This window comes from Octopus sinensis, linkage group LG8 (genome assembly GCF_006345805.1).
Source record: "Octopus sinensis linkage group LG8, ASM634580v1, whole genome shotgun sequence".
In the NCBI taxonomy this organism is placed as follows: domain Eukaryota; kingdom Metazoa; phylum Mollusca; class Cephalopoda; order Octopoda; family Octopodidae; genus Octopus; species Octopus sinensis.
This window is the reverse complement of record NC_043004.1, coordinates 3,667,120-3,739,208: the sequence shown is the minus strand read 5'-3', so window position 1 is coordinate 3,739,208 and position 72,089 is coordinate 3,667,120.

The window sequence follows — 72,089 nt, the reverse complement described above, 5'->3', positions numbered from 1 at the left end:
CACACACACACACACACACATATATATATGTACTCACATGTATGCATATATAAATGTGCACACATATGTATGTATGCATGTACGTGCGTGTGTGAATATATATATATATTTCTATCTATCTATCTATCTATTTATTGGTATACACCCCCACATCAGCTTCCATCACATACAGTTACATAGACTTACGCTCTCAAGCACCTCCCACGTACTCCCCCATTTACAGTTAAATACAAAAAGAGACAGCCATTCCTGTCTCTCCTTTAGATTTGGAATCCAGCCAATTACAAAAAAAAACAACAAAAAAAATCTCAGATAAAAAATAATTTTAATGATAATAATAATAATAATAATAATAATAACAAGTGAACGAAAGAATAACTGGGAAAAATAACCCAAAGATGTCACTTCCTCTGAATATTGAAAAATGTAGTCCTAGGGAATTAATATACACGTATTTTAGCTCATGAAAATCGCATTAAATCATAACTTTCATATACGAAGGGGTGGGGTGGGGGGTGGCTGGAAAGTTCCTGGCTTTAAGGGTGTCGCGAAAGACCTTGTTGGAGGCCCAACCTTCCGAGTTCTTTTAAAGGGCTTAGAAAAACTGAAGGACTGCCGCAATAAGTGTGTGAAACCGAGAGGGGAATATGTTGAGTAAAATCATAATTAACTAATCCTCTTGTATTTTCTTTTACCCAAAGCCAGGAACTTTTTAGCGTCCCCTTGTGTGTGTGTGAGTATGACTAAATTCAGACCACAACAGACAGAGATGTTCTTGAAGCCGACGATTTTGAACTTACGGAGACAATATTTATCTATCGCCTGAAGAAACACAACTAGATCTCACAATGCAGGGAAACGGTTGCATAACATGTACCTGCACGCCTGGAGAACTACATTGCGTGGAAACAGTTGTAGTGATTATAAAATAAATGTCCAACCAGACCCCTTCATGTTGACAGGACCCTTTTCTTTGCTAAGTGTGGAGGAGAATCCTCGTTGCAAAGCCTCTGGCATAGCAGGATAAATTGCTGTCAGTCCCAGAACAGCTGTTAGGTATCTTGGTTACTATGGCAGAGTAGCAAGAAGGAAGCCAACATCAAGCGCAGAAAAGATTGGGTCAGTGAGATCGTGGAGACGCCACTAGCATTTTGGGACACTATCATATTCTCTGATGAGTCCAGATTTGCTGTTGCCCGACAGTGATCAAGTGTGGGTCTAGAGACTCTGTGATCAAGGATTTGATGTGAAAAGATTGCAGCCAACAATGAAACACGGCAGCTATTCTATGATAGTCTATGGAGCAATTTGGAGGAATGGTCGATTAGAGTTGGTGGAGTGTGAGGGAAACATACATTCAGATAAATATGTGTCCACATTGCAGAAAGGACTCCTTCTAATCTTCTCCAGTGGTGAAATGATTAAAGAAGACTATTTATGGAAAATGGTGCTCCTTGTCATACGGCTAAAATGACCCAAGATTTGTTGGATGAGAATGGCATGAAAAAGTTCCCATGGCCAAACCAGTCACCAGATATGAACCCCGTTGAACTCCTCTGGAGCATAATAGACAAGATACTTCGTAAAAAGAACAGGAAAGCATCCTGGAAGCCAGAGTTTTTGAGACTACTGCGTGAAACTTGACAAGAAATTTCCCAAGAGAATATTGCATCATTACTCATGTAGATTCCCAGTTCATGCACTGAATTTGACTCTGGGTTTGCACTACCCGCTGATCCTGTATATTCTGAATCTAGTCTGTTTGTGGGCCGATAGTGAAGTGCTTGAGACCTCTCAGCATTGAACTGCATGCTATATGGTACAAAGAAGAAAGGAAATGCCTGACTAAAGTCAGAGAGGAAGACAAGATTGCGTTTTTAAGTAAATAGTGGCTGTAAGAGACGAGAGGCAGCAGAAGTGATGCAGTTGTTGGTATATCGAGAGGCTAAAAAGTGCTTTATATTCAAAATGGCAATGCAGTGCAGGCGAGTAGCTGGATGGATTCTGAGATCATTGAGAACCAGGAAAAAAAATACCATGCTGCTCCCATCAATCGTCTGGATTACTACTCCCAACTGTGGTCAACTCAGAGCGCCAAGCTAGTGGCGAAACTTGAGGCTACGCGAACTGAAGTTCCACTCCCTGGAGAGAAGGCTTGAAAGATATGCAGTGATATACGTTTAGAAGATACTGGAAGGTCTTGCTGCCAACTTTGAAATTGAAATCTATACCAACCACCGAACTGGATGGCACGGTACAGTACTAAAGATCCCAGTTTCTCCATCTGGAATAAGGACCCAGTACTGTAACAGCTGGGGTTTTAAGGGTCCACAACTATTCAACGTTCTGCCAAACAATTTTAGAGATTTGCGAAGTTTTCAAAGTGCGTCTGGACAAATTTTTTATCTGAGATATCTGAAGAACCGACATCAATGGCAGGAAGAGCAGCTCCATCCAACTGGTAATCTCATAGGAAACAGTACAGAAAAGACAATCAGACATACTGAAAGGCGGTGCTCCAGCAAGGCCACAGCCTCTGGCTGAAACTTGTAGAGACCGTCTTGCTTTTCACTTTGTCATCTGTTATTTCGTTTCCTTCTTGGACTACTTTCTTCCCAGTCACTTCTATCATCTTCTCGACTCTTTACCAGTGTCTTGCGCTATTCTTACCCTCACTCAATACAATCTTTTAAAACTCTTTTCTCTGATTTTTGAATGCTTGTTTCATAACAGCACGCCTAAAATCCTGGCTTTCATCCTGTGTCCTTCTCAATTTTCTTCCTTTCTCAATTTCCTAATAAATTTCTCTTCTTTTTTTTTCTGATGAAGGACTACCGTCCGAAACATACTTTTCAAACTTTCTTCCACTTGTATTGGTCTTTTTAATATTTATTTCCCATCTCTCTCTCTCTCTCTCTCTCTCTCTCTCTCTCTCTCTCTCTCTCTCTCTCTCTCTCCCACACATTGCCACGTACACACATACAAATAGAATACATTCACATGAAAACATTTTTTAATATTCATAAATATATATATGTATGTGTGTGAGCGTTTTGCATGTGTGTGTGTACACACACAAGCATATACAATCTCACGCGCATACACACATTTATTTATATTGAAAAACACCCTTTCACGTGACTATATTCTTTATGCCATTGTATGTTTAAATACCAATATATATATTACACATATTTATAAGTACATGTACACATACACACACATATATATATATACAGACATACATATATGCACACACATTTATATATACACATACATATATTATACACACACACACACACACACCACACACAATATATATATATATATACACACATATATATTTATATATGCACACATACACATACATACACACACATATATACACATACATACATACACATACACGCATATACATGTACATATATACACGTACGTACACACATATACATACACGCACATATATATACACACACACACATACATATATATATACACACACATTTATATACACACATACATATATACGCACACACATATATACACACACATACATATATATACACACACACGCATATATATATATACACAACACACATATATATATATATATACACATACATATATATATATATTTATATGTATGTATGTATGTGTGTATGTATGAGTGTGTGTGTGTGTTTGTATAAAATATGACTTCTCGGTAAAGGAAAGATCAACCGTAAAATACGAGATGGAAAGTGTAATGGAGAGTGAGAGAGAAAACGAGAACGATAGATATAGGTAAACAGCGAGAGAGAGAGAGAGAGAGAAGAGAGAGAGAGAGAGAGAGAGAGAGAGGGTAGTGAGTGAGAGAGAGAGAGAGAGAGAGAGAGAGAGAGTAGTGAGAGAGAGAGAGTTAGTGAGATGGTGTGGAAGGAGATATTTTAAACTATATTTTCGCATCTTGTGTGAGTAAAATCGCTTTCTATTTTGCTAACCAAGAGAACAACACAAAGACAGAAATATTTCATGACCAACACAATCAGATAAGTTTCGTTGATGTACATCATCTTCTCCGTTCTCAGCTATACAACTATAATAGCAGTCCAAGTATGTTCTGTTATCTACTAACAATGAAATGCTGGCGATTCACGCCATCTTTTTTTTTGTTTGGTAGGGGGTGACGGCGGTGGTTGTAAGAGTAATTGTTGTTGCTAATGTTGTTTTAGTGTTGTATTTGCTCTGGTCGAGCAAATATTTGATCAAAAGCTTTCCTGCCATTACTGACCCATCTTTTTTTATTCAGACATATCATACCAAGAACGACATTCCAATTGTGCCCCCCGGTATTTTAAAATGGTCGGCTGTTATTTGAGGAAAATTTCGTTGCTGTTTTTAGAATGTCCAGCGCCAACGTAGGAAGGACTTCGGTGACATTTTTGGGAAGGTGAATGCAATTTCAGTTCTAAGACTCCTCCAGTTTTGCAGTGAAATGCTTCAAATTGTGGCCGATGCTTGGATGTAACCTGTTCTTCATAAACCAAACCTGGAGAGCTCAAGATCAATAAAAGAGTTGACAACAGAAAAGTTTGGTCTGAAATTTCTTGTATGGTCTGCTGTTGTCTCGATGCCTTTAGAAATTCTGGCTCGAGAGAAACGATTCCCTTAATTTTCAGTTGCCATATTTTGCCTAAACTGGCTCTTGTCTGAACTGTTGCCTGAAGATATTCTGGTCTGACACTTTGTAGCCATTCCTCTATGTTGCAATTGGTTAAGGCAAAAAATCACAGGCAGATAAATTTAGTGCAGTGAAAGAGCTCAACCAGGATCGCTTGATAATCGGTGTTGGTGTGTTTACGTCCCCGTAACTTAGCGGTTCGGCAAAAGGCCGATGAAATAAGTTCCAAGGTTTTAGAAAATAAGTCCTGGTGTCTATTCATTCGACTAAAAATTCTTGAAGGCGGTGCCCCAGCATGGCCCGGCATCTTTCTGTTTGGTGTTGACCTTTGTTTCAAGGATATACCTTATCTGCCAGGCAAGGGCCACGGGTTGGCGACGGTGCTTTCTTGGCACCTTGGTAGAATTTAACTCAGAGAGCCGCAATAAATCACGCCAAACATTGGTTCGATCATTCTAACAGTTCTACTAATCCACCGCATGGATTTGTACTTTATTTATCGACTCCGAAAGTTGACTCAACGAGATTTGATCCCTGACTGCAGAGAATTACAACGAATACCGCGAGGCTTTCTTTCTCACTCATAAACAACTCCATAATGGCTCAAGTATCTTCTCTCTCAATTTTCCTGTTTTTTTTTTACTTGTTTTAGACTTTGGACTGCGGCCATGCTAGGACTCAGTCATGAAGGGTTTAGCCTAACGAATAGGCCCCAGTACTTATTTTAAAGTCTGGTTCTTATTCTATCGGAATCTTTTGCGAAACGCTAAGTTACAGAGACGTAAACAAACCAGTTGCGGTCATCACGCAATGGTGGACACACACGCGCGCGCGCGATGAGATTCTGCACAGTTTCCATCTCCCAAATCCAATCACAAGGCTTTGGCCGGTTCCAAGGCTATAGTTGAAGACACTTGCCCAAGGTGCCACGCAGTGGGACTGAACTCGAAACCATATGGTTGCAAAGCGAACCAAATAAAAGAGAGAAAGTTACTAGATCTTAGTGCAGGGGTGTGGACCAAATGAATTCAAAGACTTAGTTTACAATAACCACCACCACCACTGCAAGTGGACAGACAAAGAAAGTACTTTGTTCTCAGCATCAGAATCTGGCGGCCAAAGAGAACACCGAGAAACATAGGTGTCCCCAGCCACACCCACAGCATAAAAGCAGCCAGAAGTGACAACCAATAGCTTCACTCTATCGTCGCAAGAGGCAGAATGGAGAAGGATGGAAAATATCAGGGACAGCTAAATTAAAATTAAAAAGGAACGGGCCCAGAACGAAGACAAGTGAAACACATGAAGAGTACGTCACCCAACCTGGGGCTGCATGAGATCAACGATTCTTCAAATCGACAAAGAAGACCCGATAAGTTTACTGCAAGACTTAAAAGAAGCGAAAGGCATGATGAATGGAGAATTAGGTACGATTGGGTGGAATTAGCCGAGTTAACTTCGAAGAAACCCAGGACGGACTTTCTGCAAAAACAGCCTTCAGCCCGATTACATTTCGGGAGCGGAATGTAATCGGGTTGAGAGGTGATCTGATTTAATCTAGTTGGCAAGTTCTCATCCGTGTGAAGTAGTGATGGTTTTCTTTATATATATATATATCACGTGACCGACCAGACCATCAGATGTTGTTACACATCGCTGGTCACAATGCGTTCGCATTGTTTTAGCCTTCGAATGACGCCACCCCGCTGGCTAAGCGAGCAGGCCATATATATATATATATATATGATTGATTGATTGCTGACCCTTTTCACCAATCTGTCCACTCTAGGCGTCCCTACACTCACACACTATCAATGCTATTGCGGTTTCTGCTGTCTCGTGCACGGTTGAACGCAGCCATTCATATCTAAGAATTAGGTTTGCTCGAAATGAGGAGCAGATAGACAGCCGACAACTGATGAAAGGACGTTCTTTGCGTTACTTGTCCTGTTTTCCATTATTTTTCTCTCGTTGTTTGCGTATTGAACTCATTTGCTTTCGTATTTCATGTTGTTTACTGTTGGTGACGTCCCGTACTCATATATGTATGTGCGTGTGTATATTTATATTATATACATTTATATCATTTATATTATTATTATTTATATTATATATATGTATATACATACATAAACACACACACACACACACACACACACACACACACCACACCACACACACACACACACACATATATATATATATATATATATATATATATATAAATAAGGATAAAGACCCCCTTCGGTCATGAATGACCATGGGATTGAACATAGAAAGTTCCCCTTCCGAGGCACAAGTCCGGGCAAGGTTGTTTATGAAAGATCAGCTGTTGCCCAAGCACACCTGTCTCCCCTCGCCGCGTCACCGATGTTATCTAAGGGAAAGGCAAAGGGGCCAATACAGCCTGGCACCTGAGACGTCGCAACTCATTTCTACAGCTGAGGGAACTGGAGCAGCGTGGGATAAAGAACACCACACACAACCCGGGCCGGTAATCAAACTCATTATCTCATGATTACGAGCCCGACGCCCTAACCACTGAGCCATGCGCCTTCACACACACACACACACACACACACACACACTATTGTTAAGTGGCATGAGTACAAAGTGATTCTCAGGTCAAGAGTTTCGTGAGCGAAACTGCCAGTCCTTAAGTCACTTTGCGTCTTCTGACGATTAAAAGTGACAAAAAGAGAACCATTTATCTAGATTCGTTTCTACTCTTGGCAGAAGGCCTGAAATTTTGGGGGAAGCGGCCAGTCGATTATATCGACCCCAGTACGCAACTGGTACTTAATTTATCGACCCCGAAAGGATGAAAGGCGGAATTTGAAATCAGAACGTAAAGACAGACGAAATACCTATTTCTTTACTACCCACAAGGGGCTAAACACAGAGGGGACAAACAAGGACAGACAAACAGATTAAGTCTATTATATCGACCCCAGTGCGTAACTGGTACTCAATTTATCGACCCCGAAAGGATGAAAGGCAAAGTCGACCGCTCCGGAATTTGAACTCAGAACGTAAAGACAGATGAAATACCGCTAAGCATTTCGCCCGGCGTGCTAACGTTTCTGCCAGCTCGCCGCCTTTATCTAAATTGGTTCTCTCTAATGTGACAAAATGTGATTCGAAGTAGTGAATGTATTTGCTATTTCTAGCAGGACATGAGACCACGTATAGACAACCGCGTAAGAAAACTAGTTATGCATATTTGCGTACGCACGCGTACGTATGTGTGTGTATATGCATCATGTACAACATGCACAGAACAACAACAAGAACGCAAACTGTGATATGTTTGTGTTTTTGTAGGTTTAATAACCGAGGTCAGGGAAACTTCGGACGTTGGCATCGATAATGTTGTTGAGTGTTGTTTGATAATGTTGTTGACAACGAAGTCGTTTCGGCCAAATCAACAAACAGACCAGCCAAAGTGACAAAGGACGGACAAACACAGGATTAGATAATAGAATATATATATAATATATATATATATATATATATATACACTCAACCAATTCTACATGCGTGTATAGCATTTCATTGCTCCGGGTTTGTGTGTTCGGATGTGGAATGTATGTATACACACACACACACACACACACACACACAGAGACAGACAGACAGACAGACACACACACACACACACATATATATGTATGTGTGTGAATGCTTGCATGTACATGTGTATGTGTATGTATAATGGTATTTGTAATCCCAACATGTTTTGCGTATGATTATTGTATGCTTACAAAGCCGGAATATATGTGTGTGTGTGTGTGTGTACATAGGCGAGTGTATGTATAAGCATGTGTGTGTATATCTGCGTGTATACACACAAACACGGATATATATATATATAGTATATATATATATATATATATATATATATATATATGTATATATATATATATATATATATATATATATATATATATATATATATATATATATATATATATATATATAATGAATGAGTATATGATATAGAAAACAATGCTGTCAGTTTTCGGCGACTCTTCTCCTCCTTCCGAGATGTCCGCAAGAAAAGTAAATGAAGAACATGAAGAAGAAGAAGAAGAAGAAGATGAAGAATAGTGAGGAACATGAGAAGATTGACATTGCCTGAGGGTAACGTCGCCAAAGTGAATCAGGGAAATCTTCTAGGCATAAACACCCCGAAGGGATGACTAAAAGACGCGCAATCAACGCGATCTGAATGGCTGCTAGCGTCGTCAACAGAGCCGAATCGGCAAGCAACCGGCGCTTCTTGCTCACCATCACCTCAAACACACACACACGCACGCACGCACACGCACACACAGCCATCATCAGGAAGACCAGCGTTGACACCAACAACAGCAGCACGAGCGTCAACACTGCATTATATTCCCTTCTCCCCCCCCACTTCTCCTGCTACTTGTCTACCTCTTCTTCTTTTTCTCTTCCACCTCTCCCACCCAACCCCCCGCCACTCTTATACAACCAGCCTCCGAGACAACCCATGCTAAGCTTCATCTCGTTGCCTCCTTTCTTCTTCAGTTCGTTGTTCATTCGCCAGAATTAATATAAATCCGACAAAGCGGTTGGAGGTGAACAGATAGAGATAGAGAGATAGGGGAGCGACAGTGAGAAAGTAGAGAGAGAGAAAGAAAGAGGAAGAGATAGACAAAGAGAGAGAGAGAGAGAGAGAGAGAGAGGAGAGAGAGAGAGAGAGAGAGAGAGAAAGAGAAACAGGGATAGATATAGATAGATAGATAGATAGAGAGAGAAAATGAGAAAGAAGAGTGGGAGAGAAAGGGAGATGTCGAATACAACTGCAGCCGAAGCAGTTGTATGCATTTAAAAGCGACGGCGAGGAACTTTCTTTTATTATTTCAAACAGTAAGATTATTAACACACCCCACCTTTACACACACACACACACACACACCACACACACACACACACACAAAAGCATTCGCACGAGCGTACGTACACCTCTCCCTCTTTCCATATATATTTATATATATATATAAACACACACCATGATATAAGCTGTAATAAAAAGGACAGTAGAACGAGCACAAAAAATACTAGTATTGTTGTTGCTGTTGATGCTGCTGCTACTGATGATGATGATGACGATGAAGAGGAAGATGTGTGTATATCATTCTTATAGTTAATCAATGTGATTGAATTAATATCGTATGAAATTATATACATCGATAACCGTCAATATCTGGGTGCCTTTCGATCTGCCGGTGAATGTGGAATGCGTTTGTGTGTGCCCACGCGCACGTGGTTGGATGTGTTGATTTATTTAAAATTACTGCGTGTTGGTATGAGGTGAATATGCTTATATGAATTACCACGTGTGTGTGTGTGTGTGTGTGTACATGTGTGTACATGTGTGTGTGTGTACATGTGTGTATACGCATGTGTGTGTTTATATGTGTGTGTGTGTGTGTACATGAGTGTATACACGTGTGTGTATACGCATGTGTGTGTATACGCATGTAAGTGCGTGTATATACATGTCTTTTATTTCCTTCAGTCTTTAGACTGCGGCCAAGCTGGGGCACTGCTTTGAAGAATTTTAGTCGAAGGAATCGAACACCGTACTTATTTTTTGAAGCCTGGTATCTACTTTATCGGGCTCTTTTGCCGAACTGCTAAGTTGCGGGAACGTAAGCAAATCAACACCGGTTGTTAAGCAGTGGTGGGGAACAAACACAGACACAAAGACACACACGTGTACGACGGGCTTCTTTCAGTTTCCGTCTACCAGCTCCACTCACAACTCTTTAGCCGACTGGAGGCCAGGGCCGGCTCAAGGTACCGGCAACTCGAGCAGTTACTCGTGGCACCATGTGCTAGGGGCGTCAAGGAGGGAGTGACAAAAACATGGGCATTTCCACGACCGTTAGCTTGTTCACGCCAAAGTTCAGCTTGCCTGGAGCGCCAGCAACCCTAGGGTCAGCTCTACTGGAAGCTATAGTAGAAGATACTTGCTCAAGGTGTCAAGCCGTAGGACTGAACTCGGAACTGCGCCAACATAATCTGTATATATAAAAGGCAGTGTGTGTGTGTGTGTGTGTGTGTGTGTGTGTGTGTGTGTGTGTGTGTGTGTGTGTGTGTGTGTGTACGTGAATGTAATTTATGCACGTCCACAAATTAGCACGCGTATAGCTCCAATTTTAGGAGGATATTCGTCATGATCCTAGCTGTATTTTCGTCAACTTATTTTTACCAGAGGCATCAGCGAATAGCAGTAAAAATAAATTTTCAACCAAAGCTTTTAACAATTTTCAAGTCGGAGAAATCACCATTGTTTGCAAACAGAAGTTAAGTCCCCTTCTAGCGACGAGTAAGTTTTTGTTAAGATTCTTGTTTTTTTCCATCGAAGAAAAAAGTGTTTTGTTGATATACGGGCAACACACACGAACATGTATGCGTACAAAAACATGTATGCAATAGGTGTATGTATGTACGTATCTGTATGTCTGTGTTGCCCCCCCTCTCTCTCTCTATATATATAAGCCAATTTCAAAGGATTTCGCCCAAATTTGACGTCGATGTTACTTAGTTTGGTTTGAAAAATTGAACTTGATTAGCTCAATAATTCTAACTTAATCCCGGGCAAAGCCAGGTTATACTACTAATATATACTAAAATAACCATTCCTTTTATTTATATGCTTTTACAGGACATAAATCCATGTCTCGAACAGAAAAGTAGTCATAAAATTATATATATATACCACACCTTCATCAGCAGGCGAGGAAGAGATCAGGATGAGAGCACTCCTGGTTTGTATAGATGCGAGCGTTGCTGTTTGCTGTAGTTTCAATAATCGTTGACAGCTACTGGCACCAAACAAAAAAGAAGAAAAAAAAATTAAATGCCGTTTCTCTCTGTGCAGATCGAATGTCTTTGTAAGTGATCTAATTTTAGAATCAAACATTAATAATTAAAATGAGACGAGATATACAAAGAATAATTATGAGGCGCAGGAGTGGCTGTGTGGTAAGTAGCTTGCTAACCAACCACATGGTTCCGGGTTCAGTCCCACTGCGTGGCATCTTGGGCAAATGTCTTCTACTATAGCCCCGGGCCGACCAATGCCTTGTGAGTGGATTTGGTAGACGGAAACTGAAAGAAGCCTGTCGTATATATGTATATATATATGTGTGTGTGTGTGTTTGTGTTTGTCCCCCTAGCATTGCTTGACAACCGATGCTGGTGTGTTTACGTCCCCGTCACTTAGCAGTTCGGCAAAAGAGATCGATAGAATAAGTCCCGGGGTTGATTTGCTCGACTAAAGGCGGTGCTCCAGCATGGCCGCAGTCAAATGACTGAAACAAGTAAAAGAGTATAGCAATAAGTACTTCGGAGACATAGAGTAATCTCTCGCCATATCGCGGTTCACCTATCGCGCACTCAGTACACTGCGGATTTATCTGGCTAATATATATAAACATACCAGCTCCGGTTGTCAAGCAATGTTTGAAGGACAAACAAAGACGCAAACGCACACATACACACGCACAAACACACACATATATATGACGGTATTCTTTCAATTTCCTTCTACCAAATCCACTCACAAAGCAATGGTTAGCCTGAGGCTATAGAAGACAATTGCCCAAGAATATCACGCAGTGACTCTGAACCCGGAACCATGGTGGTAGTGAAGCAAGCTTCTTACCACACAGTCACTTGCGCCTATATATATATATATATATATATATATATATATATATATATATATATAACGGGAAGCTTTATGAAAATAGACAAAAGACGAAGGCAGGTGGTAAACAAACAAACAATTGTATTAGTATGGCGCTCAGTATATATATATATATATATATATATATATATATATATATATATATATATATATATATATATACATACATAGACACACGTGTTTGTGTGTGTGTGTTTAGTCCATTATAGATCACGCTTCTTTTTTCTATTGTATTGACTCCTGAAGGTGTGATCCTTGTCTCTCAGAAAAATATCACATTTTGTTATAACCTTTTGCTATATTGAACAGGAAATCAGAATTCAACACCGAATTTAGTATACCCTTAAAGATAGCCATAAAAATCGCATACATTTATTCACTGTAGCTGCCCCTTTGCTTATTTGTGTTTATACAAGATTCCGAAAAGAGTCGATTCACGGGCTTTTGCTTATAAATAGACAAAACTATTACATACGACACGCGTGGAAATTGAATAAATGTGTAACGCACTTTCCAGTATTTTATTTTTACGTTACCCCATCAAATCTCTATATACTGCTGACTGTTCATATTTCGATGGATTTGCGAATGTTTTTGCTTATGTCTTATACTGCTTCTCTAAGTTTAATCTTTTGAATATTTGAAGAGCGGGTTGCATGAAAAGGCATCTAATAAAATATACACAGTTTACATTAACCTAAGTTTAAACACAAATGTTCACCAATTCACACACATACACACACATCAGCTGGTAATGGTAGAATCGATAAAGAATAAAAAAAAATGTCCTGTGGTTACGCCACTTTGCACCGAAGCAAACTTTGTCTTTTAATAAACTACTAAGAACTGTTGCTTTTATAATCAACTAAAACGTTTGAAGTCCTGCTCCATCATGACTGCAGTTCAATAATTAAGACTAGCAAGATACATACATACACATATATAAACATACACACACGCGCGCGCGTACGTACACACGTATATAGACTGAAAGAGTAAGCAGAAGAGATGAGGGATAAAATCCTTAGACTTAGAATATTTGGCGAAGGTTAAGTTTAAAACTAAATATCGGTATTTTTTTTTCTTTAAAATTTGCGAAGATGTTTTAGAAGAACGGGAATTATGCGACGTTTGCTGGACGATAGCAACGTATGTGAAAACAATTCACAACTGAGAACAAGATGTGAAATTCTGACATATTGTGGAAGCAACACATCTATAAGAGAGAAGTATACTTTGAGAAGAGTATACTTGACTGAATCGAGTATATTACTGGTAATTTTTAAAAATCAGTTCTGGAGGTGGGGGAGGGGGAAGGAGAGACAACTCAACTGCCGTGATGTGAACTCAGAATGTAAAGGGAAGTAACCACCAGACACACTCTGTTACTTCCGTAATTCAAGGCTGTAGTGTGGTTATTCATGCCTCGCAGTTATCTATAAAGCGACATCTTTGAGAAAAGTTTGGTCTTAATCAAGAAATCAATCCCATTACATGCCTCGTGACTGGCATAAACTGCTTAGATTTTGGGATCGATCCGGTACCAGACAAGGATTCTGGATTATTTGTTATATTACTTTGTTTTACATGAAGTATTAAGATCTTACGTTTACTTTCAAGTCTTTCTCTGATTATCTCCCTTGAAAGCACGCTCATGGTTTCCATGTAAGCTGTAGTGGCGTTGCTGTTCCCAAAGTTTTATTTTCGTTTCTCTGTTATCAATTTTACTCGCGTCTCTACTTTAGTAGAAACTGATAGATAAATACATCAAACTCCATAAACAAACGACAGCAAAACCGCTCAGAAATTAAATAACACTAACACATTCAGTAACAATAATAAATTCAATTTATCCTCGACAATTTTTAGCTTTACCAATTTTGAATATGATACTCCTATTTAAAACCTCTTTCTTAACAAAAAGCATTTCTAGCTCTGCCTTGAAGGAAGCTTTATTTCTCGGACTTACGTTTTTGTGTGCAACGATGTTGTTAAAACTCCGTTAAAAGCACTGTACACAGGTCCTTTCTGTTTTCTTTGACGCACAGATAAAATTTTCCTTAATGGTCGTAAAGACACGATATCAGTGGATAGACTAAAAAAAAGCCTTCATGGTGCTGTTTTGCATTTATATTAAAGTATATATATTCAAATCATATATTAAAAAAATATACAGTACAGTACTGTTTCTACTTCGCGGATTTTCACTTACCACGGTTGTTTTGGAACGTAACACCCGCGATAGTTGAGGGATTACTGTATATTGAGACATATTCTTGTCTTTGTGCCTAACTGCATGTTTGCATCAGGGGTTTGTGTAGCATTGAAAAGTGGACAGATACATGTGTGTATGTGTGTGTGTGTGTGGGTGCGCGCGCAAGGTATATGTATGTTGAATTTATATTCCTTTTAATGTTAATTGCTTTGTGATGGTCATGTTATCAATATAACTCACGCACTGGTCGTATTTAACTTCAATTGTATCAACGACTAATTAATTAATTTGTGAAAGTTGTTCTGTCGCTGTCTCTGCCCCCATCGTTAGGGATATGGCCCTCATGCACACCTGTGTTAACACTCATTATTTTGCTTAAGGATCGTATTACGGAGTCTAATAGGGAATTTAATTTATGTCTCTTTATGTTTACATTGCATATAATTTTTAATTGGAGTGGGGTGCAGTTTTGTTGCTGGGCGAGCTTTTGATTATTGGCATTCCGTCGGTTACGACGACGAGTGTTCAAGATGATCCGATTTACGGAACAGCCTGTTCTTGAAAATAATGTGCAAGTGGTTGAGTACTCCGCAGAAACGCGTATCCTTAACGTAACCCTCAGGGAGATTCAGCGTGACTCAGAATGTGACAATGCTGGCCTCCCATTGAATTACAGGTACAACTCATTTTTGCTAGCTGAGTAGATTGGAACAACGAAAAATAAAATATCTTGTTCAAGGACAGAACGCTCCGCCGGGAATCGAACTCGTGACCTTGTGAGCCGAGTACCACTAAACTACGCGCCTTCACACTTTTGAATAGGAACTTCATTGAAGTTCTTGACTCCCATACATATATCTATGTATACTTGCATCCCAGTGTCTGTGTACGTTGTTATTTACATTATTTACATTTGGCGGATATTTGTCCTCATCTTGTTTGTTAACACAACGTTTCGGCTGATATACCCTCCAGTCTTCATCAGGTTTCTTGGGGAAATTTTGAACCTGGGTTCTCATTCCTAAGGTATTTTTTCGAGGTTGTTGTTGTTATTATTATTATTATTATTTAGGTCACTGTTTGAAATCGAACTCAGAATCTTGGGGTTAGTAGGCGCGCTCTTTACCACTACGCCATATGTCCGTGTTAACAAAGATGAGGACAAATATCCGTCAAATGTAAACAGTGTACATAATTCCTCATCTCTTAAATATAGAACTACGTTGTTATTGTTCTTGTCACCGGCCGAGCAGATGGAGGCTTGTTCATTTTGGTGGATATAAACATGATGAGAGTGGCGATTGTAACGTTGACGGTGATGGTAACGCATGGCAGTACTAATTGTGGTTTAGACTCTAGCCATCCTTGGTTCGGTAGACCTAAGACCAAAGGCAATCCAACCATGGCCAACCTGTTTGTTCCTATTTGCAGGAACCGAGGAGCACATTATCTATCGAGTCTCTATACTAAAACGGTAAAAAGTGGTTTAAAGATGATTTGGTCACTATTTCTAGCCAGTTTAGCGACCACGTAGCGGCTCTCCCATTGACTCTGGTGACGTTAGGGCTGATAGCATTGATGGGGATAGTGTTGGCGGTGGTGTTGCAGTGGTGGTGATGGTAGCAGGGGTTGTATTGGCGATGGATGTGATAAATAGAGGAATGGTGTCAGCGTTTGTATTGTGACGTGTGACAACAACGTGGCTGTGGATGACATCACAAAGAGAATAACAGTTTGGCATTGACGGTTCCGAGAGAAATACACAACGGTAGAACACAGAGAACGACTGCTCTTTGTTTGAACTCGTTCCCAGTTAGTGTCACAATCCATCTCTCTCTTACTCTCTCTCCAACACACAGATAGACACATATACATTCGTACACACACACACAGAACAACATAGAGAATTGCGTTTACGCGTCCTGGGATGACAGACCGATCTAACACATACTGCACACATGTTCATATCACGCAGCGTTACTGCATGCTCGTTTCTATACACATACACACTCACACAGAAATTAAACGCACCCACACAATTGCATACGTAAAGATAACTCTCCTAAGACGCACAATTCAGTCCGAGAGACAGGTTCCACGCTTATGACGTACTGATGCACACACACACACGCGCGCGCGCGCGCGCGCCTGTCTTCTTTCGTTTTCCCTCCACCAAATCCCCCCACAAGGCTTTGGTCGGCCTGAGGCTATACTAGAAGACACTTGCCCAAGGTGCCACACAGTGGGACTGAACCCGGAACGATGTGGTTGGTAAGCAAGCTACTTACCACACAGCGACTCCTGCGCCTATAATATATATGAACATATGTGTATAGAAACATTCATATACGAGGTCTGATCAAGAAGTATCCGGACTGTTATCGAGGCAGGCGTGGCTGTTTGATAAGAGGCTTGCTTCTCAACCACATGGTTCCGGGTTCAGTCCCACTGCGTGGCCCCTTGGGCAAATCTCTGGTACTACAGCCTCGGGTCGACTAAAGCCTTGTGAGTAGATTTGGTAGACGGAAACTGAAAGACAACCGTAGTGTATGTGTGTGTGTATATATATATATATATATATATGTGTGTGTGTGTGTGTCTGTGTTCCTCCACTATCGCTTGACAACCGATGTTGGTGTGTTTACGTCCCCGTAAATTTAGCGGTTCGGCAAAAGAAACCGAGAGAATAAGTACTAGTCTCACAAAGAATAAGTCATAGGGTCGATTCATTCAACTAAAGGCGGTGCTCCAGCATGGCCGCAGTCAAATGACCGAAACAAATAAAAGAAAAGAATAAGAGTCTAATAATGAAACTAAAGCGCGCAGAGTGAAGCCGCTGGCCATAGACTGACCTTCGACTCTGCTGTGCGTGCGCACTAAGTATTAGCGTTTTTTTTTGCCGAACTGCTTCTTAACCACACTGCCATGTCCCCGTTGTTGAATTCATCCATCCATCCATCCATCCCTCCATACATACATAGAAGACTTTGTGGAGTTAACACCGAAGATATCATTCACATCATAAGCAGTTGTCCGAAAATGTTATCACGGTATTATCTACCGATGAGACATGATTTTGTAGCTCGGACACTGTATAACGAGATCCGCCGGAAGGATAACCCAGAGGACAAAGAAATAAGAAGCAACAGCATGGTAGAAGCGATAACCACTCATAATGTAAAGGAATACTGGTGGAATGTCCCAGTGAAGAGCTCAATAAAATGTAAGCACAACAGACCTGATATTATGATTTGGGATAGAGAAGAGGAAATTGTGTGCAGTTGTGGAAATTAGCTGCCTAACGGGTGTTAACATAAAGCTGAAGATCAGTGAAAAAGGGAACACCTATGCTGAACTATTGAGAAATCTGCAGTTACTCTATCCAGATTACAAGTTCAAGTTTTTACCTGTAATTATTGGGGTCCTGTGATGTGTAACACACTGCCTAAATACCAATCTCGAGAAATTAGGCTTCTCAAAACCAGAAAGGAGAAAGCTAATTCGAAAACTACAGATCCAATCCATCACTGGAACTGTAAAAATCTGTAAAACTTTCCAGAAGTTTATCATTTAAATATATATGAGCATGTGTAGATATGTAACTATATGAATGAGAATACATACATAAAGCAAAACATACAAACCGGCACCTATGCATACATACAAATAAAAAATACCCTGTTGTTGATATTGAAATTTTAATGAAGGAGCCTTGAATCTAGGTTAGAAAGCGGCTCTTTCTCTACCGGCAAGAAGTCTTGAAATTAAACTTAGCAATGACATACATACATGCAAACATACCCACCCACCTACCTACCTACCTACCTACCTACCTACCTACCTACCTACATACATACATACATACATACAACTATAGTAGGACTAGAATATTGGTGGAATATTTCTATCAAAGCTTCTGCCAAGATTCTGCTGCTGCCATTTCGATCAGGAAAAAAATCCCGTCGACAAAGAGATCAGAAGCCCTGCAGACATGGACAATTCTTCCGAAAATCAGTGAGAAGAATATTTATGGAAAACTGCCCTGAATATTGTAACTTCTCTACCTCAATTACAAATTCATATTTATACCATTAACTATTAGTTCACGTGGCTGCGTTAGTTAATGATTAAGCGGCAATTTGGAGAGCCTTGAACTTTGAGTAGCTTTTATTTAATAAGCGAGACTTTTCCAGTCTAACTTGTAGCTCTTATCACTTTTGTGAACAAAATTTCAGTGAACAGGTTTGTTTATTTGTAATACAAAATATTTCTCCTTTCAGGAAGATCAAATAATTAAAAACGAGAAATACAAACATACACACCCAATGTACATACACATTGATGAGGAAATCTGTGGAGCGTACAATTGGATGACGCGAAAACGGAAATACCGACCTGACGATTTGAATACTAGAATTCCTTGTCTTATCGCGATTCACCTATCGCGGTTTATTATTTAAGCTTACGTCGATTCTTCCGTGGTGTTGGTTTGCATTTATAATAAAATAAATGTATACAAATTATAAAAATAATATCAAAAAATATACAGTACTGTTTCTACTTCGTGGATTTTCATCTATCGCCGGGGGTGGGTTTGGAACGTATCACTCGCGGTAGTCGAGGGATTATTGTATATTGAGGCATATATATTCTTGTTTTTGTGTCTAATTGCATGTTTGTTTGCATCAGAGGTTTTTGTAGTATTGAAAAGTAGACAGATACATGTGTGTGCGTTCAAATTCCGCCAACGTAACACCAGCGATAGTCAGGGGATTCTGTACATACACCAATAATATTACAAAGAACCATGATCTGGTTATACCACTTTCTAAAGATATAAGAATGATGTTTGTCTAAGAGAAATGTTCCTACGCGATTACAAAACAAAAGAAAACTAGCGACCAGCCTGCTACATAGCTACGAATGGTCTGTTTGGTTAGTTTCAAACGATAAACACAACAGGTACCAAAGAACGGATGAAATGATGGAACTTGTTGCAAATAATGAAGAAATATTACGCCTTCACGAAAAATATATTTTCCTCGAAGCTCTCTACGCATAATGGATCAGTGGCTCACAATCTGTCTGCTAAAATTAGAATTCGTAGCAACACTTGGCCTTCAGGGTTGGACATCCAGATCATCGATATTGAAACTTGAAAACTACTGACGGTCACTAGAAAGTTCCTTGCCAAATGAATTGACTCTCTCTTCCTTATACAGAAACAAAGAAGTCGAGGCTTTACATCGATTCAACCTTTGAATGTCGCTTCACATTCCACTGAAAGCAGAAACTACGAAAAATAGTGAAAAGCAACCACAAATCAAGTTAAAATTCGAAGTGATAACATCACAGGAGTTGGAATGGAAGTTCTGGCAAAGTAAAAGCCTGACTAATGGTCAGAGATAAACATCTGGAGAAATTGGACAATTCTACAGCTGCAGACAAAAAGCCTTTCCATTCTCTGCAGAAGGTCATGCACGTCTACATTGATGGAAAGATGTTCAGAGTGACATTAAAAGACATGCAAGGTCTTAAACTTTCACTTACAATCCAACCACAGAAAAAGAAACAAACAAAAACCTAACGAAATACCGGATGCACAGAAGAAATATAGAAGCAGGAAAAAAACACCCGAGGGTGATAACTTGGAGGAATTAACTCGTGAAGCATGTTCTTAGGAGTTTTTCGGAAATGTCAACACGATACGATTTATCTATAATGCATGATACAGGGTGAGGGAAAAACTCTCTACAGTGCAATCCATAGATTGATTGATTGTTTAACTAATTACATTAAACAAACGATCGATTAGATATTTAACCGATTGACTAGCACTAAGTGATATTAAACCAGTGCGAGTATTTATTATTATCGACATAATGACCGTCCCAAGACAGAAGATACTTTATTTTCTTTGCAAGTTATGTAAGCTGTCAAACTCTGTATATATATATTCCTTTATTGCCCACAGAGGGCTAAACATAGGAGACAAACAAAGGCTTTAAGTCGATTACATCAACCGAAAGGATAAAAAGCAAAGTAGACCTCGGCGGAGTTTGAACTCAGAACGTAACGGCAGACGAAATACCTATTTCTTTACTACCCACAAGGGGCTAAACACAGAGAGGACAAACAAGGTCAGACGAACTGATTAAGTCAATTACATCGACCCCAGTGCGTAACTGGTACTTAATTTATCGACCCCGAAAGGATGAAAGGCAAAGTCGACCTCGGCGGAATTTGAACTCAGAACGTAACGGCAGACGAAATACAGCTACGCATTTCGCCCGGCGTCCTAACGATTCTGCCAGCTCGCCGCCCTCTACACACATGTAGACATTCGACTATTTCCATCCCCACCTTTATTCTACCAATGTTGTCTACTGATTTTCTTTGTTGCTCAACCGATTTTGTCCAATGACCTTAATGGTTTCTCACTAAGCCACAAGGACTCACGCTGTATACTGTCAAGTTAATTGAAATTAGGAAGGTGTGGTGAATCTCCCATTGCTATTACATGTAAAAACACACACACACGGGTCAGACATACGGGGACACATAAAAGAGGCACATAGACATACTTAGAGGCACAGGTACAGATAAAAGCACAAGCATACAGACACAATTGATGCACACACACACACATACACAGATATGCATGTATCATTTATAGAAACAGATTAGGCGGCGATCTGGCAAAAGCGTTAGCACGCCGGGCGAAATGCTTAGCGATATTTCGCCCGTCACCATGTTCTCAGTTCAAATTCCGCTGAGGTCGACTTTGCCTTTCATCTTTTCGAAGTCGATAAATTAAGTACCAGTTACGTACTGGAGTCGTTCTAATCGACTGGCTCCTCCCTAAACAAATTCGGGCCGTGTGCCTAAAGTAGAAAAGAATCGTTAGCACGCCGGGCGAAATGCTTAGCGATATTTCGCCCGTCGACATATTCTGAGTTCAAATTCTGCCGAGATCAACTTTGCCTTTCATCCTTTCGTGGATCGATAAATTAAGTACCAGTTACGTACTGGGGTCGTTCTAATCGACTCCTCCCCTCCTCCCACATTGCTGCCCTTGTGGAAAAATTTGAAAACATTTATAGTGACATATCTACACAAACACACATGCATGCAGGCACACAGCCGAACATTAACCTCGCCACCACCACCACCACCACAACCACTACCATCGCCCTATACATATATACGCAGAGACGACTATACCATACACACACAAACAACTGCAGCCACAGAACTACATACAAGTATGTATATACAAGTGCACATCGACCAACATACACGCATAAACATACTTTTATACATACAAATGCACACACACACCACACACACACACACACACACACAGAGGTATTCAGACACAGAATCATACAAACACACATACAGACACACAGACATACACGGACAGAAATGTACTCGTACACAAGCAGTAATACGCATTCACAAATACATACAAACAAACACTAGTAACCTCACACACACACGCACACACACACATATTAGAACACGCAGACAAATGCACATGTATACACACATACACATATATACACATATATACAAAGACACATACGTACAGACACAGAAGCACACAAATACATACAAACGTACACACACGCACACACATACCCAGTCGTAAATTCTGTCTGCATTTGTCCGTGTAGGGGGGGGTCAGCAGATGGAGGGGTGAGGAGGGAGGGAACAATTATATGAATATCCTTCTTTCTCCTCCTCCTCCTCCTCCTGATCCCACCACTACCTCCTCCTTTCTCGCAGCCCCTCCTTACTGATCCCTAAAGCACAAGGTTCATTACAGTTGCCCCTGGGGTCATAAAATTTCGTACCCACTGAAGGGGGAAGAAGAGAAGGGTGAATGTGATGGTAGCGGTGGTGGATGGGTAGGTGGGTGGTTGTGGTTAGGGTGGTGCTTGGTGATGGTGGTGGTGGTGGTAGTAGAGGACATAGTGGTGGGGATGATGGTGAAGGTGAGGGTTTGTGGTGGTGTTGTCGTTGGTAATGGCTCGTGGTGAAGGTGGTGGTGGTGGTGGTGGTGGTCAGTGGTAATAATGGGTAGTGTGGTAGTGGTGGTGGAGGTGGTGGTGAATGTTCTGTGATGGGAGTGGCGTTAGTGGAACCTGTGGTTGGTGTTAACGGGAGGGGAAGACACAAACACGGACCCGGATCCCCCCATTTCATCACCCCCCCTATCATCTTATTATAATTGAGTTGCCTTCAGGTTTTTTTAATCTCGCCACCACCAACACCACTTAACACCACCACCAGATCTCCATCACCACTCCCTCCACCACCACCCTATACATACATCTTCCTCCCACCACGACCCCCCCTCTCATTCCCTGAAGGAGGAAGGACTAACCTTCGGGGCGTCCAGGCAATATTCTCCCTCTCCCTCTCTCTCTCTCACTCTATCCCTTTTTCTTTCTCCCTCTCACCCCCCAGTCACTAAAAGAAATAATGAAAAGTAAAGCCTACCCCCCCTATTTCACTCGACAATGACGACGACGGCTGACACAACAACAACAACAACAACAGCAACACACCAAGATAATGGTCACGGCTGTCTTTTATTCTGGACAAACTGACTTACTTTCTATAGCCAACGCGATTAATTTATAATGTTGCGGAATTTGTAAAGATGCCGAAGGGCAAAGAAACGGTTGAATCGGTGGCTGGCTTCGCATGACAACAGAATAAGTAAATAATAATAATAATATAATAATAATAATAACAGTAATAATAATAACAGTAATAATAATAATAATAATAATAATAATAATAATAATAATATTTAAATGAATAAGTAAATAAATGAATAAATAAAAAGTGGGTAACGGGTCGCTGGTATTGTGGTTTAGTAGTAGGCAATTCTATGCTTAAAGACGTTCCAGAACGACCATCCTGTCTCTTTGTGTACGTAGGACAACGTTTGTCCAATACCGCCTTCTACTTGTATTTTTAAGATAGGCGTGTGTAATTTCAGGGAATTTGACTGCTATTTCTAGGAGATCAAGTTTCCTGTTGTTGTCGATATTCGCCTCTGGTCAGTTATGATGTTAGTTAGTTAGTTAATTTTTTGGCTCAAAAAGCAAAAAGCAAGGCCATGTAGAGATGTGTTCCTGTCGTGACCATCACGCCTTTTGTGTATATCTAAAACTAAATGTATCCTTCTTTGTTGTTAGGCGTCAGGCTGTGATTCGCGACAATTTGGTTGCTATATCGAGTGAGCGCATAAAAACTTTTTCTCTTTCTGGTTCTTACAGTAAAAAAAAAAAACAAAACAAAAAGCAAAACAAAGCAAAAAACAAAAAGAACAAATGGTTCCTGAGACAGTGTTAAGCCTTGGCGCTTTTTATGACGAAAGATTTAATTCAAATAGACTTCAGTTCATAGTTGAAGGTTTTTGAAGTCGTTCCTTGCAGAGTTTTGAAGCTAGACATAACTAAAAACAGCATTTATATGCCGTGGTCCCAGAAGACTCAAAGATAAAGACTAACCCAGTGAAATTTGAACTCAGAATGTAAAGGGCTGCAACGAAATACTTTTAATATACGCACTAGAAACAGCCTTAGATTAAAATAAACTCATTCACATGGACTACTGTAATTTATGTAAGTTTATCTGAGACAGTATATAAATATATATATTCACTGGTCTATTAATCTAAAGTTATTTCAAGTGTATCTTAGTTTAATTCTTGTCTGGTTAATTTTCGCACACATCGGTATTTTTCAGCTTGGCTCAGAACATCCGGAGTATTCGTCAGTGAGGAGACCAAATCATGTCGGAATACCGTGTTTGGCAATCCACCAACGTCCTGAGCAAAACCCTGTGTTCATTACGAACAAAAGTCTCTTTAGGGAGTTTTTCCGAGGCGCAATAGCACAGCTAGTGCCATTCCAGCTTTATGTAAACCTTATGTTATATACGCTGGAACTGAAAGGCTTAAAGGCTTTAACGTGCAAATTAAACGTTGTGGTTAAACGACGCTTTTTGATTCTGTGATCAGAAAAAGAAAAGGACTTCCTTAATTTCAACGTTTATTACCGTAAACACACACACACACACACACGACGAAAGTATTTTTGTATCATCTGCTGTGCTACTATCCACTTTATTATTATCCGTCCTACGTTTGTTGTTGTTGTTGTTTCATCCTTTGGGAGGAACAGTTGTTTGTTCCTTCTCGAGCCACACCTGGCTCATAAGGGCCGGTTTCTCGGTTTCCTTGGCGTATAGGTTCCCCACCTGGACGGGACGCTAGAAATCGAACTCACAATTGTTTGGTCATAAATCGAATGCTCTAACCATTAAGACACGCACCTTCACTCGGATATCTAATACCATGGCATTAAATGAATGATTCATTTCTACCCGGATATAAAATTACAGCCGTTACTTGCCAGCGCATATGGCTTGGTAGCATGTACTGTGTTTTCCAGAAGGGTTTTAGGGGCCCATGTAGTCGTGAACAAACAGATACATTATTTACATTTGACTGATATTTGTCATCTTGTTTGTTGTTAACGTTTCGGCTGATATACCCTCCAGCCTTCATCAGGTGTCTTGGGGGAAATTTCGAACCTGGGTTCCCCTTCCTAAGGTATTTCTCGATCTTATTATTATTATCATTCAGGTCACTGCCTGGAATCGAACTCGGAATCTTGGGGTTTGTAGCCCGCGCTTTTTAACTACTATGCCATATATCCGAGTTCCGAGTTAGATTCCAGGCAGTGATCTGAATAATGATAATATCGAAAAATACCTTAGGAATGAGAACCCAGGTTCCAAATTTCCCCAAGACACCTGGTGAAAGCTGGATGGTATGTCAGCCGAAACGTTATGTAAACAACAAACAAGACGAGGACAAATATCCGTCAAATGTAAATAATGTAAATAATGTGAATAATTCTTCATCTCTTAAAACAGATACATTTTTGGCCCTTACATCTTCGACTCAACGCAATGTCCAGGATGTGAATGTGACAATTGGAGGGAAAGAGGATTATATCAGCGTTGGTTACTTTGTTTATCGACCCAGAATGGGTGAAAAGCAAAATGGATCTCGACAGAATTTGAACTCAAAGCGTTGAGAGCCGGAAGAGATATCACAACGTATTTCATCCGGCGTTCTAACGACATGGTCAATCGCCCCCACCCCGTCCGAGTGATATCAATTTATTTCGAATAAGATTCCCTGAGGATTTGGAAGGAGACCACGGGGCATCGGATCAACTGGATACTGGTCAAAGACAGAGACAAAGGTAAATGGCTAACCACACTCACACACACGTAGAGAGAGAGAGGGAGAGAGAGAGGATGTGAGAGAGAGAGGATGTGAGAGAGAGAGGATGTGAGAGAGAGAGGATGTGAGAGAGAGAGGATGTGAGAGAGAGAGGATGTGAGAGAGATGATAAAGTAGATACCTAGCTAAAGACAATGAGACAAAAAAAGAAAGGATGAGAGACAGGGTGAGGGGGAGAGAGAGGTGAGTCAGTGAATAAAGGGTAGAGAGGGAGAGAGAAGCGATGAAAGGAAAGAGGGGCGGGAATTATGAAGACAGAGACAGAAAGACGAAGAATTAATTTAAGAAAATCAACACACGCGATGTAAGTTAATTAATGCTAAATTGTCCTTTGACTATAGCTTCGATATTGGTTAGATATAAAAAAAAAGTGACACCCTTCTTGAAAACCCCCCAAAGAACCCCCACCCCTATTTCTTTGCAAAAATAAATAACAACAAATTTATGCCGAAATATTAAGATACTGCGAATGAGAGGTGTGAACCTTAGAAAAATAAAGAAATAAAATATAATAAATAACATTTTTTAAAATTCAGTAAAAAATTGGACAAAATTGACCGAATTGGGATGATCCTAGAAGACACTCGTCCACTTGTCCCTCCTCCCACGAAACGAAAGAATTATTTCATTAATCGATTATTTCAATCGATTTTTTTCTTCATTTTCGTTATTGATTTTTGTCCTCTTTCGAACTGTCTCGTTACAAAACACAAGGAATCAGCATAAAATAAATACGAAACCAAAACGACACGAAGTGTAAAACTACTACTACTACCACCACTACCACCACCACTCCTCCCCTTACACACTAACAATGCCAACATAAGCAACCGCAACAGTGAAAGTCGGGCAACGAGTTGGAAGGACGAAATACGAAAGACGCAAACGCTAACTGTTCAACCAGATTATCATTGTCATTATTATTATTATTATTATTATCATTGAGTGAGAGAGCAGTGCATGTTCTCAAAGTGACACTGGGGTAAAATATACAAAGCCCAGTATACCCATCATGACTACCCGTCTGATAAGTGTACACTAGGCACATGCATCACAATCATATGTGCGCGACATGGTGATCTCATATCAAGATAAACAGTACATGACGTTGCAGGTGGGGCCCAGTTAGAATATTCTTCTGGTCGAGTAGCCCATCCCGCTCAAAAGGTGCCTGAATAAGGATTGTTTAAGGATTATGAACAAAACACCCATGTTTTCAGAGGTGAATTATCCAAACCTCCAAGAATCCCTCTCAACACATGACTATGATGCTCCCCCACTACTTCTGTTCCTGATCAGAGATGCACATATAAACATCCACTAATGGTCATGCTCAACTGGTTAAGGTCAAACAACTGACAAGCAAATCTGTGGTATTGAGCAGAATATTTGCTGTAGCCCACCTTTTATACCAAGACAAAACAATGTACATGATAACACTTCCAATCAGTTAAGATCAGAAGCCATGAGAACCACTGCTGGGTACTGCATGAGAGCGTTGTTGTTGCTATTATCATTAAGGTGGCGAGCTGGCAGAATCGTTAACATTACGGGCATCGTTAACATTAGCAGTATTTCGTCCGTCTTTACGTTCTGAGTTCAAACGCCACCTAGATTGACTTTGCGTTTTATCCTTTCGGGGTCGATTATTTAAGTACCAGTGAATCAATGGGGTCGATGTAATCGATCTACCTCGAAACACCCGAAATTGTCGGCCATGTACCAAAATTTTGAACGATTGTTGTTATTTGTGTTAGTATTACTTTGTCATACAATGTTGATGACAAAATACTCCGAGTCACAACAGGAACCTCAGACAGATAAGTTTTGTATATATAAATTTAATTTAAATTGTAAGTAAAAAATTATATCTTAAAAATGAAAAAGTAAAAAAGGCAAAAATAGACGATGGAAGTTCTGAAGAATCTTATTGGTGAAAGTATTGTCTTATTGCGGTGACGTGTTTTGTAAGAGTGTGAATACGTTTCCGTGAAATGTTACTCTGAAATGCTTTTTGTAAAGCGCTTGCTTTTGTTGGTGATGGTCGTGAATAAATGTTTGAATTTAAGCCTCCTGTTGTTGAAAATTGCCATAAGATGCACTTCTCGTCAACACAGACTGCTTCACAATTTTTATTTATTAGTGCATAATCCTTAGTCAAAATGTTAAATTTTCTCTGCAGAATTGACAGCCATTGGATAAGTTGCTGCGTTTTGTAACATTTTGGTGACTGACAATTTTTTTGCATGTTTTTGAATATGTAGCAAATGATGTAGTATTCCTTGATTCTAGATGCCGAAAACAGAATAAGTGTTGTACTAAGCGGGTTTTAAATGGATTGTCGGTGAGATCGTTATAGTCATGGGTATATCATTAGCTAAAGAGACTTTGCTTCGTCATATCAATGTTTATAAAGACACATTCCATTGAAGGCGAAGAAGTAGTGATATAATGATTGTGCAATGAGAAAGAACCGGATTTATTTAGGCTTGTATTTGCATTTGTACGAATTCTTCTGCTGATCGTTGACAAATAGCGAGATTTTCTATGCAACTATTGCTAACTTTTATAGAATGTTTGTTAAATACTCTGTTGCTATTTTCTATGCAACTATAGCTAACTTTTATAGAATGTTTGTTAAATACTCTGTGCTATCCTAGTGCGTTAGGGAAATGCTTCTGTATTACACTTTGGAAAGCAATTTATAATCGTGTGCGTATTATTGTTATGTTGTATGCATTGTATTTTGTCTGTAAAGCTATTCTTAGCGAAAGCATCGTAAAAATAAGAAAAGCGTTTGAAGAACTCTTCATAAAACAAGATGTCTTCTACTGTCTTAATTTTTAGACCATGGAAAGGTGATTATATAGTTTATATGCAGGAGCTTTCTATTGTGCTTTATGTAGGTGAGATACCCGATTGATTTTAGGTTTAAATTAATATCTGAGATGTTAATTTTAATATTAGAAATTACTGGGGTTTTAAAATTAAGTTCTCTAAACAATTCAGTTTGGTATTTTATTGGAAGAGGTTGTAAAAGAGTCTTCATATGATCTGAGGATGGTCTCTTACGTCGAGAGAGGTTCTTGTTGACGTCCAAGTGTAGGCGTCAAACAAGATTGATCGATGGTCCTTTACTCAGACGAACAAGAAAATATCACTATAAAAATTATGTGACAGCCTTTGGAAACTAATCCAAAGCTATGAGACAGTTTCGACTGGACTAAATCAATCAGTGACCCATGAAAGTTTGATGTACAGGCAACCTTCTCAACTGTAGAAGTTGTCTTAGATGGATCTTCAAAAAACTTCGAACGTTTGTTCGGGTCTGAAACAATAAGTGAAGACGAATGCTGTCCAGTCGAACTATCTACTCGAAGTAAATTATCCAATCTATTCGCTGTCTCGAAGCAGAGACCTCAGATAACTTAACCAGGCTCTGGATAAGTCCTGTGATATTTTCTGACCTTCACGGTTCTGAATTGCGAACCCAATGGCGTTGTCCTGTTTATATGCACCTCTCGTACCATTCCGTATTCCTTCAGAATAATATGAAGTTTCTTGAGTTCATAGCACTCCGACTGTATGGCGGGCTTTTAAATTAAACAGAATATTCTTCAACAATTTAACTTCTAAAGCAGAAGTTAAAAAATTTCTGCCAAAGAAATTAAATCTGCTGTAAATGACAGGACCGAGGCCTGGAATGTGTGAAGTGTCCTGATTGGTGATAGGGGACAATTCTCTTGTAGGGAACATATACATGGTATTTAATTTTGCATTTTATTTGGTTTATATATTTTATTACTCCATTTGATGTAAAACTCCTACAATTTTTTTGTAAATTTCTCCTTGCAATGTCGTATATTCGTTGTCCTTGCGGCAATAAACAAATCATTAAATGTCTTTTTAAAAATATATTTTAACATTTTTTGTTTTGTTTCGAATGTTTTCGGTTTGTTGTAGACAGTTGTCCCAGCTTGCAATACTGAATTATGGTAGTCAATTCAAAAGAAGAATGGTCGGAATTGTACAATAAATCTTCGCAAAAGACAGAAAATTTATGATGAAGTCTTATCCACCACGTTCTACTAAAATTCATCTTGGAATCTGCTGCTGTTGAAAAAAAAAAAAAGGATAAAATTTGATCTTGTTTTCTCTCATCAACACCAAAGTAGTCGCCTCTCATCATCATCATCATCATCAACAACAATACCACCGCAAAAACCAACCCCACCCCTCACTATCACAATAACGAAGATGATTATGATGATGATAATTATGATCCGCCTAACCGTCATCGCCTTTCTTTCTTTCTCTCTTTCTTTCTCACTTTCTTTCTTTCTTTCTTTCTTTCTTTCTATTGAAAGATTGAATTAGAAATAATGTCGACCAGACTCATGAATAATAATCAATTTTAGAAACATTCTTTAAAATATTCATTTTGACATGTTTGTCTTATTTTTGCTGTTGTTGTTCTTTTCTAGAAATGCTTTTTTTGTGTGTGTTTATATATTCAAGACATCATTTTTAGCCAATATTTTCTCCTTATTTCTTTCAGTTATTTTTTATTATTTTTTTTGGCAATAATTTTAAAATTTCGACACTACACTTCTTCTCATTTTTCACTTCCTGTGCGTGCGTACACACACACACACACACACACACACACTTTTGTGTCAGTGTTTATCTATGTGTGCAAGGAAGAATAAAACGAAAGATTTCTTTATAGTTAAGGCCACGGATTCAAAATAAATTTATAATTTCTCGGAAGAGTTGAAATTTTCTTGCTAAAGAATTAGAGTAGTTTAAAAAATAAATAAAAAAAGACATAAAAAAGGAAAAACAAAGCAAAAAATAAGTAAACAAAAAAGATAGCGATGTAAATTTCTCTAAATATATATATATATATATATATATATATATATATATATATATATATATATATATATATATATATATATATAAATGAACAAAGACAGCAAAATAAACAAAATATTCAGTGTTCGAAGTAAGACTAAAAGAATATCCACGTCACCTCCCACCGCCAATTAAAAATAAGTAATATCGGGAAGTTAGTCACCTCGCACTTCTCCTCCCACTTACAAATAAACCAAAAGAAAATGACAATAATTCACAAAACGACCAAATGCAAACTCAGTGCATGAATATATGTGTAGGTGTATGTGTGGTGTGTGTGTGTGTGTGTGTGTGTGTGTGTGTGTAAGGAAGAGAGAGAAAGAGAGGGTTAGCCATCATTTTCTTCTTAATTTGTCATTATTGTTTATTTTAAATATACCAGTTGATATTAGTGTGTCTACATACATATATACATACATACATACATACACATATTTTCAAACGTACACATACATATGCATGCACACACACAAAAACACACACGAGAGTGCGTAGCCTACATACATATATACATTCATAGAAACATTCATAAAACATACAGATATTTTCACACATGTACACACATGCATGTATGCTCTCTCTCTCTCTCTCTCTCTCTCTCTCTCTCACACACACACACACGAGGGTGCGTAGCCTAGTGTTTAGGCTGTTGCTCGCGGGATCATGGTTTCGATTCCTGGACTGGGCGATGCATGGTGTTCTTGAGCAAAAACACTTCAACGGACGAGGCTCTTCCATCACTTCGATATCCGATCACTTCCAATACTATGCAGCTATACAGGCAATATCGATCTGACGGAGGGAGGGAGCCTGCTAATGTACGGCTGAATTACAAACACTTCATCACTATAAACGTATCATGAGTGCAGGTTGTTCACCTTGAAGTCGGACTGGAAAGGTTACCAGGAAGAACACATACACACACACACACACACACACACACACGCTAATTCTACTTGAGGATTGTGTTAAAGGTACGTGTCCGTGGAATACTCAGTCACTTGTCAAATTCATTCAATAATTTGGGTTCGTATGCTCATGCATACGGAAAGAAATTATATATATATATATATATTGAGTAAAACGAAAGCAAGTCCCACTCACCACGATGTTAAGAGTTGCATATATATTTTTTTATGTAAGTTGTATCCGGTCCATATGACTTAAAGCTTCGTAGGCGCATATGATACTCCCATCCCATCAGATACTAGGAGCAGAGTAGGAGTTTTGAGAGAAATTCAAAATGGCTGAGTGTTACGCGTTTGTTGGTCAGCTCAGATCACTTGGTGTTAATACTCTCAAAGTGACACCAGCCATTTATATTTTTAGGCTCACGATTTCGACGCATGACCGTCCAATTATTCGACGAGCCCCACTCATTGACTTTGCTTGACAAGTGGCTTTCCAACGACGGAGTATTTTTCAGTTTCCTAACCGGTTATACAAACCGCTTTTCCGTATGATAGTAGGAAGGGGAGTGAATGTAACTTATGCTCTTCAGAAGTGTTTCAAATTTTGAACTGCAGGTCAGGTTTAATAAACAAACACAAGGAACTAATTTTCAGATGGAATCATGAATTTGGTAAAACTTTCCTTAAATATTGTTCTTCCATTCAGCAGTTTGGATAACGGAATTCTACTGCTGCTCGGAGTACATTGCTGTTTCATTTCTTGAAGTATTTGGCTCCCTTATTTGGGGTTCATATTCATAAGGACGAATATTATTGTAATATCATTTCGCCCCTACCTTCTGACGGCTTTTAAAAAAGATTTTTGTATGAAGTCATTTCTAAGAACTTTTCTTCGATTCGTTCTGTTACACGCTGTAAATTCTGACCTTTTTGCTGTTCTTAAAGATACCGAAGACTGACAGTGATGTACAAAGTTTATCCTTATGTTGTGGTCGTTTACCATCTCATTTCACTGATAAGCAATTACTTTGGTAACTCTCATCGTTCTCTTTAACAAAATGTGCGGTCCATGTCAGCCTGTGGCGATATATATATATACATATATATATATAACTCTCTACACTGTACCAGCTTTCACTTTCTCTTCAATATCAGAGTTCAAACTATCCATTAATGACCCTTGTTATAATAACCGAGTTACATTGTCCGATGTAGTCCGGCTCCAGTATATCGAAATTTTATGTGATGCACTATTTCGAGCCATTTTCTTGCCTCAACCTCAGTTTTGAGGAGGAACAGACACATACTTCTGTATGTCCTATCTTATCAATGCAGATCACGTAATGACATATTTAGAACTTCTCTTAACAGTTCTTTTTTGAAGGTTCATGCATAGAAGACCTTGTTCATCCTTGTATAAATTCCTCAGGCAAGGAAGCACTATATTTGTGACATGCTGCTACCATAGCTTTTATGTTGACAGGATTCAACTTGGGCTTAAAACTGCCTTTTCGTTTGAACTGCTAACAAACTTGTTCTTATACGTTTTATTATCATACATGTTTGCGTTTACTACTACTATTAATTACTATGGTTCTTTCTAATTTTGGCACATGGCCAAATAGCCTGAGGGGAGGGTGAAGTCAATCACATGGACCCAGTGCTTAGTTAGTACTGACTTTATCAACCCCGACAGGATAAAAAGCAAAGCCGACCTCAGGATATAAAGAGCGAGAAGAAATGCCACTAAGAATTTTTTTCTAGCTTTGCTAAAAATTCTTCCATCTCGGATATGGAGTCCTTTGCGCCTTTCAAAGCACATTAAGTGTTTTAACAAAGCAAAGTAGCTTTCACCAGAAATCGAAACCGGTTCGAGAACTGAGATCACCCGGATGGCACGACTTATACAGAAACCCCATGGTTGCATTTGAGTTTCCTTCTTTTTTAACCAGAGAAACAGGAAATAGGTGGCGTTCATGCATTTCTACAATGCCATTTAAATATTATTGACATAAGAACTAAAATGGCGTCGAGTGCTAATTGAAAACCAAACTCCAGCGCCATCTGGCTGTGAGTTTGTTCTTTTTATTCTATGGCACTTTCCACTGATATATTCTTGTATTGACCAACGATTAGAAATTATTTCCCAACGAAATAACAACAAAAGACAAATAAATGAAAAAAAAAAACCCATGTCTTCTCTGTTAGGTATAATAGGCTTTCATTCTGTTTGTCTTAACTCGTTGGGCAGCTGTGTGCCATGTAACGGGGTGTGTTGTCTGCCGTCAGACATGATGGATGAATGAAACCTGTAGTAGTAGGTTGTTAAAAGAAACAGCTTGCATAAAATATATAGATTTGTCTATGTCTCAGTCAGCAGATCTGTAGGTCCTTCTCTCTCGCTTTCTCTCTGTTTCGCTGGTGTCATATCAACAAGATATACAAATTAAAGAAAATGTTAGAGCTGCTGAAGGTGTTTGCATTACAGATCCTTGTGGAGTTCAACCATCTCCTGCCAGGCGATAGTGATGAAGTGCTGAAGAAGACACGCGCTGGTCATTTTCTCCCCTCGGACCAACAATAGCGTGTCCTAAACTCTTTTGCTTTTCGTGTCCAATAAAGCCGACAAACTCAACACAAAATCCTAATTCAAATGAAATATTCAGACGAAATATCGAAGGGTTTGTAAAGTGAGAGATGCGATAACAACAAGAGATCGTTTTACTGACATATTGCTGCATCAATTATAACGAAGAGTTTTCTAGAGATTTTTTTTATATTGGTTGTTTGGTTGGAAATGTGTGTGTGTATTTATGTAAGCAGTGTTACTGAAAACGAACTGAAACAATTTGTGTTGAGATAAAAACGGAATATGTATAAAAAAAAGTAAAATAAAAAGCAGGAGTTTGAATTTAAGGAAATGAAAGTGAAAGTAGAAGAGGATGGAAGGGATGGGAGCGTAGACAAAAAGGGAACAGTGGACTTGGAAGTGAAAAATGGTTGATTGTGAGATCGTTTCTAAGTGAAAGATTGAAACGTTAAGAAAAGACGTGTGAGTTGCATGGCACTAGTGAAGGCGATAATAAAACAGAAGCAAAAACAACAAAAAAAACACGAATATTACAAATTATTATTATTGTTACAACTTATTATTATTATTATTATTATTATTATTATTATTATTATTATTATTATTATTTTGTAATCGAAGATTGAGCTGTTCAGATTAACTTAAGTCAAATCAAAATATTTAGTTTCACTTAACACCTTTTACAGTCGATAAAAGATTCAAATTATCGAATTTTTTTTGTGTTTTTAGTTATTTATTTATCTATCTATTATGATTGGTTGTTGCTTAATTTCAGTTCATTGTGGACTGAGCAAATCGAGATGGTTGTGGCGTTCCAGCCATGACCATCGAACTCTTCACTTCGACACAACTTGTCGTTATCCGGTCCATTCATTATTTAATGTGTCCTTTCCTTTTCAAGATAGAAGGATATGATCTGAAGGTGATTTAGCTGCTTTTTCTAGTCGATCTAGCAACCACATACAGACTTAGTAATTAATTAATTAGAGAGATTCAAGAAAGTAGAAATATAAAACAAATTTTAAAAAGCACACACACACATGATATTCTTCTATGGTAATTTTGTGTTGCCGAAAACTGTGAATTTGGATTTATTTCTACTCAATTTCTGCGAGGATAGCATTAGCATTCCAAGACTTTTATAGAATTTTAGGCTTTGTGGAATAAAAAAAAACGTTCTTTTCTTCCGGCCGGAATCGCAAAGGAACATTTTAAATGGACCTTATCAGCATTCCATTGGGCCTTAGTAGATCCATTTCACTGATTTAAAAAGGGATCCATTACATGTTCATTAGACCTGCTAGAAATAACAAACAAATCTTCACCAAAGCACATTCTGCCGACTTAAAGCAAGAATACTTTAGATAAGGAAGTCTTACAGACACTGTGTCTGACAATTGGTGTGGTCACAGCTGGAACGCTATGCTTGCACCGTTAACTCTGAGATTAGTTGGATATAAAGGTTTCTAATTGAAGCACAAGGCCAGCAATTTTTGAAGGAAGAGACTTAACTGATATTATGGACCCCAAACTTGAGTAGCAGTTTATTTTATAGACGTCGGAGGGATGAAAGTCGAAAGTACCGGAACTAAATGCCGCAGAACATTTTGTCGGATGTTCTACTGATTCCGTTAATCTACCCTTCTTTTTGGGTATTATTATTATTAATAATAATAAAAATAATGCTTTCTCATTTTGGCACAGGGTCAGCAGCTTTTGTGGGGAGGGGAAATCGATTACATCGATCCCAGTTGTTGATTGGTACTCATTTGATCGACTCCGAATTCTTGATATTAGCCATGGTGGCAAAAGTAGACTCTCATAGTTACCTGGCATATGACGGGTAACATGCTAGTATATACACCATTCGAATAACGTGCGTAAAATCTCTATCATATATATATATATATATATATAATATATATATATATATATATATATTATATATATATATATATATATATATATATATATATATGTATATATATATGCATATGTATATGTATGTTATTCTTTATATGAAGAAATATATTTATATTTGCATATATCAGAAACGTTATTTTTTTTGGTTTTAATAATAAAAAAAACCCAGAAGCAGTAGTGCGCCCACTCACACGTACATGTGCTGAATGTGCTAGCCATACGTATAGAAGTGCATGCATATAATCACATCCGCACACAAATATTATATAAACGCCATCAGTTACCACACCTAGAATATTCCAGGGATATTAATTATCCATAAATGGTTTTCTCTTCTCACAAGGGGAAGCAAAATATCAAGACAAATAAATATAAAAACACGACAATAACAACAAAATATATCAAACATTAAAAAATAAATCCCTATCTCTCCCCCCCACCCACAACTCACGTAAAATAATGATAAAACATCTCAACAAAATATAGAAATGCTATAATAACGAAACATAAAGGTAACTACTAGAGAGAGACAATCTCTTACATGCGAGATTCGATCTGCAAAAATAATGGAGGAATCCATCTCGTTAGTATTGCAGCTTCTCATGACTTGTTTCGAACACACACACACACACACACACACACACACACACACACACACACACACACACACACACACACACACACACACACACACACACACACATCAAAGATGGATTTAATGTCGTTTAGCATTTAGCTTTACACATCACTTAACTAAATTGCCTACTTTTCGACTCTCGCTGCTTTAATAATGATTTCTAAACTAAGGCACAAGGAAAGGAAGGCGATGGCGAAATGAAGCGGATATGCCGGTCGAATAGGCGGGATGGGGAGGGGGGAGACGGCCTAATATATTACTGGTATGTATTTCATCGGCCACAGGCGGAAGCAAGGAAACGCAATGACAACTTTAACTAAACGCGAGGGAGGCCCAAGCATGATCCAATACATGACATAAACGATTACAGTCGAGCGCAGACGAGTATAGACGAACATATACGGAAGTAGGTGGGTGTAGACGAACATATACGGAAGTAGGTGGGAGTAGACGAACGTAAATGAATTTAGATAGGCGTAAACGAACGTAGATGATGAGCTTAGATGGGCGTTGACCAGTGTTTCTTAACCATTTTTTGTCTTTACCTATGGCCTCTTTTGGTCCCCATTTTATTCGGATGGACCCTCATAGCCGTTCAATGGTTATAAAATCTTATATTTTCATAATTAAGCATTATCAATATTCCATTTTTAAAATTAGATATTATTAGGAATTGTATTAAAAATAATTGTTCTTTTGGGGTAGGGGGCCAGTCGATTAGATCGACCCCAGTACGCAACTGGTACTTATTTCATCGATCCCGAAAGGATGAAAAGCAAAGTCGACCTCGGCGGAATTTGCACTCAGAACGTAGACAAACGAAATACCGCCACATATTGTATAAACAACTTTCTGTAGATAAAATTTAGGAACAAGATCTTATATGGACCCTACCTCAAAGGTTATCTGGACCCCAGCCCCAACGGCTATATGGGCCACCAAGAGCCATATGGACCTCACCCTCAACGGCTATATGGACAACCCCAAGGGCTATACGGATCACACCAAAGGCCATATGGACCCCAACCCCAAGGGCTGTACGGATCCCACCAAGGGCCATATGGATACCGGGTGATAACCATTGGCGTAGACGGATGTTAAATGAATGTAAGCGTAAATGAATGTAAACAAGTTTAGGTGGGCGCAGACAAGCTTGAACTTTTGTAGACGAGTATGTCTGCTATACAAGGATGTCGCATTCAAAGGAGGACGAAGGGGTTTCATTTTCATCTGGTTATCGATATAAAAATCAAAATGAAACACCGGCGTAACGAACCACTGAGCTCGGTAGAAATATTTCTTCCTTATTCTAAGGGTAGGATTAGGAAGCATTCGTTAGTTATCGCTGCTGCTTGCGACCGTGAGTCCAGAACTCTGTTTCACTCATATGAAGATGCGTGGCCAAGTATCATTGTATGCTGAGCAAATCAGAAGTGGTGTGGAAGCCATTTCAAGGGTTATTCTGTCGTGGAAATCTGAGCAGGGAACTTCAAGTCCGCAGAATAGCTTTAAATCATACAGACCTTCTGCAACATTCAGATCTGCCTTGATCGACTGAGCCGCTTCGAACTAACTGTTTTAATTCCTGAGAGAAGTGCAAGGCAAGCATCACCTGGATGCGAAACCTCGACTTCTTTACTCGATCAATAATCCGACCACGTCTATCTCATCAATAGCAATTCATTAAAGGAAAAACAGTTTATTTGATTTTATCAAACGGCAGGTTTGTTTGAAGATTACGTGGTTGTTGTTCTCTGTCACCTGCCGTCTTTTACGGTTACATATCTCCGCCATTAGTGACTAACATTACTTTAATATTACCGAACAGAGAAATAGAGAGATAAATAAATAAGGACCGGTCTATCTGCTTTGCTAACTCGAATAATCAACCCCTGTTTAACACTTCATTCACTGTAATTTATAATTCAGGACTGAGAAAAAAAAAAAGAAAAAAAACAAAAACAAAACGTGAGTCAGTGACAGCGAAAGAGTGAAAAAGTAAGCGATAGAGCGAACAATGAAATGAGATAAAGTGACAGTCCTGTAGATTTTAAACACACGCATCGATATAGATTATATATCATTTATCTATTGAAAACCTAATAGATTTTTTTAGTGTTTCCGTAGGGATTTGTTCAAATGCGTGTAAATGTATATGTGTACGTATATACCTACATACATGTACACATTCATACACATACATTTACAAATATACTCGTACACGCAAAATAGAAACATGTACACGAACGTACATACATTCAAACACACATAAGGATTATAATTACGGAAATATCACCAATGCGTGTTTTTCATTTGTATTTATTCGTGCATTTTTGTACGCAATTGTGCACGCACATTCACACACAGGCGTGTATGTGTGTGTGCGCGTGTATATCTCTCTATATATAAAACTGAGAATGTCTGTCTGTCTGTCTGTCTGTGTGTTTCCCTAAAACTTGAGAACTACACAACCAATTTCATTCAAATTTTACACATGCCTTACTTAGGGTCCATGTAGTTTCATGGGCAAAAACAATGTTCAACCGCTTGCCTAGGGTGAGCCCATAGCAATATCATATCTTCTCCACTATTTCAGTATTACGTGTTAAAAGTGAAACAAAAACATCTCTCTATTTTATGTCAGATACTTTCACTTTAACAATAAAAATTAGAGATAATAATAACAATTGAATTATATGTAGTAAGTAATAATTAAAATCAAACTTAAGTATGATATGATAATTAAATCGTAACATTGCATCAATGACTTGAACTTGAATCAGTGGTTTCACATGAATAGGAATAAATAAAAAAATAAAATTTAAGTGCAGAAATGGAATAGTCCAGATGGAGGTGTGCACGGCGTTTACATTAGATTATTTGCTAATTAGCTAGCATTAAGTATCTATATGAAGTTTGGCTGTACGAAAGATGCTGCTACTGAGTACCGCTCTATTCTCTAGTTACTGTTCATCTGAGTTGTGAGAAAATTGCTGCCTTCATTTAAGAGAGTTCGGATTTGTGCTATTATTGTTTGTGCTAACTGTTTTGAACAGTGCCCGTTGTATAACGGTAATTTTCGCCCTACGGGGCAGAAAATTTTGTATTACCTGCATTTTTATTACCTTCGAGGTGATGGATTTCGACTTGACGTCGAAGAAGGATTTTCCCGTGATGGGAAAAGTGAAAATATGGAAAAGGAAGTACCCAAACAGTCATTCTCGGCCGCGGTGGGGGCGCCATGATGGATGTCGAGTTTAAAATTGAACAATTGTACGAATTCAGGAACCTGGTAAAAGTGGAAGGAGGCGAGATAAAGCTTGTACCGCCGCAGGCAAAGGTACAAGAGATTAAGGAGAGAATAGTTATTTACAAGGTATACAGCTTCAAAGAGAAGAAGATAATGGATGTAAAGAATGAAATGGTAGAAAAGTGCCTGTCCCCGGTGTGGGGAAAATCGTCATGTCGTTAGAGGTGCACGCAGTGCTACAGTCGAGGCACATTTCGACACAGCCGAGGTAGCGAGAGAGGTGTCGTCGTTGACCCTAAAAAACGACGACATCATGCTGCTACCCTCGTACATGGGGAAGCGTACAGCGAAGTTACTGGTAGAGGACATACCCAGAGGGTACGACATCATGTGGGTAGCAGCGGCGGTCCTGCACAACATTGAACGAGAGATATCGATACTGCAGATGAGAAGGAAAGAGTGGTGCGGTGGAAGGGTCAGACCCTGGAGCTCCTCGTGCAGGCGGAGAACAAAATCCTAGAAAACCTGCCCGATAGAATCTTCAATGAGGACGGTACGTCCATGAGAGTTTCGGTAGAGGGACGTAGACCCAGATGCTTCAAGTGTGGAGAGAAGGGTCACGTCCGATCAAATTGTATAAAAAAGAAGAGAACAGAAGAAGCGCCTCCTCAAAGTGTCCCTAACACTGAAGGGGAGGAAACAGGAAAAGACAACAAAAAGACGAAGACAAGTACGGAAACAAAAACGGACCATACAGAACCAATGGACTACACACAAGTCACTCATAAAAGAAAAAAAGATAATACCCAGGACTCCCCTCCCCAAACAAAGAAAAAAACAGCAAACACAGCAGACACACACAACAAGCAAATCCCCCAACCCTATCCCCATGGCACTGTTTTCATTGGAAAACAGTTTGCCAAACCCCTCCCCATAAAACAAGACATAAAAAAGTGTTTACAGAAGAACGAGAGGATCATAGCTTTCGACGAGAAAAACGAAAGAGTGTATAAGTGTTGTAAATTTTCAAGATTTGTATTGTATAGTAGAGCCACAGATGTGAAAGCAACCGCTCGCTTCGCGAAGGTAGGGGAGGACGAGTGGAAGGAGGAGGTTCTTCAGGAACATCTGAGGAACCGTCTAATAAGAGACGTGACCAAAGAGGTAATGGAGGGCAAACTGATAATAACCCCGGCAACCACACCCACCCAGAGCCCAGTGGCAACGCCGGTCAAGAGCCCTGCAGCAGCGGAAGAAGGGGAAGCAGGCAGATTTAAACTGTCATGCTCCCTTTCCCAACCGTGAGTACATTTATTTTTCTCTCTAACCTACAATGGCTAAGCTGGGTTGTATAAATGTCCGTGGAATGGGGTCGAAACGGAAACAAATTTGTTTCCTGAACGACCTCACGACACATGGTATAGATATAGCTATTGCAACCGAGTCTAAGATGAGCGAGACCCAAGCGTTCTCGCCTCTTCTAAATGGTTTCGAGAAATTTATTTCTCCTAGCCGAGGAAGAGGCAGAGGCGTGGCAGTCTTTATCAGGAAGAGCTTGGACTTGCAGGTAAGTACTGTCTTTCTGGACCCAGAAGGCAGGCTGGTTGTCCTGGATGTGACTCACGTAAGTAAACAGTCCTTCAGGTTGGTAGCTGTCTACGCCCCGAACGAGGGTAACAGACGGGTTTTTTTCGGAACCTGGAGCCCTTTTTAGCGACGTCGAAAACAGTAATCCTAGTAGGGGACTTTAACACTGTCCTTGAAGCGCGGATCGACAATGTTGGCTCAACCAATAGGAAGGGGAACCTAGCCTCAAGGGTCTACTAGAGAGCTTTGATCTAGTGGACCGTTACCGACTGGATGAGCCGAGCGTTCCACAGTGGACGTGGAGTAACAACGACGGCTCACACAGATTGTATCTAGATAGGATATTTATCAAGAAAAGAGATAAGGATACGTTTAGTTGTCCACAATTTCATATTGTACCCTACTCGGATCACAAATTTGTGACGGGTGGGATGCAATTAGACAAGTGTCATAGACAGGGACCCGGGTACTGGAAGCTGAACAAGGCTATTTTGAATTGTGAAGACTTCCGTACCCGGATTAAGGTGTTAGTTCAGAGGGCATTGTGTGGCACCATCATTAACAATAGATGGTGGCACGCCCTCAAAAGAGCCATTCGTTCAGAGTCCGTTAGATTTAGCAATCAGCTAAGGATAGATAGGGCTAGTCTAGAGGGCGATTTAGTTAAGAATCTAGACGAGGCAATGGAAGCTGGCTCTGCATCCGGAGTGTTGGCGGCAAGGACGGTATTGTACCGTCACCTTAACTCCAAACACGAAGGTTGCAGAGTCAGAGCTAAGCTACGCGCTGGGAAACGAGAAGGTATTAACGTGGCCGGATGGGCCCGTCGTGTGGAGAGAGAGTCAGAGAGGCAACAGAGCCTCAATCAAATCTTGACTGACGAACAGGGACAAAAGATCTATGGACAGGAGGAGATGCAAAAGTTTCTTCACCAGCATTTCGCCCGCGTGTTCGGGGGTGGTGGTTCGCTGGATCGGGGGAGAGCCTTAAAGGACTTCCTAGCCGGCGGGACCGCGGCTCGCGGGGCGTGAGGTGGTGTGCTGAAGGAGCAGATCATCACTCCGCGGAGATAAAGGAGATACTGGCCGGATGCGCCGGGGAGAAGTCGCCGGGGTTGGGGTTGGATGGTCTCCCTACGAGTTTTACCAAAGTATGCCGGACTTGTTCGGGGGAATACTGGCGGGCGTCTACACGAACTGGCAACAGAATGGGAGAATTCCCAGTTCTGTAAGCCGGGGAGTGGTGACGCTAATCCAGAAAGACCCGAGCAAGGGGGATAACATCAGTAACTACAGGCCATAACTCTACTTAATGTAGAGTTAAAGATTTTGGCCAAGGTGTTGGAAAAAGGTTGGACGGTTGTCGTGGAGAAAACTTGTAGGGAGAGCACAGACATGTGCAATTCCAGGCAGGTCGATCCAGGACAACCTTCACCTTATACGCTACACCTTAGATAGGGTGGGTAAATTAGCGGCAAAGGCGGGGTAAGGTCCATTTAGACCAAAGTAAAGCCTTCGATAGGGTAGACCATGGGTACCTGGCGACGGTCCTCGAAGCGGCTGGGCTGGGCCCTGAATTTCGCGGGTGGATCTCCGCTATGTATAGCGGCATCAAGTCCACCGTCCAGATAAACGGTTACCTAACGAAACCGTTTTCGATCGAGTGTTCAGTGCGTCAGGGGTGCCCCTTGTCACCACTTTTGTACGTATTGGCTCTTGAGCCATTGCTGCGAAAGTTGGAGAGGCTGGGGAGTAACTCGGATGAAATCGGAGGTGGGAGGACGGTTACTGCTTATGCGGATGACGTCACCCTCATCGTGTCCAAAGAGGCCCAACTACCTTGTGTAGAGGAGGCTATCAGAGGATACGAGGCGGTGGCAGGAGCAAAGGTTAACAAGGACAAATCGGTTGGCTTGCGCCTCGGCACCTGGAGGAGCAAGTCGATATCGTCCAGTGTCGTGGGACACTGGACGGATGGCCCTGTTAAGTTGCTGGGAGTTTGGTTTGGGCCAGACTCCCAACGGAGAAGAACTGAGGAGTGAGGTGACAAGCAAGGTGGAAGCCATAGTACGGACCTGGTCGGAAGGTTTCTGTCCTTGAAAGGAAAGGGCGGAGGTGGTGCAGATGTTCATTGCATCTGTAATCACCTACCGCCTGACCGTTGTCCCTTGCCCCGGTTCATGGCTTAACAAGTTGGAGCGAATCCTTTTCCGCTTTTGTGGAAAGGAGGAAGGCCACTTGTGAGGCGCTCCGTTTGCTGCCAGGAACCGTTAAAGGTGGGTTAGGAATGCCTTGGTTGATGATGCGCAGACATGCGTTGAGGCTAGGCATCTCTGGCACCACCTGGAAGGTGATAAGGTGTGGAGTCCGCTGGCAGGGGGATTTTTCCCGAGACCGGCCTCTTTAGTGAATTTTAAACCCGGTTACATCAAAAGATGGAAACTGACTCCATGGCAAAAGGAGTGCCGACAGGCACTCACGATGATCACAAGGCGGGCAAGGCCGGCTGCGGAAATACCCCTCTCGGTATTTTATAGAGGGCTGGTAGAGCCAAAAAAACGACGACGTCCTAGGAGGGGCTCTGGGGTTTGATGAAGACCAGCTTGCCAACCTGTTTAAAAAAACTTTCAGGTCGGGGTATTTGGATAATTTCCAAAGATCCCTGGCTGGCAGTGTTATAGGAATGCTTTACCTGTTCGCGAGAAGTTATCACGGCACGGAGTTTCAGTGCCACCGACGTGTCCAAGGTGCGAGTTGGACGATGAAACCGTCCAGCACGCTTTTGTTCACTGTCGGAAGTTGTCCGACTTGATAAGTTACGCAGAACACGTGTTATCGCATCTGGGACGAGTTACAGCTGTCGGCTGAGTCTATGATTAAGATGATACGCCAACTGGACTCTCGAAGGAAGGTGAGGCATGTTTTCACTGCACGGTTGCAGTAGTAAAGGAATGCATGTGGAGAACGAGAATGGAAGGAGCCGCGATAGGATCCTTTGTCTCCGGCCCCAGCTTGCTCACTTACTTCAGATATCATCTGAAGAGCAAAATGGGGCTGGAGAAGAGGATCTTACCGCGGCGTGTGTACGAGAAAAAAGATGGAAGGAAGTGGAAAAAAGGTGGGTTGTCAGAAACCCAGCTTGACCATGGAGGAGAGAGAGGAAGGTGGAAGCTGCAGGCCTCATAATTGCCGGGGTGCAGAGGCTCCAGTTATGTACTGTGGTTTGTTCTACTAAGTCATGTAAGGATGACATTATTTTTATTTTTATAATCCAAATGTAAATGAAAATTTTTAAAACGAATCTCTTAACTGTTTTTTTGCATGTATGTATTTATTTGTCCTTCTATGTGTGATTATATAATCATAATAAAGAAATATCTACTGAGTACCGCTGTTGGTTTATTTCTGATCCATAAGGCTATAGCTTCAACAGAGTACTGCTTTTTTGTTTACCGTAAGGTTTGTTGTTATTATTATTATTGTTGTTATTATTATTTATTATGTTTATTATTTATGTTTTATGATTATTTATGTTTATTGTTATCACGTTTGTTGGTTCCTCGTAAGGAAGCGTTGTTGTGTGTGCATTTGTTAAATAATTGTATAAATGAACCCTCCCCTTTGGGAGAAGGAGCTTTGATTATGTTTAAAAATTGAATTGTTGTCCCTGTTTGGGGGAAATTGACAATATTTTCACCGTTTACACGGAAGCATTTTTGTTAGAATGCCTTCGATAGAAGAAAATCTAAAAATGAATTTCGCTGCAGCCGTCGGCGGGCGGCGAACTCATTAAAATTAAAATGGAAGAAATACAAACCTACTTCGGATTGATCACCGACAAAGACGGTGAATCTAGGATAACACCACTAAACGAAATAAAAAATAAAATTAAAGAAAAGACTATTGCCTATAAAGTATACAATGTAGAGAAAAAAAAACGATTTGAACACCTGGAGGAAAGAACCATTGAAAAGTGTCTTGGTGCGACTATGAAAGATATCAAGTATCTAACCAGAGGCGGTAAATTCGCCACAATAGAAGCATGGTTCGAGTCAACGGAGCATGCAAGGGAGTACTCGACTCGAACCTTGCAAAGTGGAAATATTTTATTTTTACCTTTATATCTGGGGCGTAGGACGTCCCGGATAAAAGTTAAAAATGCACCCCCCCCCAGAAGTAGAGGTAGGCTGGATTGTAGCCACACTTCTATACAAGAGGGAGGACAAGATACAATTGATCGAAATTACAAGAGACGGGCTAACAATTCCAGTCTGTTATATATTTTGAGTATTGTTATCACAAGCGATATCAAAATATAACCTTATATTTTATGTGTAGATGTATATATATAGATGTACATATAATATGTACACATATATATACACATATATACATGCACTAGCACTATGACCCGGCAACGACGGGTCTTTAATATATATATAATACATATATATATATATATATATATATACGCACACACACAAGCACATCCGTTCTTGTCAATATATTAATACCGCCATGTATACTCTCCCTCACTTTATCAATCTATCTATCTGTCTATCTATCTAATTATTTCAAACTCTGGCACAAGGCCAGCACGTTTGGGGGAGGGGGTAAATCGATTACATTGAGCCCCCAGGGCGTAACTGGTACTTATTTTACCGACTCTGAAAGGATGAAGGGCAAAGTGACTCAGCGGAATTTGAACTCAGAACGTAAGGACGGACGAAATGCTTCTAAGCATTTCGCCCGGCATGCTAACGTTCCTGCCTGATCACCGACTTATATATATATATTATATATATACACACGCACATATATACACGCACATACACACACGCACATATACACACACACGCACATATACACACACATGCACATTTGTAAGTGTTTGTTTTTATGTCAATAAAACCAGTTTTACCTAAAATTTAAAATTTTACCTAAAATTGAAGGATAATAGAACTGAAGTTTCGACCAGCTAAAGCCATCATCGAACTTTAATGCATTTAAGTTCATCTTGGCTTTCTATAATCTCCCTTAGGTTGTGGTGGCCACATGGCATGGATAATTTTCATTGATTGAATTTGGGGAAATCTGACTGTTAGAATTGCTAAGAGAAATAAATTTAATCAATCAGAATTTCCCCAAATTTAAGCAATAAAAATTCTCCGTACCATTTGGCCACCATAACCCACCATACAGTGTAATTTTCATTCAACAGAACTCGGGTTACCCTGCAAAAATTTTACTTAGCAGAGACTATATAAAACTTAAGATGAACTAAAAGTGTATTGAAGTCCGATGATCGCTTGGCTACCCGAAACTTCGAAATCACTATCAATACTATTATCGAAGTTATTCCCATTAAAGAATAACAAATATATACAAAACGCAAAAGGCGAAGACAGGTGGTATAGACAAGAAACAGATGTATTAGTTTAACGCTCGGGAATTGAAAATGTCTTTAACGTTTCGAGCCTACGCTCTTCCACAGAAAGGAACACTGAGAGAAACAGGGAGAGAAAATAAAGAATGTGTAGTGGCTAGCGAGCTATCATGGCGAAACGACAACAGGAAAAAGCAGAAAGTACAAAAAAGTTAAGTACAAAAGGTTCAAAAGCTTCAAACATCGTGGTGTATTGGAGCGATTTCTCATCAACGGAAGAGTCCAGTGTAGTCCATGGGTAGGAGAGGTGCAGCTGAAGTGTACGAGGGTAGAAAGTCCAGGTAGAGAATCTAGGTGGAATAGTCCGAAGTGTAGACGGTGTAGAAAATCCAAGAAAAGTTCGTTGGGTTAAGAGGTGGAGACCCTTTATTTCACGTTACACCAGTCCACTCGGCCGTAAATGGGTGCTAACCTTGCAACGGACTGGACTTCCGATCAAGGGGGAAGAACGTTGGCCTGCTTCGCCTAACCAGCGGGGTGGCATCATTCAAAATCTGAAACAATGCTAAGTGCATTGTGACCAGCGATGTATAACAAGATCCAATAGTCTGGTAGATAGCGTGATTTTAGTGGGATCATTTGGGCATCGAATAAAATGTCTTATGGTATTTGCTCAGGTTCCCAGAGTTCTTGGTTCAAACCTTACTGAGGTCATTTTTGCCTTTCATCCTTTCTGGGTCGATGAATATTGTAACTGTCCATTGCCCGGATCGATTCCCTCCCTTTGTTCCAACTTGGAAAAAACTGGTAATGGTCAGGTCTGGAGAAGGATGGGCTCCGCTAGGTTTCAGTGCCCAAGGCACGCCGTATGTCACAATGGTGCCACCACAACTCCAACAGGAATTGTGAGCCTTAGGCTGGGCATATATATAAAAACAGGAGGTTGGAAACATTTTTTTTAATTGTTTTATTCACCATTACACGTGTTTCATTTGCTAATAGGAATTAGAAAGTTATACATGTTGGATAAACGTGTAAGAAATGTCTTATTAGAAATTCTTCAGACAGAAAAATCAAATACAACGACACTCTGGATTATATTACTGGAATAAGCAGATATGCTTTAGGAGAACACAGCTTGGATTTCAACCCTCCTTACACTATATAATATATATATATATATATATATATATATATATATATAGATATATAGATATAATGTATGTATATATACACACATTTCAAAATGTAACATGTGAATCGTGGGCGATTTTCCCCCTCCGTCTTCCTTTTCTATTGGACTTTCCCCTGTCTCCTGTTTCTGACGAAGAGCTTTGCTCGAAGCGTAAAACCGCCTTTCTTTCCTTTCCTGAACGTCTGCTAATACTTTACACGTACCACGTCCTTGCATTGTTTTTTTGTGTTTGTTCTTCGTTTTTCTTTTATTTAATATATATATATATAACTGTAGACGTTCGTCTCTTTGAGATCATTAAGAAAGAGTTACTGGAATTTACTATAGATCCGACTCAGTCGATTATTTCTCATTAATCCTTCTTCCGCTCTTCTTCCGTTGTCTCATTTCAAAAGAAAAAGACCAAGATAAAAACCAAGATTGACGGAAACCGATTTTGCTTGAGACAAATGGCTTTGATTCATGAGTTCTGTAACAAAAACTTCAAGAAGACTCTGGAGAGGAAGAATGGATCTGAACGCTGGTAGTGATGGCTGGCTGGTTGGTTGGTTGGTGTTAAACAATCATTGAAAGTAAAAACGGTCTTTTTGTTTGAGGTTTTTTCTCAAGCATCCAGTTTTTTTTTTAGCCACATCAGTACAAATATTCACAATCAATCACAACGCTTTGTAAATAATTACATTTTTGAACAATTCAACTTGAATTTTCCTAAGAAACTCTCATTGTTTTATCTCGCTCTACAACTCATTCGCTTTACAATCGCTTTTCATTCATATTCGGGGTAACTTAGAAAAATAAAAAAACAAAAGTGTAAAAGTAAAAACAACAACAACAACAACAACAACAACAAAAAAAGAGCAAAAATAAAAGAGCAAAGTTTAGAACTTTTTATTGCTGTTCCTCCACCGCCCTCAACTCCCCATTCCAAACATGTCAACATCCATGAAATCTTGACTAACCCTTCAACACTTTCCTCCCACCACCACCACCACCACCATTACAAAACAACCCTTTTTAATTATTTTTGGTTATAGTGTCGCTGTTAGTTGTTGTTGCTGCTGTTTTTGCTCATGTTGTTGTTGATAATGATATTGTTACTGTAACCCTGTAGTTGCTATTGCACCACCACCGCTAGTAGTAGTAATAGTAGTAGTAGATATTTATTTCTTTATTGCCCACAAGGGGCTGAACATAGAGGGGGACAAACAAGGACCGACAAAGGGATTAAGTCGGGGATATCGACCCCAGTGCATAATTGGTACTTATTTAATCGACCTCCGAAAAGGGATGAAAGGCAAAGTCGACCTTAGCGGAATTTGAACTCAAAATGTAGCGGCAGACGAAAGCATTTCGCCCGGCGTGCTAACCATTCTGCCACCTCGCCACCTTCGTCATTGTAGACATTGTTAATGGTACAATTGGTATTGTTGTTCTTAGAAATCTTGTTTTTGATTTTGTTGCTGCCATTCTTGTAGTAGTAGCAGTAGTAACAGTAGCAGCAATAGTAATCGTTGCAGACGTAACTGAAGAGATAGTAGCAGTGGTGGTGGCAGCAGCAGAAAAAGTAATAGTAGTTGTAGTAGTAGCAGTAGTAGTTATTGCATTCGTAATTAAAGTAATTGTATTTGATGATTTTCTTCGTGTTTTTGTTGTTGTTTTTGTGGCTGTCTTTTTCTTTTGTATTTGTTGTTGTTTTAATGTTACTTTATTTCATTGCTGTTGTTGTTAATGTTGTTGTTGTTGTTGATGACAGACAAATGTTTAAGGTGAGCTTTATTTGCCGAAAAAAACGTTAAAAAAACCCCTAAAAATATCAAAACAAAAACCAAACACTAGAGGACAAATTGTCAACTGTAGCCCCGTCCCAGCACTGACCCCCCCCTAATAAAACCCCCTCCCCCCACCACCGGCTGTTGAAGGTCTTCAGTAGAGGGGATCTACAAGAATAACAATATTTTACAAACTGAAGCTGGAAGCATGTTTGACATTGGCTGAGGTTGTTGTAATATAAATGTAGTCGAAGCAGACGATTTAATGCTGGAAACATTTACCTTTGACCTCTTGGTCATTAAAAGTCACTGACCCTCTCAAACATGGCTGACATGTTTGGAGCAGGGGAAACATGTTGTGTGTGAAGGTGTGTTTGCGAGAATGTGTGTGTGTGTGTGTGTTTATGATGGTTTTAGGAGTGGAAGAATGGACATGAAAGCAAAGAATGAAAAGAGATGAGGACAGAAAGATGATCTTTAAGAAAAAGAATGTGTGTATGTGTGAGTGAGTGAGAGAGAGAGAGAGAGAGAGAGAGTGAGAGTGAGTGAGTGAGTGAGTGAGTGAGTGAGTGAGTGAGTGAGTGAGTGAGAGAGAGAGAGTGTGAGTGAGAGAGAGAGAGAGTGTGAGTGAGAGAGAGAGTGTGAGTGAGAGAGAGAGGTGTAGATAAAAGAAATTGAGACAAGAAAACGAAACAGAGAAAAACAGCGAGAGATAAAGCAAAAACGAACGAGTGTGTCTGAGAAAGAAAGAATGAGAGAGTAGGAGAGAAAGAGACAAACAAACGAATGACAATGAGATATAAAAAATAAAAACATTGAAAGGGAAAGTAAAAATAGGAAAGGAGGAGGAAAATTTTAAAGAAGAGAAGCAAAGAGAGAGAGAGAGAGAGAGAGAGAGAGCGGGGAGAGATCCTAGAAAGAAATAGAGATACTATTTCCCTAAAAGTCCTCTACGTATTGCGATTCTGTTCATTGTTCCCTCAGGCAATCCTTAAACTGATAGGAACACATTGTCGGCAAATATTTACAATAGTCTCGCATGTTCTCACATGTAAGGTCAGCGAAAACGAGATTTTCCGACAGAAAGCGAAAGAAAAAAAAGTAAAGACGAAACAAAAGAAAGTGAAGAGTCAAATAATCCCAAGAATAATAAGCTGAAGGTCGGCAGTTTTGTGGTCGACAAAATAAAGTACCATTGAAGTACTGCGATACAACATAACGTTTGATTGGTACAAATGAGGTTGAACGGGAAAGTTGATCTGGGCGAGATTTGAACTCAGAACATAATGTTGGCTTCAAATTTTGGCACAAGGCCAGCAATTTCGGAGGAGGGGGTAAGTCGGTTGCATCGACCCCAGAGTTTAACTGGTACTTATTTTATCGATCCCCGAAGGATGAAAGGCAAAGTCAACCTCGGTAGAATTTGAACTCAGAACGTAAAGACGGATGAAATGGAGAGTGAGGTGAGATAAAGAGGGAACGATCAAGAGATGGAGGGAAGACAAAGAGTGCGCGCGTGTAAAGCAGAGAATGGGAGATGCATATATATGTTATGATATATATATATATGCTAAATGTCATACGTATCAATGTATATGCTTGTATGTATACACGCATACACACGCACACACATATGCATATATACATACGTATGTATGCCTGCATACGCACGCATATACGCATGTATATACGTATGTATATACACGTGTATATATATACATACACATATATATATATATATATGCATATACACGTATATATATATATACACACACACACACACATATATATATGCATATATGTATATACACGTATATATATATATATGCATATACACGTATATATATATATTATATATATATGCATATACACGTATATATATATATATATATGCATATACACGTATATATATATATGCATATACACGTATATATATATATATATATATATTATATATATATATATATATATAATATATATATACATGTATATACACGTATATATATGCATATAAACGTATATATGTATAAATCTATATATACATTCATATATGAATATATACGAATCTGTCTGTATATGCACATATATGCATATACACGTATCAATATATATATATGTTAGTATGTATACACATATACACACGTACACATACGTATGGCTACATACGCATGTGTATGTATATATATTCATGCATATATATATACACGCATATATGTATATATATATATACACGTGTATATATATATATATATATATATTATATATATATACATGCATATATGTATGTATATACATTTATATATACATATGTATATATATATAAAACGTATATATATACACATGCATATATGTATGTATATATATATAAATATATATATATATATACACGTATATCTATATATGCATCCATATATAAATATATAGGAATTGTGTGCATGTATATATATATATTATATATATATGCATGCATATACATCACTCGTATAGATACATAAAAAGATGCACATACGTAAATATACATATATACATACACCTGCATACCTATAAATGTGCAACCAAGATGTACACCAAAATACACACACAAAGTATATATATATATATATATATATATATATATATATATATTTATTTATCAGAAATAGATTGTAGGAAAGAAGACGAGGGTGGAGGTGGCGAGAAGCGGCGGCGAGCGAAGACAGAAGCAATCAGTTATGTCAGTTTGAAAGTAAAGGGATTACAGAAGAGTGGAGAGTGTGGTAAAAAGGGGAATAATTGAGTTAAACCTGGGCAAAGGGCAGACTGAACAGAAATAAATATCGTTTCTTAGAAGAAGGGCGCTTTACAGGTCTAGCATCTACATATATATGCAAACGTATATACATACATTTCTAGACATACACACCAAAACACTCACATGTATATATATATATATATATATATATATATATATTCAATAACAAACACGATAACACGTTCAAACGCAATTTGTGAAGTTTCAACTTAACACAAAGTTTACGCACACACGCATGCATGTATGTATATGTGCGTATGTGTATGTGTGCGTAGTCACTGGTAAACACGTGACCATTTCACACAAACATTTTACACCCACACACACGCATGCTCACGAATGCGTATAAATCAACGCCATACACATTCATACATTCAGTGTATGTTATGAACACACACACACACACACATCTATGTATTAAGGAATATAATTATTCTGATTGTGTTAGTGTAATTGAGGCCACGGTTTCGATCTAACGCGGTGTCATTCAGTTCTGCTGCTCTCAGATCGACGTATGCAGTCGGACTAAATCGAAATGGCTAAATTCTAAACTTCAGCTGTCAGACCTCTTGTAGTTTCAACTCCAGACTTATCTGGTCATCCCATAAGTTCCGTCCGAATTTTGAATAAAGAAAACAAGTGATCAAATGTTATATTTTTAATTGGAATTTAATCATCAATGTACTTTCCCTGATTATCTATGACTTCCTTCCATCTATTTACAAGCTTTTTAATCCCAACAATGTAAAACTCTTTTGGTTTCAAAGCGAAGAACGCTGAAATGTCAGTCTCGACCTCCTCCTGGCTTGCGAAAGTTACGTCCCCCAAATGATTCTGTAAACTATGAAACAAATGGTAGTCTGAAGGAGCAAGGTCGGGAGAATATGGTGGATGAGGATTTTTTTCCAACCAAACTCTTCGGTCTTCTGTGATGTGATCTTTGCAGTGTGGGATCGCGCATTGTCCTGACGAAACATCACTCCTTTTCGATTCACTAAAGCGGGCCTCTTTTTCTTCAAAGATTGGTTCGAACGCTCTAATTGCCGACAGTAGACTTGAGCATTGATTGTTGCATTAGATGGTAACAATTCAAAGTGAATTGCTCCTTTGCAATCCCACCAGATAGAGAGAAGAACCTTTTTCCCATGAAGTTCTCTTCTCGTTAGTGGTTGAGCTTTTCCCCTTTTACCAAGCCACTGTTTACGACGTTTAATATTTCGCTAGAAGATCCATTTTTCGTCATCAGTCACAAGTCTATCCAAAAAGGGTGAAATGAGTTCGCGAGAATGGTGAGAAGAGCAGATGTCAACTCGGGATTTGTGGTTCCTTTCGTACAATTCATGAAGAACCCATTTTCCAACTTTAGGAACTTTTCTAAGTTGTTGAAGATGACGATGAACAGTTGTATGGTTTGAACTAAGCTTTATGGCCAATTCTTCAACTGATAATGCAGGATTTTCTTCAAGTAATGCCTCAAGGAGCTTGTCATCAAACTCAACTGGACATTCTGTTTGATCTTCATCTTCAAGGCTGAAATCTCCACTTCTGAATTTTGCAAAGCATCTTCTGCAAGTTCTTTCATTCAAGCATTCTTTCCCATAAACTGAGTGCATGATTTGAGTTGTTTCGGCTGCTGAGTTTCCTTTTTTGTACTCATAAAGCATTATGTGCCTCAAATGCTCTTTGGCTACTTCCATTTTAGAAAAGGGTTTTAATCAAAGAAAATTTAATTCTATTATTCTGTAAAATAATATTTAATTAGTTTAAATGTACACAAATGTATAAAAATAATTTTTCATTCCATTAGACATTCTAAAATACTATTAAATTTTATTCAATTTTAAAAAAGGTCAAATCGAACAGAAATTATGGGATGACCTGATACTTCAAACCCGACATTAAATATGTATTGTACTACTGAAAGCATGAAACCAGAAGCTGTGTGGGATGTTGCCTTTTATCTCGAGACCCTCATTGGACTGCAGCAATGTTGGGGCACCTCTGCGAAGGGTTTCATCTAACAAATCCATCCTAATACTTGTTTTGAGTTTGGAATTTAATCTATCGTTCACTCTTGCCAGACCGTTAAGTCACGTAGATGCAAACAAATCAACATCAGTCGTCAGTGGTGTGGTGGTGATGGACACACACACGCAACGGGCTTCGATACAACTTCCAAGAAATTGATCATCTCGAGGCTATGGGGCTGTTGTAGAAGAAAGTAGGCCAAAGTACCGTGTAGTGGGACTGAACATGGAGCAATGGGGCTGCAAAGCGAGCGTCTCAACCACACAGCCTTTTTGAAACTATTTCTCTCTACGTCCCTTTCTACTGTAGGCACAAGCCCGAAATTTTTGGAGAGGGGACCAGTCGATTAGATCGACCCAGTTTGCAACTGGTACTTAATTTATCGAAACCGAAAGGATGAAAGGCAAAGTCGACCTCGGAGGAATTTGAACTCAGAACGTAGAGACAGACGAAATACCTATTTCTTTACTACCCAAAAGGAGCTAAACACAGAGGGGACAAACAAGGACAGATAAACGGATTAAGTCGATTACATCGACCCCAGTGCGTAACTGGTACTTAATTTATCGACCCCGAAAGGATGAAAGGCAAAGTCGACCTCGGCGGAATTTGAACCCAGAACGTAGAGACAGACGAAATACTTATTTCTTTACTACCCAAAAGGAGCTAAACACAGAGGGGACAAACAAGGACAGATAAACGGATTAAGTCGATTATATCGACCCCAGTGCGTAACTGGTACTTAATTTATCGACCCCGAAAGGATGAAAGACAAAGTCGACCTCGGCGGAATTTGAACTCAGAACGTAGAGACAGACGAAATACCTATTTCTTTACTACCCAAAAGGAGCTAAACACAGAGGGGACAAACAAGGAAGATAAACGGATTAAGTCGATTACATCGACCCCAGTGCGTAACTGGTACTTAATTTATCGACCCCGAAAGGATGAAAGGCAAAGTCGACCTCGGAGGAATTTGAACTCAGAACGTAGAGACAGACGAAATACGGCTACGCATTTCGCCCGGTGTGCTAGCGTTTCCGCCAGCTCGCCGCCTTATATTTCTCTCTATATTAAAAGTTCCTAAATATATTAACATTTTCTAAACTAAAATTAATAACATGTCTATCCAATTAGACATAAAAAAAAGTACACAAACACATACAAAAGTCTACAATTGAAGGTTACTTGTTGACAAAATATTGCCCGTTGGGCTTTCCTGTTCAGTCATAACAAAAACCGATGATGATCTGAGACGAAACCCACCAAAACGCTGTTTCGATGCTGGAGCACCGCCTTGAAGAATTCTTAGTCGAATGAATCGACCCCAGGGACCTTTTTTTTAAAGCTTGGTACTTAGTCTATCGGTGACTTTTGCCGAACCGCTCAATTTCGTGACGTAAACACATCAGCATTGGTTGTCAAGCAGCGGTGGAGAACAACCAGAGACACACAGACACACACACGCATACACACACACACACACACACAACGGGCTTCTTTCAGTTTCCGTCTACCAAATCCGCTGATAAGGTTTTAGTCGGCCCGAGACTATAATAGACGATACTTGGCTAAGGTGACCCAAAGTAGGACTGAACCTGGAACCATGTGGTTGGGAAGCAAACCTCTTGCCACACAGCTACGGCAGCACATGTAAATATTTTTTTGTAGATTACCACGTTCCCAAATTTTAGAGAGAGAGAAACAATCGACCCTCAATAAATGACTGGTACTTTATTTCATCGATCTCAGAAATATGAACGGCTAAGTCGTCCATCACAAGATTTGAATTCAGAACATTAAGAGACAGAGTAACCGCCATAAATATTTTCTGATGCTCTACCGATTCTGCTAATATTTTTTGTTTTCCTTTTCTAATGATGAAATTACAGTGTGGAATATGAATATATCAATAACTCATCTCAGATATCTCGACAAGATACACTTGTACACACGACTTTTATCTATCGATTCATGGATGTCCGGGGCTGATGAATGTTCCGTTTTATGGTTAATTGTGACAAAGTGTATTGAAAGGGATTAATTGAATAAAATACATATTCCTCTTCGTCATTAGATAAATTATAAAATAAACAGACGAAATATATATATGTGTGTGTGTGTGTGTATATGTGTATGTGTGTGTGCGTGTATGTATGTGTGTGTATATGTGTGTGATTTACACATGTAGAGAAATTTACGTTAATGTGTTGATGTGTCTCGGGCAACATGGCTGAGGTTTTAGTAAGATAACAGGTTAAAAAAATATGTTTTGCTCTTTTACTTGTTTCAGTCATTTGACTGCGACTATGCTAGAGCACCGCCTTTTTAGTCGAACAAATATACCCCAGGACTTATTCTTTGTAAGCTTAGTACTTATACTATCTGTCACTTTTGTCGAACCGCTAAGTTGTGGGCACATAAACACACCAGCATCGGTTGTCAAGCGATGGGGGGGGACAAATGCACAAATACATACATACATATATGACGGGCTTCTTTCAGCTTCCGTCTACAAATCTACTCATAAGGCTTTGGTCGACACAAGGCTATATTAGAAGACACTTGCTCAAAGTTCCACGCAGTGGGACTGAACCCAGAACCATGTGGTTGGGAAGCAAGCTACTTACCACACGGCCCTACCAACCTATTTCATAAAATTAAACTCCCCTTCTACTCTACGACCTTTCTTATATTCCACATGGTTTCACTTTATTTCATTTCGTCAATTTATTGTATCTTATCCCGTTTTATTTTTTTAAAATTTCATTTTGTTATATTTCTTCTCATCTTCTTCCCTACCCATCCTACAAACGGTGTTACCCGGTTACCTTCTGAAACTTATATTCCTACACTGTATTCACCCAACTGTACGCTGTGTCAGCCAGTGTCTTAACGAAATGTCATTCAGTTTCTTATCCACTCAAAACGTTGGTACCCTGTAATCGGTGTTACGTTGCATCCGCAACGTGAAGCACTGATCTAATTCACTTAATTATAAATATATACCATCGAGTGTTACCACTCTATGTTGCCGTACGAGTATTTTGCTAATTCCGAATAATGTAACTTGTTTCGTTCCAGTTTCACGCTCATCAGGTTGACTTGCTTATTTACACGACATGAAGACGAAGCCTGTGTTGTACAGTGGGTTTAGAAAATTGACTATTTGCCCGCAAATATCTATACAGATCAACAGCAGAATTATTCAAAATATAATGAAACTGGTTTTCCTATTTTTCAAAGCTGAATGTCCGATGAAGAATAATTAAGGGAATGTGTTATTAGACTGTGCTTCCTTTGCAGTGAAATAATATATCTGGAGTAATACGTTTGTGATTCAATCGAAGAAATAATCAATTATATCGCCCCAATACATGATTGGTTATTTATTTCAACGAACTTTATGAGTTTTGATTTTGAGGAGAAATTTTGTCCGGCGCTCTTCCAATTCTATCATTCACCGTTGTTTCCCAGTTTAAAAATAGGCGATAAATTGTGTAGAGAATATGATATGAATAGAAACAATGCTAAATAAATAAATATATACTTATATTATTTTACTTATATTATTTTAGAAGAAGGAAGCAAAAGCATATTTCTTATAGCTAAGTGTTCAATTTCGTTATGTCACCATCCAAAGAACGGGAAGAATCGGAGAGTGAGCAGTGTCAACTGTCTTAATAAAAACAAGTGAGATAGGACTGAAAGCATATAGCAAACACGGACCTTTTCTAGCTTCCCCTTAATTCTATAGTGAGACTCCATTTGTGAAATATACAGGACAACAGAGCAGTGTCTCATTGAAAGAAAGAGATACGTCTCTCACAAGCTAAACGCTGCAGTAAAGCAAATTTAATGAAGTTCTTAAAGACGACAGACATAATATAACTGGGTAATGGAAACCAAGTGTGTCCAGCATTAAAGTACAATGTTTATAGAATATCTAGAAAGTGTGTGTGTGTGTGAGTGGTATACACTGAAATTATCTAGACATTAATAACACACTTTAAATAAATGCCACTTAGATTTTCGATAATTTTTTTTATATTCGAAACAATTTTGAATTTCTTATCTAAAAACAGAAAAAAAAAATAATAAATGCACTACATTTCCTGTAGTTGTATTTTGTGGAGAAAAGCGATAGAAATTAAAGGAGAAAAATGAGAAATCCAAAAGGCGAAAGGCCATATTTGGTTATTATGCGTCTTCCAGAGTTGCTGTTTACATAACTGCCGACACAGAGTTGTCGTCTGTCAAAACCAACAAGAATCAAGTTAACTTCGATCATTCTGCAAAATTCCCGGCAGACTTGGAATACATAAATTTACAACTAAATGATGGATTCCTCCGTTTCTCTACCTGTCCGCAGCTATTATGATGTATGTTTCTCCAGCCAGAATTTCACGAAAGATTTTTAGTTGAAAACAGACAACTTCCACAGTACTAATTTCGTGAGAATTAATATGGCTGAAAGTAGCGATCAGCGTCAGAGGCGGGAAGGAGATGAATTACTTATGTGCAACGGAATTCACGTTCGATTCTCAGATGGCGTCGTTTCACTTCACTTATTAATGTGGCAAGCTGAGTGAATCGTTAGTACACCGGACAAAATGCTTAGCGGAATTTCGCTCGTCTTCACGTCCTGAGTTCAAATTCCACCGAGGTCATCCTTTCGGGGTCGATCAAATGAGTACCAGATCGGCACTGTAGTCGATTTAATCGCCTTAACATTCCCCACCCGAAATTGCTGGTACTGGGTCAAAGTTTGAAACCGTCATATATTTGGAGAAAATTAAAAAAATTTTTATCAGAGATCAGCATATAAAAAATAAACCTATTTAGGTACATTCATGTATGTGTGTGTATATATATATATATATATATATATACACACATATATATATTTAATAGTAGTATAAGAAACATTTATAATTAAGGTCACAGAGAATTTCTGTATGCCTGCTTCCACGCCTTCAACACGTGTAAATTATAAAGTGATATTTTAAAGTAGTTAGACGTCTATCTTCAGCATAGAAGCTCAGAAACCTCTGTACCCTTATATATATATATATATATATATATATATATATATATATAAGGGTACATATATATCATATATATTTTTAATTATTTTTTATGCGCCCTTTTCAAGCCCGGTTTTCCGGTTTCTGTGGCGTATGTCTTCCCCCCAGCTGGACGGGACGCCAGTCCATCGCAGCGTTACCCAAGAAACAAGAAGAAAGAGTGAGAGAAAGTTGGGGCGAAAGAGTACAACAGGGCTCGCCACCACCTCCTCGTCGAACTTTAGGTGTTTTCGCTCAATAAACACACGCAACGCCCGGTCTGGGAATCGAAACCGCGATCCTCCGACCGCGAGTCCGCTGCCCTAACCACTGGGTCATTGCGCCTCCACATATATTATATATATATATGTTTATTTATTACGAGGGAAATAACCAGTAAAAACGTCAGTGTAAACCCGTCTAGTAAAACACAGTCTTATCTTGTTTAGTTCATTGGTATTACATTGTAAGTTCAAACTCTGGTAAAGTCTATAATTTCTTTTGTGATTCACAAATCGATAAAGCTAAGATCAGCAATAGACTCTAAAAAACCAAAAAAAAAAATATAATATCGGTTGGAGTGGCCTCTGTTTATCATTCGAACTTATTCGAGCCGACAAAGGAGGCAGTCCTCTGTGGTTGCCTCGACTTGCTAGAAATAACACTCAAATCTCCTACAAATCACACACAGCCGTCTTAGAAAAAAGGTGTATTGGATAATATGGTTCACTCTGCATTGGAAAAATACGGATTTGTCACGGCTAGAATACCTTTGAACCAGGATCTACGCAGCAGCAACAAAAGCAGCAGTAGAGGTGCAATGGCCCAGTGGTTAGGGCAGCAGACTCGCGGTCGAAAGAACGCGGTTTCGATTCCCAGACTGGGCATTGTGTTTATTATTGAGCAAAAACACCTAAAACCCACGAGGCTCCGGCGGAGAGGGGTGGTGAACACCGCTGTACTCTTTCACCACAACTTTCTCTCACTCCTTCTTCCTACTTCTGCCACAAAGCAGAGGAACCATAGTGTAACCCACTATGGTGTAGTAAACTTTCAGACCCTAGTCTAGATTGCGAATCCTCTGTACCCCAGGATGGTTCAGCTCTCCACCCGTTAAAAGCCACCGTTTATGGAATGAGGATAACAACGTAGCTTTCGCGCCCGTGCAACCGCCAGTTATCGCGTGTTCTTCAAGTTGCTACACGCATTCTTAGTAGCTTAGAGTAGGCTCGAATTGGAGATGTGGCTAATGGCGTGAGTCCTGATTGGAAGAAGACAACAGCAGCAACAACAACAAAAACTAATTTGACTGTGTCAGTTATGGAGAATAATAACTGCATTTGATAAAAGCTTAAGAGGAATTGTTTTGTTGTCGATTTGTCTCAGGTGAATCACGATTAAACTGAACAATAGTCAGAGACTTTTAAACTGCGACCATCTTTGCTTTCTTTTTGCTTTTTCAGAAACAGTGTAAGACTAGATTTTTTTTCTTTTTAATATGTTATTTTATTTTCAAGATAGATTTAGCTGCTACTTTAGTAAGCTGCAAGTTTAAGAAGCTCCGTTTTCGGTCGCCAAGCTTCTAAGAATTATCGTGTGCTGAGATTTTAATCTCGTTACTAACTGAATAAAATACGTGAAGTAAAAGCGCTTCGAGTGAAAATCAAACCAATTATCAAATTTAGTTCCCAAGGAGCTTACAAAAGACACCAGCAGGAGTGTGTGTGTGTCTGGAGGGTTGAGAGAACGAATGGGCAGTTTTTCCTACTAAGCTGTGTCGGTGTCTAAAATATGGGCGAGTTCAAGTCTTTGGGGTTAATAATATAAATACTAAACATGCATTGAGTGGATTACATCCCTCCCTCGCAACTCATTATTGACTCCAAATATTGCTGCCATATCTGATCACACACACACACACACACACGCATATATAACTATATATACGCACACAGAGATAGAAATACATGTACACTTACTAATACACGTCCACCTCCTTTAGGAAGGCACAAACCAAAACTAAAGAAAAAAGAAACACAAATAAAGAATAATTAAATAATAAATAAAAATGTTTTCTGGCCATAGCTTGGCAAGAGGCCGCTAGAGAGCCATAAATGACAATCCAGTTAGCCATATAACCAAATTGAGAATTGCAATGGCGGAGTGAGTGCGTGTGAGCCTTAGTTAGATGTGTCTTGTGTTTTGTATAATGTGGCTTCTGTTTGTATATTACGTAGCCATTACCAACCTTGAAATGGAACAAAGTGTCAACACCAAATATTGTACAAAATTGTGGAGGAAAAAAGAAAAGCAAAATAAAAAGAAAAAAAAAATGTTACTCAAACAACAGCGAAAGGAACGGCAAAACATCTTTGCTTGTATACAAAAGAAAATATTTCTATATATATATATATATAAAAAAAAAAATCTGAAATGCCTTGAAGGGTTATTGACAAAGCATAAATATTTTTCCTCGGTCATATTTTTGCAAAACTTGGAAAGAAAAGGAGAGAAAGAGGGGCAAAAAACAGAAAATAGGGAATAAAAGCGGAATGAGTATATGGGAAGAATATACATGCATTATATATATATATGAAAAGGTAAACAGGTAGATCTCTCTCTCTCTCTCTCTCTCTCTCTCTATATATATATATATATATTCACACACACACACACGTTAGGCAGCAAAAAGAATTCGTTAGTTAGAAAGACAATTGGATCATTAGATAATGAAGTTAGATAAAAACGTGAAATAATTTATTTATAGCTTCATCTACTTCGAGTTCCATCGTTAAAAACGAAGTATTTCATGTTCTATCGAAGTATCTAAATCCGTATGATATAGACAACATTCAATGTCGTTGGTATGAACAGAATTTCTAAAATGGAAATCGAAATTCGAAGGATTGCTTTGGCCCAGTGATAGAACGTCTGTCATGTTTACAGAAGCGTAAGGTTCGAGTCCAACAGACAGCCTTTGACTGTTTCTATGGATGTTAACAGCTTTTCTTCACAAAAGCTCCAGTTATGAAAACTCTTCGTAATCAGTATCTATAAAGAAAGAACAGTTTTTGGTTTCCTTTTTTTGTCCTCAAGACAATTCATACCCCGACCCCGAGGGCCGGTGTAGCTAGGAGTTATCCCATCTCGGCTCATAATCACAGCGTTCCACGTATCTGAGGCGGATAACAAAGTTGTTCGCCCCACAACTACATTAAATATTTTAATTCAGTCATTGGACTGCGGCCATGCTGGGACACCACATTGAAGAGTTTTAGTCAAACAAATCGACCCCACTACATATTTTAAAGTCTGGTACTTATTCTATCGGTATCTATTGCCGAACCGCTAAGTTATGGAGACACAAACAAATCAACACTAGTTGTCAAGCGGTGATGGGGTGGACAAACAGTCACAAAGGCACACACACACACATGTTATATAAGTAGATATAAGATCGATGGCGCTTTTAAAATACCATCACTAGTGGCAAGCGAATATCAGCTGTACAGGCAAATTAATAATATATATATATATATATATATTATATATATATATATATATATATATACAATATAAGATATATACTTACACACACACACACACACGCGAGGTGCTAGACGAGTACTTGCATCGCTAGAAATAGAAGTAAAAAACACTTCTGTGCCAAGGAATAGTTTCAAATCTAATATAGGAGTTGGTGGGAAAAATTTCCAATGACCATTAATATAGTCTAACCTCTCCTAGGTCAGCAGAAGTAATGCTGGTCCAACTGATACCATGGTTTCGAAATGATCGCCAAATAGGGGCCTGTTTCTCTTCAGCCGCAGTTTGTCAGCTAACGACTGCCAAAATTTAGCCCCCTCCTCATGCCTGCAAAATTCGTTTGAAGTGACCAAACACTAAACAAACGAAATATGTGAAATTATTTGTAAGTAGATATAAGAGCGATGGCGCTATTAAAATACCATCAATACTGGCAAGCGAATATCAGCCGTACAGGCAAATCAATAAAATATATACATACAATGTAAGATATGCACTTTTATATAGATACACAGACGGGGGTACTATACACATACAGACATTTTATATATACACTCACACGAGGGTACTTCATAAATATTATATATATATACACACGAGGGTACTTCATAAATATTATATATATACTCACGAGGGTACTTCATAAATATTATATATATACACACGAGGGTACTTCATAAATATTATATATATACACGAGGGTTCTACATACATACACATATATATATATATATACACGTGGGTACTACATGTATATATATATACACACAAGGGTACTACATGTGTGTGTGTGTGTGTATATATATATATAATATATATATATATATATATATGCACATACACACGCATATTGCTTTTGTGATTTTGGAGTAGTTTTAACTCTTATTTTTAGCAACAGTGGTGCTAGTCAGTACCCTCGGTCACTTTTGTGACCTCTGTTAATTTTGCCTTTAGGTTCTAATTGCTAATAAGCTACCCTTTTACTTTATATATATATATATATATATATATATATATATATATATATATTATATATATATATATATATATACACACACATACGATAGGCTTCCGCAGTTTCCGCCTACCAAATCCACCCGTAAGATGTTGGTCGGCCTGGGGCTATTAGTAGAAAACACTTGACTAAGGCGCCATGCAATGGGACTGAGCTGGAAACGTTGTGGTTGCAAAGTGAGCTTGTTAACCACCGGGTCATACCTGTGCCTATGTCGATGATGGCAGCGAACTGGCAGACTTGTTAGCCCACCGAACAAAATGCTTAACGGCGTTTCGTCCGGTCTTTCACGCTGTGAGTTCAAACGCCACCGACTTCGCCTTCTATCCTTTCGAGGGGTCGAGGAAATACGTATCAGCCAAGCAATTTGACTTAACCCCTACCCCTAACTTGCTAGGCTTGTGCCAAAATTTGAAACCAATATGATGGTGAAATGCAAAACCAGAAAAAAAAAGACCCCAACAACTCCATTCTTCGAATTAAAATTCTCCATAGTTCTACAGAAAGAAATTCAGCGTTGGAGGAATTGTCTTGTGGTATTAGTTTCGATTCTTAGAGCTGTCTATTCTTGGATCGTAGATCTTTTATCCGTAAACCAGTTTAGTACCATCATCTGCTCTCTTAAAAGCCTTTGGCAGTGTTCTCTATGTTGCAGGTTGTCCAGCTACATTTCCGATTTGAGGATGACATCCTCTCTCGTTCCCATTTGCACCGTAGGCATTGAACATTTGATAATGTTAAGGCGGTGGTGCAGCGAACAAAATGCTTGGCAGCACTTCTTCCGACCCTTCACACTCCGAGTTCAAATGACGGGGATGTTGATTTTACCTTTTCTCTTTTAAGAGTAGATAGCATAAATACCAGCTAAGTACTGGGGTCAACGTAATCGACTTATTCCCGCCCTTAAAATTACTGGCCTTGTACCAAAATTGGAAACCGAGAGTGCAGTTTTAGCTACTCTTTAATACAATATATATGGAAATTTAGACGGAATGGTCACAGATGGATTGTTTGAAGTGAAGCCAACTTAAGACTATATAGTAATATTCATTAACCGTATTTAACTTACTAAAAACAACAGCCAGACCTACGTTAAATCAGATCTTGCCTTCTTAAAAGAGGAAGGACACATTCGATAATGTCGTCCTTGGTAGACATTGGCGAAAAAGAAAAATGGAAGGCTAATGGTTGTCACGTGTTTCATCATGTCTGCTCGATCAGGACTAATTTGATTAATCATCATCATCGCCACTTCCTCCCCTATCCTCCTCATCACCGCATAATAATCTTACTCTCCTCCTCTTTATTCTCCCTACCACCACCACCCTCCCTCTCCAGCTCCTCCTCAATGAGACAAACAAAGAAACAACCACTACGGTCTTTAGTATGATGTGTGACACGACCAGACGTGTCAGCTGATGTGTGTGTGTGTGTGTGTGTGTTATTTGTCAAATGCCGCCTTACAAGCGCTACCATCATCAAGGGAGATAACACCAGCTTCCTGCGTGAGATTCTTTTATTCACTGGACATTCCAGACATGACAGAAACTGTGCTACGTGGAGTTTGTCACATGATTCTCTTGTGTGTGTCGTCCAGGTCACGTGCCGAAGCACAATTCATGCATGTGTATTTCAATATCATGAAGGCCATAGTGTAAGGGTTGTATCACGAGTGCCGGGTTTCGAGATCAGCAGCCGAACTGTCAGAGGTCAGAGTGTTTTACGTGCTTCACAAACGTTTTCTGAGATTTTATGAAAGTCTTATATTATTATTAAATAATGTAATCGTAATAATTGTTTCATTTTAATTCCCACGAAGGTCCATTCATACGAAGAATAAAATAACGATAATAAATTCTTGAAAATATTCTCTCTTTTTACTCTTTTTCTTGTTTCAGTCATTTGACTGCGGTCATGCTGGAGCTTCGCCTTTAGTCGTTAGCGCGCCGTACAAAATGCTTAGCGGCAGTTCGTTCGCCCTTATATTCTGAGTTCAAATTACACTGAGGCCAACTTTACCTTTCATCCTCTCGGTGTCGATAAAATAAATACCAGCTGAAAACTGAGGTCGATGTAGTCAATCCGGAAATTGCTGGCCTTGTACCAAAATTTCTGACTAATATTTTGTACAACTTTATATATAATTGGTTTTCTTTATTTCTACAGGAGTGGTTGTGTTGCAAGTAGCTTGCTTACCAACCACATGGTTCCGGGTTCAGTCCCACTGCGTGGCATCTTTGGCGAGTGTCTTCTATTATAGCCTCGGGCCGACCAAAGCCTTGTGAGTGGATTTGGTAGACGGAAACTGAAAGAAGCCTGCCGTGTATATATATATATATATATATATATATGTATGTTTATGTGTCTGTGGTTGTTCCCCCACCATCACTTGACAACTGATGGTGGTATGTTTACATCGCCGTAACTTAGCGGTTCGACACAACAGACCGATAGAATAAGTACCAGGCTTATAAAGAATAAGTCCTGGCGTTGACTGAAACAAGTAAAAGAATAAAAAAGAATATATATATATATATATATATATGTATATACATACATACATACATACATACATACATACATATATATATATATATATATGTATATGAATGTGTGTGTTTGTGTGTGTTTGTGTATGTGCGCGCGCGTAACTGTGTTTGTCCACCTCCACTGTTTGGTAACCTGTACTGGCTTGTTTACGTCCCCGTGACATAGCGGCTTGGCATAAAGACCGTTAGAATAAGTCCCAGACTTACAAAACAAGGCACTGGGGCCGATTTGTTGGACTAAACCCCCTTGAAGCTGGTTGCTCAGTACCACTGCACTCCAACGACTGAAACAAAACAAAAACAAAGAAAAACACCAAATTCTCTGACAAACACACGAGTAAACAGTATTTTTTTGAGGAGGGGGTATATTCTTTTGCTCTTTTATTCTTTGATTTGTTTCAGTCATTTGACTGCGGCCATGCTGGAGCACCGCCCTTTAGTCGAACAAACCGACCCCAGGACTTATTCTTTGTGAAGCTTAGTACTTATTCTATCGTTTTCTTTTGCCGAACCGCTAAGTTACGGGGACGTAAACACACCAGCATCGGTTGTTAAGCGGTGGTGGGAACGGACGAACGAATGAATCGATACTAAGTATTTTTACTAATGATAATTATTTCACCAACGCTTGAAAGAAGATAATTAACATTAGAGGGGTTTGAAATGAAAATTAAAGGACCAGAATTTTGTCCTTGACTTTAACGTGTCAACCACCAAATGTTTTAAGAACAGTTTCTTACAGAAACAGCCATCCAAAAATCTTCGGGAAGGAAGCATGAATTATATTTGATCCTAATTTTTTTCTTGAGCCCCAGGGACTCAGATGGGGGCCACTTACTCGGTTTACGTAGCGTATAAGTAACCGAGATTATCCTCGTCCCTGAAGAGGACGCAGGTCCATCGCAGGGTTCACGGCCAGTCGTTTTGAGGAGAGGGGCAGTCGATTATATCGATCTCAGTACTTGACCGGTACTTTATTCTATCGTCTTCTGTAGGATGAAAGGTAAAGTTGGCCTTGGCGAAATTTGGACTCCGGACGTTAACAGCCGGAAGAAATACCTATTTCTTTACTACCCACAAGGGGCTAAACATAGAGAGGACAAACAAGGACAGACAAACGGATTAAGTCGATTACATCGACCCCAGTGCGTAACTGGTACTTATTTTAATCGACCCTGAAATGCAAAATCGACCTCGCCGGAATTTGAACTCAGAACGTAACGGTATTTCGCCCGGCGTGCTAACGTTTCTGCCAGCTCGCCGCCTTCAAAATACCGGAAGAAATACCGCTAAGCATTTAGTCCGACGTGCTAATTATTTTCCAAGTCACCTTTTTTTATTGACCCCATTACACGACTGGTATTGTATTCTATCTATGCCGAAGGATGAAAGACAAAGTTGACCTCGATCACGAGCCGGAATAAACATCACAAGACATTTTGTTCGACGCTCCAGTACCTAACTCATTTCAGAGAATTATTCACTCGAGAATATCGAACACACTACAGCAACGGCGATTATTCCGCAGCATCGGTAGAGCATCGGATAGAATGGTGCGCGATAGTTACCCTGGCTCTCTGCTCTGTAAGTTCGAACCAAGGCTAATTTACTTTTCATGTTTTTCTGAAATAGATAAAGTAACCAACCAAATACTGGGGGTAGATTTAACCCCTGTTTTCTTGATTCGGATTCAACTCTTAGAAAAAGGAGAATTCGAAACGCGGCCCACCAGTCCCTTCATCTCTCCACTTTGTGGATACAACTAAAAAGAAAGACTGGTACCTATTTTATAGATGAAAGAGAGAGAGAGAGAGAGAGAGAGAGACAGAGAGAGAGAGAGAAAGAGGAGAAGGGAAGTCGATCACAGCGGGATTTGAACTCAGAACGTAAAGAGATCTGATCAAATATCACAAGGCATTTTGTCAACCGCGCCACCGATTCTGTCATAATGTTTACTAAACATAGGCACACGGCCAAATATTTTTGGACGAGGGTAATAGTGCTTTTAAATGCTAATAATGTTGATAATAATAGTATATCCAAGTAATAATGACGGAGTGTGCGCGCGCGTGGATGTGCGCATGCGTGTGTACGTGTGTCACACATCGGCGCTCGTGGATCATTATTAACTACTTGACACGTTGCATTTTTAAAACTTTTTTTATAGCCATCCTGTCACTTATTGTCTGAATTGCTATTTGATTGAAGAAACTCCCCTCTCTCTATCCCCTCACTCAGTGTATAGACGTGTGTGTGTGTGTGTATGTGAGTGTGTGTGTGTGTGTGTGTGTGTTTGACATCTCACTCTAGCCAAAGTCTCTCACATGCTTTTCCCATCAGTCAAAGGAAACGGTCGTCCAGTAAAAGAGATGCCAATTCTGAAGGTTGACGATGATGGTGATAATGATTGATTGAGTGATGATGATGATGATGATATAGGTGCTGCTGCTGATAATGTAGCTGATGAAGAGGACAATGGTGAGACAGATAATAATAATAATAATGATAATAATAATAATAATAATAATAATCTCAAATTTTGGCACAAGGCCAGCAATTTCGGGAAAGGGGAAAAGTTGACTATGTCGATCCCTGTGCTCAACTGGTACTAACTCCATCGACCCCGAAAGGATGACAGGTAAAGTCCACCATGGCGGAATTTGACCTCAGCTGAGGTTGATTATTATTATCATTATTATTATTATTATTATTATTATTATTATTATTATTATTATTATTATTATTATTATTATTGATTTGACCCAGCTTCGTTCTTATTCCTAGCAGGATTTATGTGGATAGCGGGTTACTACCAGTACCCACAAGCTTTCTACCGTCTTTTAAGTGTCCTTAAGCTCTACAGGACATTCTATTTCAATATTCTTAAACAGTTTGTCTAAATCTTTACTTACGTTATTATTATTATTATTATTATTATTATTATTATTATTATTATTATTATTATGTGATAACTCACAGATTATTTTGCTGGGTACGAATGAAAGAGTCAGTTGTCCACAACCAGCAGACTAAGGTGACACTTGTTTACCGGTCATGCTTTAAGAACCCTGCGAAGAATTCTTGCAGTTCCAAGCAATGCTGATTGTTGTAGGTGTTCTACCTTCACACTAGCATCGATCTGTTTCAGCCATGTTGGTAGTTGAGTGGTGATACTTCGTAATTCCTACTTTAAATCGTCTCATAGTTGTTCATTTTTACTTCTTCTTTCACATTGATCCTGTTCTCTCCGATTATTATACATGTTCTTTCTTTTTTATTACCACAACAATGTCCGGTTTCTTATCTCTGATTAGGTGATCCCACATGATTTTGCAGTTTTCCTTTTCGGCGTCTTTTGTACTCGCGTTGTGCCAATGTCGGGCATTCGTTAACGATGTGCCATACCGTTTCACCCCTCTCACCACACATTCTGCATTTATTGCTATCGGTAGTGCTGTCTATTCTGCACTTCATATAAATTATCCTTAACGCTTGTTCCTGAGCTGCGCATATGAGTGCTTCTGTCTTTATCTTCAGGTCACTCCTCCTCATCCATAGCCACCGGTCCTCTGCATCTGTCTTGACGTTCACATCTCTTGCAAACTGACCGGACACTTTTTTCCTTCCATGCTTTCTCTTTTTTTTTTTTGTCTATTCCTTGTTTACATTTTTCTTTAGTTACACAACTTTTCAGTTCTGATGACGCCAGCCCTCGTGTGTTTCAACAGTAGCTCCACGGATTTTTTTAATATACCACACTAAGCTGTTTTCCTCTGCTTCGACGAAGGCGGCGAGCTGGCAGAATCGTTAGCACGCCGGGCGAAATGCTTAGCAGTATTTCATGTGTCTTTACGACTTTGCCTTTCATCCTTTCGGGGTCAATAAATTAAGTACAAGTTATGCACTGGGATCGATGAAATCGACTTAATCCCTTTGTCTGTCCTTGCTTGTTCCCTTTATGTTTAGCCCCTTGTGGGCAATAAAGAAATATGAATCGTTAGCATGCCGGGCGAAATGCTTCGCGGTATTTCGTCTGCAGCTACGTTCTGAGTTCAAATTCCGCTGAGGTCGACTTTGACTTTCATCCTTTCGGGGTCGATAAAATAAGTACCAGGGGAACACTGGGGTCGATATAATCGACTTAACCCCTCCCCCATAATTCTCGCCCTTGCGGCAAAATTTGAAACCATTATCATTAATGATTATTACAATCATGGCGGTGGCGATGGTGATGGTATTTAATTATTTACGAAGTCTAAGTTAATATCTGTAAGTACCAGAAGTCGCTATTATAATTGCGATACCGCTGTTGTTGGTTTGGTTGCGATTTTCATCGTTCTTCAGCCCCCCCCCCCGGGCAAACCTGACCCAATCAGCCTATGTTCACGCTTGTTTAGAGATATATAAGACCACTCCATCTAATTATCCTTTCTATTACAAGCACAAGGCTTGGAAATTTTGGTGAAAGGGAGAGTCAATTGTATCAACTCCAGAACTCAAAAGATGAAAGGCAGAGCTGGCCTCAGCGGAATCTGAACTCAGAACGTAAAGACAAAAGAAATATCTTTTTCTATTCTAGGCACAAGGCCCGAAACTTTTGGGAAGAGGGCCAGTCGATTAGATCGACCCTAGTAAACTACCGGTACTTAATTTATCGACCCCGAAAGGATGAAAGGCAAAGTCGACCTCGGCAGAATTTGAACTCAGAACGTAATGACAGACGAAATATCACTAAGCATTTTGTTCGATGCGCAACCGATTTTACCAGCACGGCGCCTTACTCGATTAATCTAATCATAATATGTTCTTTCCTTATGCAACACACTAAGCAGGAAGTGATTTGAGGGAGATTTCGTTACAACTTCTAGCAGCTCGAGCAACCATGCCGAGGGCTCCATCGTTGGCACGTTTGTTCGGATCAGTTATATCATTTATCATCTTTTTTCTTTACTGCGACAATAACAGCAGCA